Genomic DNA, 72,089 nt, shown 5'->3' on the forward strand with positions numbered 1-72,089 from the left:
TAATTCAGGAATGAATATTATGAGAGAGAGAGAGAGAGAGAGAGAGAGAGAGAGAGACATTAAAATTCCATGTAAAACTGAAATCAATGTAAAATCTGAGATGGCAAGAGATAGAGACAGTCCTCTCTAAAAGAAGCTAGAAATCAAAAACCATATCTATATATTTTTAGAGTAAAACTAAGATCAAAAATGGTATCTACTGATGCAAGAAGATGAGTAGACTCGAAGGATTTATCTTTGTATGGCAGCACCATATTTATATTGAATTTGCTAGTTTTAGGATACATACCCTTGAGTACCTTTATTTCAAATGTAGCCTACATCATTAAATTGCCATTTGAAATACACTGGGATTGAGAAAATTACAAATCCAAAAGTGAATTGTCTGAGAAATTAAGTTCTCAAAATTCTCAGGGGCCTTCATCTAATTTTTTCTTTGTATATATATTTAGCCAGGATTTTAAAAATTGAAACACAAGATTGAATATCAACATAGACAAATTAGTAAACATAATCTGCCATGGAAGCTCTTAACAATTGTTCTGGGATCAACATGTAGTAATTGTGGTCCTTTCAATGTTCACTAGAAATGAAAATTCATCTTGGTCATCTCACCAGATGCATTTTACTCAGGTCAGAGCCCATTCTGCTTACACATATATACTTTTACAAAACTCAGACAAGTAGAAACTGCAGATCCTGGAACAAGGGTATTATTCCAACTGAGAACTATCCATGTGGAAAAGCAGTATTAACAATTTTTTCAAGGTCCTTGATAAAATTTCTATGAGATATATCTTATGCTGTGGATCAACTGTTGACCAGTAAGGGAAAATCATTCATTGCCTAGTCTTACAAGGGAACATCAAGGGTGGGAGCTTGGTGAGATGATTTTCTTTTTTCCCCCCAGGAACTCTGAAACAGACAAGATTGAAAGCCCTTCTCTACAAAGACCTCTAAGTTTGTAAACTTCACTTTCCTCTGGAGATCAATAAGGATTTGTGTCACAGAAGAGAGGAAAAAGAAACTGAAGCAAATATATTCTTAATTGCTTGACACCTCACTGCTACTTTTTAAGCTTTGCTTTCAGTGCAAATAAAAATTAATTTAATTTAAATGGCAATTAGAGTCAAGCTGAGAGGGAAAGCCATATAAGGGATAAATGTTTGGAGGCTCAAAGAAAGTAAGGTATTTTATTAGATATTGAAACATCTAGATAGAACCTAAGAAGACACTGGATAAATATAAATACTGAGAAGGGCTAAGAGACAGCTGTTAATAGTATGTATGAAATGAGTGAATTATCTACATTCTTAAAGCTAAAATAAAGATGTTTAGAGGGTTTTTCCTTGGGTCTTGTAACTCAGGCTTAGACTACCATCTGGTGGCTTGCCCAGATATAGCACATCCCTAAACTGAAGGAAATAGCCTTTATAGCAGTTAATACTTAACATTTTGAATGTCACAGATTCCTTTACAAGTTTGGCAAAGCCAAAAGACCCTGTCTAAGAATAAAGTAGGGGGTTGGGAGTTGGGAGGATTTTTCACAATTAAAGGAAATGTTAACTTAACCATGTGAAAGTCTAGTAATTATATTGGGAGGGAAATGACCATTTCCCTCCCAATATAATTACTAGAATTTTCAGTACCACCTCAAAGAACTGTGATGAAATTTTTTTCCAATTGATAATTTACTTCATTTTTACAATAACATGTTATGAATTTTTTTCAACATTCATCCACATGCATATGCATATTTTTAAGTTACATAATTTCTTTCCACCATCCCTTCCCACCTCACTCCCCTCAGCAGCAAACAGTCTGATGAATATTGTACATCAACATTTGTGTTTAATATGGTTACAGATTAGTCATCTTATGTATGAGGAATTAGGATTAAGAGAAAAGAAAGAAAACCATGAGATAGGAAAGAAAAACATAAGAGAATTTTTTAAAAAGTGAATGAAGTGCTCATTCAGATTATGTAGGCATTTTTGTTTTGTTTTTCTTCTCTGGATATGGATAGCATTGTCTATAGCAAGTCACCTAGTGTTGTCCTAATTCTTTGGACTGCTGAGAAGAGGCACATCCATCAAGGCTGATCAACTTATTAATGTGTAGTGTTCTCTTGGCTCTGCTCCCATGGCTCAGTAATAGTTCCTGTAATTCATTCCATACTTCTCTAGAGCCCAACCATTCATGGTTTCCTTTTATGCATCACTTGACTCTTGTATTTGGATATTGAATTCTCTGTTCAGTTCTGGTCTTTTTATCAGGAAATTTTGTAGGGTAGTAAATTCTTAGTTGTAATTCAAAATCCTTTGCCTTTTGAAATATGACATTCCAAGTCCTCCAGTCCTTCAATGTTGAAGCATGTAAGTCCTGTATAAGTCTGATTATGTTTCCTTTGTATTTAAATTGCTTCTTGTTTGCTTCATGCAATATTCTCTCCTTCATTTGAGAATTCTGGAATTTGACTATGATAGTCCTTGGAAATTTTATCCCAGAGTCTCCTTCTGGAGGAGTTCTATGTATTCTTTTAATAGCAATTTTGTCTTCTTGAGCTAGCAGATTTGGACAGTTTTCCTTGATAATTTCCTGAAAGATATTTTCCAGTTTCTTTTTTTGTTCTAAGCTTTCTGGTAGAGCAATAATTCATAAATTAAACCTCCTCAATCTTTTTCCCAGGTTGTTTTTTTCCTAACAGGTACTTCATGTTTTCTTCAGTTTTTTCATCTTTTTTACTTTGTTTGATGTTAATCCCTGTAGTCTCAAAGATCCATTGGTTTCTATTTGTACAATTTTTAAATTTTAGAATTTTATTTTTCTTTAGTTAGCTTTTGTGTTTCCTTTTCCAGTTGGTCAATTTTAACTTCTTGCTTTAGTTTTTTTCCTTTTTTCCCTTTCCAGTTGTTCAATTTGAGTTTTAGATGAGATGCATTTCTTTTCCAGTTGGTCAATTTTATTTTTGAAGAGTTACATTCTTTTTCCAGTTTGTTATTTTTACTTCTAAAGGAGTTAACTTCTTTGATCAATTTTTCATAATTTTTCTGTATGACTCTCACTTCTTTTTTCCATTTTTTTCTTCCTCTCTTCTTTGGTTTTTAAATTTCTTTTTAATCTCTTCTATGAGGTTTTGGATTTGAGTCCAATTCATAGACTCCTTTGAGGCTTCCCATGTAAGTAATTTTTCACTGCTTTCTTCTTCTGAGGTGACATTTTTATCATTTTAATTCACATAGTAGCTTTCTATGGTTAGCCCTCTTTTAATTTTTTCACTCATAACATGGTGAAAATTTGAATGTGTTCTTAGTTTACATCTTTTTAATGAGAATCAGATTTTGGGTTTTGGTTTCAAAAAGGCATTTTTTTGACCATTGTAAATCAAAGTCTATACCCCTCAAAGCTCTATACTTATATGGACTGAGTCTGATTTTATGGATCCTCTCACAAAAATTGTCATATTCTCTTTTACTTATTATTGCCTCCAGACAGCTTACTCTGATTATAATATATTAATAATTTATGGATTAGTGTCCACAAATATAGGTAATAGGTTTTGCAGACACTGTACAAGTATTTAAATACAAGTATTTAAAGTAATAAATACATATTGAGTATGGAACAACTTTCACTTCATTCCAAAGAAAATTCAAATTTAAAACATGAAAATAAAGAACCATACAATAACCCAAAAGCAATCAGCACAATTTTCTTACATATGTAGACCTCTTAACAGTTTCTCTCTACCTATTTTTATTATCCCAATGGGGGAACTCATCCAATAAAGAAAATATCATTTGGAATAGCTAGTCAGAAAACATACCAGTCCTTCAATGAGCACCTATTAAATGACAAAGAAATCTTCTGAGACCTTGGATTCACCTAACAGGAAATCATTTTGGATTAGATTTTTCAGATTTTTTTTTTGCTAGGCAATGGGGTTAAATGACTCGCCCAAGGCCACATAGCTAGGTAGTTATTAAGTGTCTGAGGCCGGATTTGAACTTAGATACTCCTGACTCCAGGGCCGGTGCTCTATCCACTGCACCACCTAGCCTCCCCAGAGGAAATCATTTTGAAAGCTACCAAGGCATTTAATCAGAAATACACTATTCAGCAGAGCCCAAGATTAATGGTGCATAGCTAGTATGGTCCAGGAGCATTTTCCAAAACAGACCCTAAAATTTTAGACAGAACCACCAAAAGCAAACAAATAAAAAACACAGTGAAACAACTTTTCAATGAGATATCTTGGAGGAACTTCAGCAAAAGGTCTGTCACAAGAAAAGGGGAGTATAATCTAATGCAGTCAGGAGAGCTGGGAAGTCAGTAAAAGGCTTTCAGTCTCAGCACAGCTAAGGTCCTGGCACAGTTCTGCCAACAGCGAGGAGAGCAGAGTTTCAAGCCCTTGAAAGCTGATGAGATGTTGAACACCAGAACAGAAATCCAGAGACCAGAATCCCAGACCCCAGGGGGGGGAAAAAAGCTTGAGACTATACATTCTATTGCACAAGAACAGAGTTCAAGTGACAAAATGACCAAGAAAAAAAGAATGCTAACCATTAATAGCTACTATTCTGAGAGGGGTGAAAAAAATATCATCTCAGAAGAGGAAAACAGTGACAAAATGCCTTCATATGAAGTCTCTAAAGAGTTGATGAACTGACTTTAATTCCAAAAAGACTTCTTGTAAGAGCTCAAAAATGATTTTTAAAACCAAGAGAGGAAGAAAGAAAATGCAGAAAAGAAATGAAAGTTGAGGAGAATTATGAAAAATTAACCAAAGAAAACAATCATTTATTACTCATTTTTATTTTTAAAGAATTTTACAATTTTTCCCCCAATCTCACTTCCCTCCCCCCCACAAAAAGCAGTCCAATAGTCGTTACATTGTTTCCATGCTATACATTGATCAAAATTGAATGTGTTGAGAGAAAAATTATATCCTGAAGGAAAAAAATAGAACATAAGAGATAGAAAAATTATATAATAAAATAACTATTTTAAAAATTAAAGTTAATAGTCTTTGTTCTTTGTTTAAACTCCACAATTCTTTCTTTGGATATAGATGATATTCTCCATTACAGACACCCTAAAATTGCCCCTAATTGTTGCACTAATGAAATGAGCAAGTCCATTAAGATTGATCATAAACTCCATGTTGCTGTTATGGTGTATAATGTTCTGGTTCTGCTCCTCTCACTCTGCAATGTTTCATGTAAATCTTTCCAGGCTTCTCTGAATTCCCATCCTTCCTGGTTTCTAATAGAACAATAGTATTTCATAACATGCATGTACCACAATTTGTTCAGCTATTCCCTAGTTGATGGATATTCACTCAATTTCCAATTCTTTCCCACAACAGAGTTGCTATGAAAGTTTTTGTACAAGTGATGTTTTTACCTTGTTTGTTATTTCTTCAGGGTATAAACCCAGTAGTGGTATTGCTGGATTAAAAGGTATGCACATTTTAATTGCCCTTTGGTCATAATTCCAAATTGCTCTCCAGAAAGGTTGTATGAGTTCACATCTCCACTAACAATGTGTTAGTGTCCCAGATTTCCCACATCCCTTCCAACATTGATCATTGTCCTTTCCGGTCATATTGGCCAGTCCGAGAGGTGTGAGTTGGTACCTCAGAGAAGCTTTAATCTGCATTTCTTTAAGAAGTAATGATTCAGAGCAATTTTTCATATGACTATGGATCACTTTGATTTCCTCATTGGTAAGTTGCTTCTGCATATCTTTTGACCATTTGTCAATTGGGGAATGGTTTTATTTTTATGAATTTGACTCACTTCTCTATATATTTTAGAAATGAGTCCTTCATCAGAAATACTAGTTGTAAAATTTTTTCCCAATTTGTTATGTTTCTTTTGATCTTGGTTACAGTGGTTTTGTCTATGCAAAAGCTTTTTAATTTAATGTAATCAAAATTGGTTTTTAATGTTCTGCATCTCTTCCATGGTATTAAACTGCTTCCCTTTCCATAGATCTGAAGAGTAAACTATTCCTTGATCTCCTAGTTTGCTTATAATATTATCTTTTATGTCTAAATCTTGTACCCATTTTGATCTTATCTTGGTATAGGGTGTGAGGTGTTGATCTAATCTAAGTTTCTACCATACTAACTTCCAATTTTCCCAACAATTTTTATCGAAGAGAGAGTTTTCATCCCAGAAGCTTGACTCTTTGGGTTTATCAAAAAGTAGATTACTATATTCATTTCCTGCTATCTCTTTTGCACCTAGTCTATTCCACTGATCCACCACTCTATTTCTTAGTCAATACCAAACATCTTTGATGACTGATGTTTTATAATATAATTGTAGATCTGGTAGGTCTAAGCCACTTTTCTTTTGCACTTTTTTTCATTAAATCCCTGGAAATTCTTGACTTTTTATTTCTCCATATGAATTTACTTACAATTTTTCTAGCTCATTAAAGTAATTTTTTTGAATTTTGATTGATAGAGCACTAAATAAGTAGTTTAATTTAGATAGAATTGTCATTTTTATTGTATTAGCTCAGTCTATCCATGAGCAGTTAATATTTGTCCAGTTATTTAAATCTGACTTTGTGTGAGAAGTGTTTTGTAATTGTTTTTATACAGATTCTGAGTTTACTTTTTCCTGGTAGACACCCAAGTATTTTTATATTGTCTGAAGTTATTTTGAATGAGATTTGTCTTTCTAGCTCTTGCTGCTGTATCTTGCTAGTAATATATAGAAATGCTGAGGATTTATGAGAGTTTATTTTATATCCTGCAACTTTGCTAAAGTTGTTCATTGTTTCTAGTAGCTTTTTAGATGATTTTTTAGGATTCTCTAGGTATACCATCATGTCATCTACAAAAAAAGTGAGAGTTTTGTTTCTTCCTTCCCAATTCTAATTCCTTCAATTTCTTTTTCTTCTCTTATTGCAGAGGCTGACATTTCCAACACAGTATTGAATAAGAGTGGTGATAAAGAGCATCCTTGTTTCACCCCTGATCTTATGGGAATTCCTCTAGTTTATCCCCACTGCATATAATGCTTGTTGATGGTTTCAGATAGATATTACTAATAATTTTAAGGAACAATGCATTTTTTCTATATCCTCTAGTGTTTTTAGTAGGAATGTGTGCTCTATTTTGTCAAAGGCTTTTTCAGCATCTATTGAGATAATCATGTGATTTCTGATAGGTTTGTTATTGAAATAGTCGATTATTCTAACAGTTTTCCTAATATTGAACCAACCCTGCATTCCTGGAATAAATCCTGCTTGGTCATAATCTATTATCCTAGTGATAACATGCTGTAATCACTTTTCTAAGATTTTATTTAAGATTTTTGCATCTATGTTCATTTGGGAGATAGGTCTATAATTTTCTTTCTCTGTTTTGACTCTTCCTGATTTAGGTATCAATACCATACCAGTGTCATAGAAAGAGTTAGACAGATTTCCATCTTCACCTATTTTTTCTTTTTTTTTATTTTTGCAAGGCAATGGGGTTTAGTGGCTTACCCAAGGCCACACATTCACCTATTTTTTCAAAGAGTTTATATAGAATTGGAACCAATTGTTCTTTAAATGTTTGATAGAATTCACTTGTGGCCCTGGAGATTTTTTTCTTAGGGAATTCAATAATGGCTTGTTGCATTTTTCTGAGAAAGGGTTATTTAAGTATTTAATTTCCTCTTCATTTAAACTGGGTAATTTATGTTTTTATAAATATCCATTTCACTTAGATAATCAAATTTTTTGACATGCAGTTGGGCAAAATAATTCTGAATTATTACTTTAATTTCCTCCTCATTGGTGGTGAGTTCACCTTTTTCATTTATGATACTAGCAATTTGGTTTTCTTCTTTCTTTTTTAATCAAATTAACCAGAGGTTTATCAATTTTATTGGGGGGGTTCATAAAACCAACTCTTGGTTTTATTTATTAGTTCAATAGTTTTCTTGCTTTCTATTTTATTAATTTCTCCTTTAATTTTCAGAATTTCTAATTTGGTATTTAATTGGGAGGTTTTAATTTTTTTCTATCTCTAACTTTTTTAGTTGCATGTTTAGTTCATTGATTTCCTCTTTCTCTAATTTATTTATGTAAGCATTTAAAGATATAATAAATACCCTGACAACTGCCTTGGCTGTATCCCATAAGTTTTGGCATGTTGTCTCATCATTGTTATTATCTATGATGAAAGCATTAATTCTTTCTATAATTTGTTGTCTGATCCACTCATTCTTTAAAATGAGGTTATTTAGTTTTCAATTGGTTTTAGGTCTATCTCTCCATGATCCATTATTGCATGTGATTTTTATTGCTTTATGATCTGAGAAGGATGTATTGACTATTTCTGCCTTTCAGCATTTGATTATAAGGTTTTTCATGCCCTAATACATGGTGAATTTTTGTGTAAGTGCCATGTATAGCAGTATTCTTTTCTATTCCCATTCATTTTCCTCCAAAGTTCTATTGTGTCTAGGGTTTTTTATGTTCTATTTACCTCCTTAACTTCCTTCTTGTTTATTTTATAGTTAGATTTATCTAAATCTGAGAGCAAGAGATTGAGGTCTCCCACCAGTAGAGGTTTGCTGTCTATATCATCTTATAAGTCATTGAGCTTCTCCTCTAAGAATCTGGATGCTATACCACTTGGTGTATACATATTTAGTATTGAAATTGCTTCATTGTCTATGGTATTTTTAGGAGGATATAGTTTCCTTCCTTATATCTTTTAATGAGATCCATTTTTGCAGCTGCTTTGCCTGTGATAAGGATTGCTACCCCTGCCTTTTTTTCTTCAGCTGAAGCAAAATATATTTTGCTCCAACCTTAAACCTTTATTCTATATGTATCTTTCTGCTTCAAATTAGTTTCTTGTAAGCAGTATATTGTAAGAGTCTGTTTTTTAATCCAATCTGCCATTTGCTTATGTTTTATGGTAGAGTTCATCCCATTCACATTCAAAGTCTTAATTACTAACTCTTTATTGCCTTCTATTCTATCTTCCCTCTGTTTGTATTTTCCCTTTTTTTACTTTATCCATATTCCCCAGTATTTTATTTCTGAATACCACCATCTTCAGTGTATTTGCCCCCTTATATCAACCCCCTCCCCTTTCTTTCCCCTTTCCCTTTAGCCCTTCTTCCTTGCCTTCATTCTGTTAGTTCCTCTTTTCTGCCCACCTCCCCCTTTCCCCTTTTAACACTTGAAAGGTAAAATAGTTTCTTAACTTAACTGAGGGCATGTATTTAAATTTAAGTCAAATCTGATGAGAGTAAGAATTCAGGTGGTTCTCACCTCCTGCCTTCTTCCTCTCTATTGCCAAAGATCCTTTGTTCCTCTTTATGTAATGTGATTTACCCCATTCAATCACCTCCATCCTCCTGTCTCTTTACTTTTTTAAGGAGATATTGTTTTTAAATCATTCTAGCAGTCATGGATAAGTCATGAGTGTCCATCACTTCTGGCTAAGTGTATTGTCTCTAATAGAGTTACAATTACCAAGAGTTATAGGTATCTTTCTCCCAGGTTAGGATATAGCCAGTTTCATCTTATTGGATAGCAGTTTTTTCCTTTTCCTTTTTTAACCTTTTCATTTGTCTCTTGAGTCTCCTGTTTGAATTCCAAATCTTCTATTTAGCACTGGTCTTTTCATCAGGAAAAGTTTGGGAAGTTTCTTATTTTGTTGAATGTCCATATTTTTCCCTGGGAGAGAAGTCTCAGTTTTTCTGGATAGTGAATTCTTGGCTGTATTCCAAGATTCCTTGCTTTTTGGAATATTGAATTCCAGGCCCTTCAATGCCTTAATTTTGATGCAGCCAGGTCCTGTATAATCCTTACTGTGACTCCTTTGTATATAAATTGTTTCTTTCTGACTGCTTGCATTTTCTCTTTTATCTGATAGTTCTAGAATTTTGCCACAATGTGCTTTCATTTTGGGATCCCTTTTAGGAGCGATCAGTGTATTCTTTTAATGACTATTTTACCCTCTGGTTCCATGATATCAGGGCAATTTTTCATCACTAAACCCTGCAATATTGAATCCAGGCTTTTTTTTTTCTCTTCAATGTTTTCAAGAAGCCCAGTGTTTCCTAAGCTGTTGCTCCTGCATCTATTCTTGAGGTCAGTGATTTTGCCCACGAGGTATTTTATATTTACTTTTATTTTTTCAATTTTTTGGTTTTGTTTAACAGATTCTTGCTGTCTCATGAAGCCATTAGTTTCCACAGATTCCATTCTTTTTATTTAGAGAAGAATTTTCTTCATTTATCTTTTGGAACTCCTTTTCTAATTGGTCAGTTCTATTTTTTGAAAGAGTTTTCCATTTGCCCAGTTGAGGTTTTGAGAGAATTATTTTCTTTTTGCATTTGTCCAATTGTATTTTCTAAGGATTTGTTTTCTTGTTACAAGGTATTGATTTTCTCTTGAGTTTCCTTTCCCAGTTTTTCCAATTGATTTTTAAACTCATTCCTGATCTCATTTAAAAAGTCTTTCTGACCAATTAGTATTCTCCTCAGAAATTCCAGCTTCCCCTGAGTTAGGGTCTTTGTCTTTGAGATAGCTTTCCATGGACCCCCTTTCAATGGCCTTTCTTCAATCTCCTAGGATCTTGTGGTGTGGCAGGGTTGGGGGGAAGGGGTTTGGTTCACAGGCCTTTGGTTTTGAAAACCCTAGAGGCTTTGCTCACTGGCCTTAGTAACTCCAAGTGGGCTGCCCAGGAGGGGGTGCTAGAGGCTTTCTCTGGAGTGTCTGTGACCTTAATTTAAGGCTTTCCTCCTAGGCCTGGGGGAGTAGGGGGAACAAAAGGGGTCTGAATTATCCTTGGACAATGTGGGTTGGGCCCTTGGGCAATGCAGTTAATCTTATTATTCACTCAGCACTGAGATATGCTGCCCACACCTGAGCCTGGTTGGGGTGGGGGGGATGTTACTGTGTTTGCTCTGGGAAGAGTCCCTTTCTCTCACAGGGTTGGGGGGGGCTCAATTGGAAACTACACTGAACATACTGGGCATGCAGCCCTGGTCTTCCCAGCCAGCAGAACTGACCAGATTGATGTCTAGCCAGAGCTCTCTCATTCTCTGTGCGGCCTGCTCACAAAGTCAAAGTTTCCAAGGCTGTTCTGAGATTAGTCCTGGGTCTCACCCCATGGCCCCAGGCCTGGCTTTCTGCTCTCTGCCACTTGCTCACCCACATTCCTCTGAAACAGACCTTGTTGGTAGATGTTATTTTCCTTTGCTCTTTCTGGATTTTGTGGACTTGAACCCTGTTAAGAGGCTTGATTCTAGTAATTCTGAGGGAAAGCCAAGAGACAAATAGCACAGACTCTGGCTTCTCTCCATCATCTTGGTTGGAAGTCTGCTTCCCCAGATTTTGAGTGTTATTGGAACACCCCATCAAGGACCTCAATGAGGAGCTCTGACTGCTCTCCTGGTCTTTGCTCTGGTCTATGCAAGTCCACAGACTTCCCTCTGCCCTGGAGCTATGAGAAGGGTCCCTGTTCTGCTAAGGCAATAGTGGGTCTCAGACTATGACCAGGGTATGGACAAAGCACAAGAGTCTTGTCCCAGGGATAGTGGAGATACCTGGACCGTCTTCCCCACCCCTTTACCTTCTATGGGCTGAACACTCTGGAAGCAGCTGCAGGCTCCTTGCTGAATGACCAAAAAGAATCATTTTAAAAGTAAAATTGACCAGCAGGAAAATAAAATTAATCATGTGGAAAAGGGGAAAAAATGCTACCCTAAGAAAATAAATCCCTAAAAATTCAAATTGGACAAATGGAAATGAATGACTCTGTGAGACACCAAGATTGCATCAAATAAAACTGAAAGGCTAAAAAAATAGAAGAAAATGTAAAGTACCTCTGAGGAAAATCAATGGAACTGGAAAATAGATAAAGAAGGGATAGTTTACAAATTATTGATCTACCTGAAAGCCGCAATCAGAAAAAAAGAGCCTGGCAAATGGCATGCAAGAAATTATCAAAGACAGCCATCCTAATATCCTAGAAGAAAAAGATAAAAATAATTCTTGAAAGAATCCATTGATCACCCCCAGAAAGAAATCCCAAAATAAAAACTTGAAGGAGTATTATAGCCAAATTTCAGAATTCTCAGCTCAAGGGGAAAGTACCACAAGCAATCAAAAAGGAGCAATTTAAATACCAGGAAAACAGTTAGAATTATGTAGGACATATCAGCTTCAACATTAAAGGACTGGAGGGCTTAGAATATGATATTCCAAAGGGTAAAGGAGTTTGGATTCAGCTAAGAATCAACTACCTTGAAAAATTCCACACATTCTTTCCGGAGAAAAGATGAATTTTCAATGAAAAATGGGACTTTCAAATTTACCTGATAAAAAGACCAAAACTGATCAGAAAATTTGACCTTCAAATATATGACTCAAAAGATGTGTAAAAAGGTAAATGGAAATGGGGGGAAATGTTGTATTTCTCTTGTGACAATGGAAAGGAACATATTTAGACAAAGGATATGAGCATAAATTGAGTGTGATATGATCAAATTTTTAGCTCTTGAGTGATTTTGCTTTCCATGACACTTTAGCTTGTGAGGATTATATTTCTATAGAGGTACTTGGAAAGAGGGTATGGTATAAATTGATTATTATTTGATAAAGTTTATAGTTCTTGAGAATAATATTTATAATGGGACAGTTGAGAGGAGTGTATTTGGACAGAGGCTGTGAATATGAAGTTTCTATGAGGCAATGTTGCTTATAAATCAGTCAATTGACCCTTGAAAATTGTACTTCTATCAGGACAAATAAAAAGAGTGTATCTTGATAGAGACGGTGTGGGTACGATACAGGATTAAAACAATCATGACATGAAAAGAAGGATTATATTAAGAGAAAGTTAAGCATTAGAGGTTAAATAGTAACATATGAAGAGGTACAATGACATATAGTAGAGGGGGAAAAAGTAGAGGGAAATAGACGGTGTGAGCACTGAGTAAATCTTACTCTCAACAGATTTGGTCCGAAGAGGGAATAATATACATTCCCTTTTGAGTTAAAATTCATCCTACCATACAGAGAAATGGAAGGAAGTGAAAAGAAGGGACTGATAAAATGGAAAATGAAAATAAAAATAAAAGTGAAGTGAGAAAGAAAGGAAAGAGATTAATAAAAAGGACAGATTGAGAGGCATCAGTCAGAAGCAAAACTGGTGAGGAAGGATAAGGGGAAAGGAAAGAGAAAAGTATAAGTGGGAGAAGATAGCAGGAGGGAAATTCAGAGTTAGTAATCATAATGTGAATGTGGATGGGATTTTTTTTCTTTCTCATGCTTTTATTCCCCTTAGTTCTAATTCCTCTTTCACAATATGACAATATGTTAAATACAAGTATTCATGTACAACTTCTGCCAGTTTCTTTGCTAGCATGGGAGAAAAGAAGGAAAGAAGAATGTGGAACTCATAAACTTGCAAGTAGATGACTTTTGAAAACTATCCTTGCTTGTAGCTGGAAACATTAAATTAAATTAAAAAAGAAAGAAATCATGAGGGATGGGATTTCAGAGAAGCTTTGGAAAACTTGCATAATCTAATACTGAGTGAAGTGAGCAGAACCAAAAGAACATTGTACATACTAACAGTAACACTGTGGGTTGATCAACCATGATGAACTTGCTCTCACAGCAGTACAATAATCAAAGACAATTCTAAAGGACATGTGATAGAAAATATCATCCACATTCAGAGAAGGAATTATGGATTCTAAATCAAACCAAATCTTACTATTTTCAATTTTTTGAATTTGTTTTTATATTGTCTTTTCTCCTCTCATGATTCTTCTTTCACAACATGATTAAATATGGATATATGTTTAACATATTACACACAAATGATCTATATTAGATTGATTTCTTTGTGGGGGAGGAGAAAAAGAGGAAGAGAGGGGGAAAATGTGAAACTCAAAACCTTACAAAAAATTAGTATGCCTGAAAACCATCTCTGTATGTAGTTGGAAAAATAAATAAACAAAATGTTAAAAAAAAAAAACTAAAAAAAAGGAAGAATATGACTTTCCATATTATTCCTGGTAATAGAAGATGTGGGTATAGAGTTATTAGCTCTCACCTTTTTCCTCATTCTCCCCTCTTCCAAATCATTAGTCTATTCCCTTGCTGTTGCTTCAACCATTTCCATTAACAATGCGGATGATCCTCTTCTTTCTTCAAGAGGTACACAGTTCAGGAAATCCCTTTTCATTTGAGGTTATTCATGAAACAAACCTAGCAGCAAGTGTTACTCAAGAAATCTTCCTTCCTTGAAAAAAAGATTTTCTGAACTGACATTGTCCAAAATTACTCTTGTCAAAAATGTAAATAAGACTATATAGCTCCCATGTGCTTCTCCACGAAATTTCATCACTGTGATGCATTCTACTAACACTTGGGGTTAGAAATTTCAGTTTGTAGTTTCTAGTCTCTGTACTTGGAAAGGAGAAAATGAAGAAGATGTAAAAGATCTTGAGGTCTAGAAATTTCCTCCAAAAGTCAACTGGGTAGGCATATTGGTTGATTAACCAATCAATCAGTGATACTTGTTGTTCAGTTACTTCAGTTGTACCTGACTGCATGGCTCCATTTAGGTTTTGTTTTTGTTTTGTTTTGGTAATAAAAATGCTACTGTGGTTTTCCATTTTCTTTTCCAGTTCATTTAATAAATGAAGAAACTGAGGCCAACCAGGCTATGACTTGCCAAGGGTCACACAACAAGTAAGTGTCTGTGATCGCGTTTTCACTCAGGAAGATAAGTCTTCTGATCTAAGACTCAGTGCTCTATGCACTATGGCACCATCTGGTTAATTGGTTCTCTTCCAATATTGAAGAAGACCAAAATGACATCAATTTGAGACAAATTACAGTGTGTACAACTGTGACTGATGAGACCAATACAAGTTCCTATATTCTCTACCACAAGTCAGGCATAAATAGTCCATTTGAATACTTGAAGTGGGTCTCTAAATTTGCATATTTCATGTTTCCCTTAAGCACTCGATGCATTGAAGCATCCAGTTGCTCACAGGTACTTAAGAATCTATTCTGGGGAAAGTGGGTGGTGCAGTCACTACTGGACCAGCTCTGTAGTCAGGAAGACCTGAATTCAAATCTGGCCTCAGACACTTAATAATTACCTAGCTGTGTAATCTTGGGCAAATCATTTAAGCCCATTGCCTTGAAAAAAAACACAACAAAAAAATCTATTCTGTACAGGTATTGAGGATCCAAATACAAAGAAAGGAAATAATCCCTACATTAAAGAAAATTCCTTTTTAGTGGGTGAGACAATATGTGCATATAAAGTATCAGATCAAATAAAAAATGAATGCAAAGTATTTAGATATAGTTTTACATCTGAATCTTCCAAAAGATAATCATTAGTTGGCCCTGGAAGTTTTGGTTTGGTTTTTTTATACGGTTAGAATCTATTAGGCTGGGGTGCAGGTGGGAGTAGGGAGTAGAATATTTGAAAGGTCTGTAAGATCGTTTAGCCCTCTGTCAGTCTCAGTTTCCTCATCTGTAAAATCAGAACAATAATACCTACCTCATAGAGGTTAGGAGGATCAATTGATCTTAAAATACTTCATAAATGTTAGCTAATATTATTATTTCTTTCAATAGCCTAACTCATAGGGCACTTCCCAAAAGTATAAAGTAACCAATTCATCTTGTAGACATCCCTAGCCACTGAAACTAATTTGGAACCTAGGAGGTGAGTCTAAACCTACCAATTCATCTTGAGGTTACTTTAGTCATTAAAACTTAATAAGTCTACCTAGCCGTGTGGCCTTGAGCAAGCCACTTAACCCCAATGCCTTGAAAAATCTAAAAAAAAAAAACTTAATCAGTCCATATTCTAATAAATTCGAAGTTGGAAGGGTTCTTAGTTCAACCTCCTCTTTTTTAAAGTGAAGGAAAATGAACCACCTAGAGAATGTACTTAAGTGACTTATCCTGGAACTTATACCTTCCTGACATCTATGTTCCTTTTATCCTTTTAGCAAAGGAGAATTTGACAGTCCCACCCTCTAAGCTCAATTAGAATTCATCCAAGGAACATGCTTGAACAGCATTACTGAAATATCCCACCAAAAAGGTCATCAAAATGATTAGGGGACTCTTCAATTGAATCATACATGTGCATGCATGCATGCCCACACACATTGATGAAAATTCTCTTCATTCAATTATTTTTAGTGTTTTTATCATAAATAAGTGTTTTACTTTATCAAAGGACAATGTTTCTGGCCTGGTCAATGACTAAAGACATATAAAGAACTGAAGTTCTAAAACTATCAAAGAGTCTAAGATCTGCAAAGGACTTTAGAGATCACCCAGTCTGACCATACCTGATCAAAAATCCTTTCTATGGTACCTAAAAAATAATCATCTAACCTCTGGTTGAAGATATAAAAGGGGAGGAAATCTATTATCCCAAAGGCAGTCCATTCCACTTTTCTATAACTCTGAGTATTATAAAGGCTTTCTTTATACCATGACCAATCTGCCTCTCTGTGATTTCTATCCATAGTTCTTGGTTCTGCCCTGCCCTGTGGGCCAAACTGAACAACTCAAAATCCTCTTTCAAATAAAAGGCCTTCACATTCTTGAAGACTGCTTTCACATCCCTTCTACATTTTCTTTTCCCTTGGTTACATATTCCCAGTCCTTTCAACCAGTCCTCATACAGAATCATCATCATCCTTGTTTGTCTTTATTAGATGTTCTCCAACTTACCTATGTCATTCCTAAATGTGATACCTTTAACTAATCTTGATATTTGAAAAGTGACCTGAATGGGACAAAAGATTAATATTACCTTCACAGTTCTGGTTACTACGTCTCAATGTATCCTAGGCTAGCCCTACCTTTTATTATTTCCATTTCATATTATGTGTCTAAATAGTTCACTAAAACCCCAAAATCTTTTCACATGAATTGTTACATAGCTACAATTCCTATATTTTATATTTATGAGGTAGATTTTTTTAACTCATACACAGAACTTTCCATTTATAGGAGATTAAGTCAGTGATGGTATTCAGATGAATTAACAACAGGTTCTCTGCACTAATGGTCATTTTAAGTTTACAAAAAGATATACCAAAAGGTAGTTTAATATTTCATGCATTTAATATTTAAATAAAAACAATAAAAGAAATACATAAAACTAGATTACGTTATAGTACTCACAGTAAGCAAATGTTTACTTATGGACTGAAAGCAACCAGGTGACCACAGCAGCAAATGTTGGATCACATGCAGAACCAAAACTCTTATTACCTACTCTTTTTCCCCCCAATTCCATGGGTTGTGAAAATAACCTTTCAAAATAACCTTTGAAATCCATATTTCTGTTTATTCATTGTGTCCCAGATTCCTAATGGTTTCACCATTCAGAGAACATTCAATATCTTGTTAGAATTTGGGGCATAACACAAAACAGAAACAAATGACTGCTTGTCCCTCCCATGGTCATTTGACTCTTGTTTTTATGTTATATTTGTTTACTGAAGTATCAAAAATAGAGAATTAAAAGATAGTATTTCATCAATGGAATAATGAGTTTTAAGCAATAAATAATTATTACAAGCAAAGTTGTCAAGTTTTTTTTCACCTGTGGACAGAATGGACATTACTAAGTGTGCTAAGAAAACACTATAGTGCAGATGAATATTAAAAAAGAGTAAGGAATATAATTTTTTGTTATTTCCACATTGGGCAGCTGCCCAGGCACCCAACTTAGAGAGAACCCTGATTATAAGTGCCATTTTAACAACCAGTTCATAAAACTCTACATAAAATTAGGTATTGGTCCTACCAAACCAGTGTGAACCTTCAGAATCCTACCACTGGATTAAATCCTACATGAGAGATTTAATGTTGTTTGGCCCTGGGCATGTTAGTTAACCTCCCACTATCCCAAGTAGTACTCTAGCCTACATATTGGCAAAAAAGATCACAGATCTGCTTAGGGAGAAGCCTTTCTTTATTGGATTAATCTATACACTAAATCACAAATCTGGATGAAATGGTATCTTATTTGATGTGGTGCATCCTTCTAGAATATCAAATTATTTTTGTGCCCAACCTCTGTCATATAGAGTACTAAATAGTCTTCCCCTATATATTTCATCTCTAAATTTGATCAGCATAGTATCTATGTCTTCATCATTGTAATTGATAAAAATATTGAAAATCCTCAGGGTCAATGACAGATCTCTAGAACTTCTTTCTAAAGACTTTTCTCAATGTTGATATTTACTCCATGAATGATTTCTCTTCAGTCATGTCAAGCAGGTCTAAACCTAACAACATCATCATCTATCCCAAATCTTTCTGACTTTGACAGTATCTATTACACAGGAAGTGTTTAATAAATGTTTGTTGGCTGATCAAATGGCATCTCTCACAAGCACAGTATGAGAAATGAGTATCTAAATACTGTAGTATCCATCCACAATAATACAGTCACCACAACATTCTCCTGATTTACCAGTTTAGCAGTAAAATGTGATTTTTTTTAAAGTGGAATTCTGATGAGTGCGAAGATTCCCTCATTCCCCCTTGCCTTCCCCCTTCTATATCATTGCAATAGCTCATTGTAATAAAGAAAAATTTTATTATGTGAAATATCTTGGCCTTTTCCCCCTCTCCTTTTTCTTTCTCCCATTACATTTCCCTTTTTCTATTGGCTCCATTTTTACACCATATTTTATCTTTAAATTCAGCTTTTGCCTGTGCTTCATCTACAAAAGCTCCTTCTACCTGCTCTGTTAATTGAGAAGGTTCATATGAGTATTATCAGTGTCATTTTTTTCTATACAGGAATACATTCAGTTCATCATCATTAAGTCCCTCATATTTCCCCCTTCTCCTCCAATCTATAAGCTTCACCTGAGTCCTGTATTTGAAGATCATTTTTTCATTTAAGTTCAGAATAAATAATTTTAAATTAAAAGTGGAATTCTAGCCCATGTATACAAATATGGTAAAGATGGCATTAAGATGAAAAGTAAAGATTCAATGCAAATATTAATGTCAATACTTCATAGCATTAAAGTTAAAAACAAACATATATGGAAAATTGCTATACAATAATTTGAAGGGAAATTGTGAAGGAAAAGGGAGGGCTACTTCACTTGCAGTTCTCAAATTTTGCCATAATAATCTTATTATATAAATTATCCGATACTGACAAAAAGTAGGGGGGGAAAGATATTTGAAATAGGATAATCCAAAATTATGGGTTAAACAATGCAATAAACCAGTGCTTAATTTTTTAAAAAGAAACTAGGATCTCAAGCATTTTAGAAGAAATTGTGTAAAATTCACCTTTGAGAAAATTGGATAGAAAAGTGGGGAAATGAATTAATTTTTAATTTTTTATACTATAATAAAAAGTATTTAATTTTTTAGTCAGGTAAAATAAAATTTATTGAAATGATATACCTACCAGAATTATACAGGAGAAAATTTTTACCAATTCAACAGGTAGAACATTTTGAGTTAAAATAAATGGATTTAGTCATTTAAACAAAGAATGTAGGCACAACAAAAGCCAGTGTATTAAGCTAGAGATTGAGAATATCACTGTTATAAATATTTCTGAGAAACCTCTGACTACTAAATTGTAAGGAATTGGTACAAATTAAGGAGAAGATCCATTTCCAAAGTGAAAATGGTCAAAAAATAAGAACAGGCAGCTTTCAAGTAAGAATGCAAATGATCAGTAGCAACCTAAAAAATTCTTTAATAATTATAGGAAACCCAACTGAAACATGATCAAGCATGCAATTCATAGTACAGAATGAGACAGATATTTTTGAATATGGTGGATGAAAGAATTTGTTTTGCTTGTTAATTACAAATAAAACTAACTTATTGTTTATCTGCCAATTAAAAATAAAACATTAATAAAAAATAAAATAACTACCAATTCTCATTAAATTTTCAGATAGTTAAAAATGAAATTGGATTTCAATCAGAACTGTGGAAAAACAGGAGCACTTAACTGTGAATTATTGTAATATTTGTGGAAAGTAATACAGAAAGAGGTAATATGAACTCCAAAAACATTCATACTCTTTCCCAGTGTTCTTACTATTAGGATTACCATTATTTCCTAAGAATGTTATTAAAAGGAGGAAAAACTTTCGCAACACAATAAATATGGAAATATGTTAAACATGAGTATACATGTACAACTTATACCAGATTGTTTGCTGCCATGGGGAGGTGGGCAAGGGGAGAGAAGGGAGGGTGGTGTAAAAATGTAGAACTCATAAACTTGTGAGTTAAAAACTAACTTGTAATTGAAAAAATTAAATTTAATATAAAAAAGAGAAAAAGAAATATTTATAGCAATGTTATCCATAATAGAAAAAAACAGAAATGACTCACATGCTCAGAACAATATTCTTAAATAAAGGAAATATTGTTTCAATTGAAGGTTAGTAAAAATAAAGATGAAAATATTTTTCTATCCAACTTCATAGATCCTTTGAAATTCCCTGATCTAGATTGTCCAGTGTTTTGGAGGAAATAGAGACAAAATGAATTTCTCATGGTACTCTTGTGAACAGGTGGAAAGATGTGGGTTAGCATTAGAAGAGGGTAGTTGGGTTCTAACTAACTTATTAAACTCAAAGAGAACTCATTAATGTTCAGCCAATTTTATTTCAGGCATTTTCTCAATCATTGAACATGTGAGTTATTTTTATTTTTTATATTATGAATAATGAATGCTGGTATCAAATTTCTATTAGATAGATTTTTCCCCTTTCTAATAACTTCTTAAATAAAATGTATTTCTAATAATAGCATCACCAGACTATTATTTAAGTTATAAACTTTTTAGAATTAAAATGAGGTTTCCAAGAATATTTCCTAAGGATTTCTACTTGGCTCTGTTCTGATGAACATATTTTTCAATAACTTGGAGACTGACACGCTAACAAGCTTGATGCCACTAACCTGGGAAGGAAAGTTAATATGCTGGATGATCCAGCATGTCGACCCAGAATCCTGACCCAAAACAACCTAAACAGGCTAAAACATTGCTCTGAATCTAATCAGATAAAATTCAATATAAATAAAAGGGAAATCTCACATTTGAGTTTTTAAAAGTATCTAAGTACAAGATAGGAGATATATGTCCAAAAACAACAGCCTATCTGAGAATGATCTAGGGGATTTCTGTGAACTGCACAGACAATTTGAGTTAAAAGTATAAGATCAGTGTTTAATATGGATCTATGTTTAGCCTGGTTATAGATGTAAAACCCATATTATCATTTTTTTCTGTCAGGGAGAGTGGAGAGGCAAGAGGGAAAAAAATGTAAAAAAAAAAAATGATTGTTGAAAACTACCATTACTTGTAGTTGGAAAGATAAAGAAAGAAGGAAATGGGGGGGGGGATTAAAAATAAATTTTAAAATTTCTAAAGAATATAATGTTATGCAAAAAAGTTAATGCAAACTTAAGCATAATATTCAGAACTAGGAAGATAATAATTCTACGATATCATATTGTGGACAGTACTTGGATATATTTTTTTCAGAAAATATTAACAAGCTTAGAGATCAACCAGAGGATGGCACCAATGCCTCTAAAGGACCTTGGGATCATGCTATCTGAAGACTATTTAAAGAAATTGGAGATTTGGGGCCTGGAGGGAAAAAATCTTGGGAAGGTGAGGAACCTTAAAGCTTCCTTTAAATATTTGAAGGGTTGACACATGAGAGCTATTAAATTTGTTCTGCTTAGTCTATATGGAAGAACTTGGAGAAATGGTCAAGTTGTGGGAAAAAATTCCCACAAATTGGAATTACTCAAAGGGGAATATGCTATCTCAGGAGGTAGTGAGCTGCCCTTTTCTAGAGATCTTTGAAAGAAAACTGTTAAGATGGTTTATTGGAGATATTATAGAGGAAATAATGTAATAGATATGGATTGAACTCAATGGTTTTTGAAATCTCTTCACACTGAGGTTCTGTGATCCTACCATAGCTTCATTCTCAAGTTCTTCAATTTCATAGCTCCTCCCATTGACTAGAATAAATATCATGACAGAAAGAATTTTCAAAGAATTCTTTATTTTACCTTGGTTTACATATTGATCTACCCAAAATCTTATAAACTTATTCATCATGGATACTTAACTTAGCAAGTATAGGATGAGAGAAATAAGGCTAAGTAATGGAACATCTAAGAAAAAGCTGAGAATTGGTTGAGTTGGTTGAGTAATAGAAAAGAAAAACTAAGGCAGATTTAGGTTGTAGTAAGAGAGGCACAGTGTTCTATGGATCCCATGGTGTTCCACTTCCCTCCCCAATGTCCTGATTTTGTGCTTCCTTCTTCTGAATATACAACATAGTAAGAAAAAATTATACATAATATAGGAGATAAAGATATTACTAATGAAGATGGCACTTGAAATATGGAAGGTTCAACCATACAGAAATATGATAACCAAATCACCATTTAAATCGAAGACAAGGGGTGGCTAGGTGGCGTAGTGGATAAAGCATCGGCCTTGGAGTCAGGAGTACCTGGGTTCAAATCCAGTCTCAGACACTTAATAATTACCTAGCTGTGTGGCCCTGGGCAAGCCACTTAACCCCATTTGCCTTGCAAAAAAAAAAAAACTTAAAAAAAATCTAAGACAAAACCTTGGGTTTTCTACAGACAATCAAATCAAACAACAAGAGATTCATTGGTTTTTAATTCCAGCATATTTAAATTTATCAATTTAATTCAGTAACAATAATTATGTAAATTTTCTCACTCATTTATTTATTGGTACTACTCAGGTCTAACTATTAAAGAAGAATGTAAGCCAGTCATGACCAGGGCCTATTTTTTCTTTGTCTTTATATCACCAACATAATGTTCTTAATATAGGAGATGTTAGTTAAATTTAATTTAATTTATTAAAATAAGTGTTTTGTGCTTATCAATTTTTTCATGGCCCCCTTCACTTCCTTGTTTCTCAGACTATAGATCAAAGGGTTCAACAAGGGGATCATTACAGTGTAGAAAACAGACACTATTTTGTTCTGATCAGTTGAATATACTGACTTGGGCATCACATAAATAAATGTAATGGTGCCATAGTACAGTGTAACAGCAGTAAGGTGGGAGGTGCATGTGGAGAAAGCTTTAGACCTCCCCTCAGTAGAGCGTATCTTCAGGACTGAGAAGAAGATATAAATATAAGAAATAGTAATGATTATAATTGTTGTTGTAATTACAAATCCTGAAGACAAAGAAGGAAGCATTTCAATAAAAGGAACATGGGAACAAGAAAGTTTTACTAAGGGTGAGTAGTCACAGAAGAAATGATTGATTTTATTGGGTCCACAAAAAGACAAATTCAATGAACAACCAGCAAAGGTCCAAGCATTTGCACAACCACCCAGGTAGGATAGGCTAATTAATACAGTGCAGACCCTGGTAGACATGTTTGTAGAATAGAGTAGGGGACTACAGATGGCCATATATCGATCAAAGGCCATCACAGCCAACAGGAAGCATTCAGTTGTCCCAAATATGACTACAGAAAAAAGTTGAGCCACACAGCCTTGAAGAGGAATTGAGGTTATGTCCCCAAGGAGATTCATGAGCATCAGAGGCGTGACAGATGAAGAAAACCCAATATCCACAAATGCCAAGTGACTAAGAAAAAGGTACATTGGAGTGTGAAGTTGAGTACTCTTTTGAATTAATATTATGATGCTGAAATTGCCAAGTAAAATGACAGTATAGATTCCCAGAAATATCACAAAGAAAAAGACACAAAGGTTTGGGTCATCTGTTAACCCTAATATAAAGAATTCTGTCACAGCAGTGTAGTTTTTGCCACTCATCTGTTCTCAAATGGTGCCTGTTAAGACAAAAAACATGATTAAGAATTAGATAAAAAAACTAAAATTTGAGTATTTCTTCTTATCTAAAGAATAAATATTTATTGGCAACCAGTTAGTTGAAAAAGCCAATGCTAGACAACAATGCAAATACCAATAGAAAAATGACACAGAAGGGGATTTCAGATACAGCTATAAATAACCATCATATAAAAATGTAATATGGTAAATGTATAAGAAAGTGGTTCATACAAGCAATATGTTCTAAAAATATAGAGGACAGATGTCAGGGATGCATTCATGGAACTGGAAGTAGCTGAACTAGGTCTCAGAATCAGTAGTATCTCAATGGGAAGAGATGGGGTTGAGATGTAAGAGATTATAATTGACCTGACACTAGGTTGGCTGAGAAAAAACCTGGACATCTGTCATCACAGTAAATTTAGTTCATATTTAAAACATTTGGTTGAAAGTTTTGTTAGCATCATATTAATGGCAGATCTGATGTGCCCACTTTGCAAAGGTTCATCCACAAAGATTAGTCTTAAGGAATTCAACTGCCCAAAAATAAACAGTCATAGCGTTGGGTCCCAGAATTACAAACTAAATCACTTTGCTTCCATTCATACACATAATCCAAAGCAAGTGGAGAGATAAAATTTTATCCATTGAACTTGGGCAACACTGAAATTCCAATCCAGAAATCCATAATTTAAATAAAGGTCCATATTAAGGTATCCATTCCAAGACATCTAGTCCAGATATAAATGTCAACTATTGTTCTTTGCATACCTGGTTAAGCAATGCATTTGGTAAGTAGGCATTAGGGAGATTTATATTGACAACACACCTGCAAAGTATCCAAACATTTATGCTGAGAACTTAACAGAAGACATTTGAAGACAATTTTCTATGATAGATTTCATCATCACAGTCATAAAATTGATCGAGAGATAGAAAAAAGCAAGATTCTGTTGTGTTTATTGTTTGCTAATTGCAACTCATGAAACAAATTTTGTGGATAATTCTGTTATGATCTACTCTCATATTGATGAGAATAGAAACTATGTTTTAGACTACCACCTGTGCATATGAGACATTAGAAATGATGCTTAAGACAATGAAGTTGGCACAAACAACTGGATATGACTAAATGTAGTCATAAGAAATCATTATGAGAGGCAATATTGTTGTAAAGGCACTGAATGAGTCTATTTCCTGATATCACAGAGACAGAAAGATTCCAGATGAATGGAAAAGTTCATGGATGGTATTGTTTTCTATCCCTGTTGATCCCCTAACTTCTCACAGTTTTAGTTTCCCCATCTGTAAAATGGAGATGCTATTACCAGCTACCTTACCATGAAGAACAAATGAGATAATATATATGTAAAGTATTTTGCAGACCTTAAAGCATTATGTAAATGACAACTATTATTGTTTCCATTTTTATATACAAAAATGCACTGCTGGGAATATTTTGGTGACTATGGGACATTTCTTTTTGTATAGGGATATATATATATGTGTGTGTGTGTGTGTGTGTATCCACATATGTCTATATGCACATGTGTGTATACATGTATTTGTGTGTATATAGGTATATGTACCTATATGAGGTAGATAACATCTTTATCTGAATAATGTTAAATTCTGAATTGAATTTTTTTAAAATGTGATTTTAAAAAAGCAGATATTTGAAAACAAATATTTAAAGAGTATATTTTTTGAAATAATGACATTAATAATGTTTACTATAATAAAGAGTGAGTTTCCACTTGAAAAATTTTTGGCTATCACTCACAAAAATTGTAAAAAAGTATAGAATGGTTTAAAGATATAATTTCAATACATTAATTTGAATCGACCATCAGGTTATTTTTAATATATCTGAAACTCATTTAGAACGGGTTTAGTTTTAATGAAAAATAACTGTCTTTTAATTAAACATGAGTTTAGTTTTAATGAAACATAAAAATTAATAATATTCAAATCCTAAAATCAGTGATTAGTGAAATTTTGCTATTTAAGGTAATAACTCTTAGAATTATAAATTTTTTTGAGTTTTGATTACAGAGGTATTTTGTCTGAATGGTCATGAAATCAATAGTAGAAAATGACATGTGCTGGTGTCTGAGAACAAGTAAATCTTTCTATTCAATTTCTGTCTTATGGGAAAACTTTGTTTAATTGTGAAAATTGTGAGAAAGCCTTGTGTATTGTTTGATCTTATACAGGTCCAGTGGGGAAACTGGACCATCTCCCCCTGTTGCTTAGAGACCCTTAAATGAGGAGCTAGACTATACTGACTAGAAATCCAGTTAGATCTGTGAATTCAAGGAGTTTTGTCACAACTAAACATCTCAAGCAACCATACATCTTATCTGTATCTATAGTCAAAGAATAGGGACATTTTGGTCACTTAGCAAATTTTTTTCCCAAATGGTTCAACCAATACTCAGATCCACCAACATTATATACCTTTTGTCATCCTTGTCATTTTGCTGGGTGTTATATGAACCCTCAGGGTTGTTTTGATTTGTATTTCACTTATTGTTTTTGACTTGAACCAAATTTTCATACAGCGGTTAATGCTTTGTAATTTTTTAAATTTCTTTTTTTTTTGCTCCAAACCTTTTCACCTCCTGTCTGCAAGAAATGGCTCTTGGTTTTATTTCTTGTTTCATTTATCAATGTATTTTGGATATCAGATCCAAATATCAGAAAGAGATGATACAAAGATTTATCTCTCAGTTAGCTTCAATGATTTTTTCATATAAAGATTTTCAGTTTCATGTTATCAAAATCATCCATTTTATTTTGGAATTTCTGCTCTTTCTTATTAAGTTAATAATTTCCACAAGTTGAATACCTTTGTCTCCAAATACTTTTTCTTTACTCCCTCTCTTCCTCTGCTCTCCACCCTAGGCTTAGGGAAAAGAGGGACTCCTGTATTCTTTCTGAGATTATCTCCCGTTTATCTTGTATTTATCTTGTTTGTCCATAACTATATGCATATTGTCTGCCCCCTCCTTTAGGTTGTGAGCTCCTTGAGAGCTGTTTTTGGTTTTTTTGTGTCTCCAGTACTTAATAAAGTGCCTGATAGGTACTTTATAAATGATTATCAGTTTGATTTAACTTGCTCTTTACCAACTCACCATTGTGAACACTAAAGTGTTCTAGCAATTCTTCCTCATATTCCAAGTCTTGTTTTCCAACATCTCTCGAGCATAAAATTCTCATTTTCACATTTGCTGCCTTCTTTGAAAGCTGGTTCTTTTCTATCCAAAGTCATCCCATTTCCATATTTTTTCTTAATAAGGGGATTTGCCAAATAAGTCTTCATCCTTTGAACATTCTTAGATTTGCCCTTCCTGGAAAGTTATGTAGAACATGTGAGATATCCCCTGTCTGTTACTAATCCAGTATGTAGCAATGTCATAGTCCTACTTCAAACCATTAGTTGCCTGTGAGTGTGATGCTATCTGATGACAAGGAGTCTTCTTGTTCCTACAGAACTGGAGAAACTGATGACTCAGGATGCACCATAGCAGAAATGAGTTTATATAGAAAAGGATTGCAATGTTCCACCCTTTCCCTTCTAGCAATGAGTCAGACAAGATCAAGGGTGAACTTGCAGGTGGGGGGAGGGATAGTGGCAGCCCTATCTTCTACTCTGAGCATATGGTACCACTGTTGCTTTGTTTTTGTTCTTTCTGGATATTAAATGAATAAGTATCCTGAGATGAGAGAGTTCAGAAAACTAGTATAACTGGGACTGCAACTGAAGACTGGTAGTAAAGTCAAATTTAGTGAGAAGTTAGAACAGCAACTGAGGGACCTGTGCCTGATGCATCCCAACAGTTAATTGTCCAATCAGATGAAACACTGAACCCTCTAAGGAGTCAGTACAGCCATGTACCCATTCCCAATACCATTTACTAGGAATTACAATGATAGGAATTTATTAAAGGGAGAAAAAAAGATTATTAGCATGATCCCTCACTTTTGCGACTCAAGTTTGAGTCCATTCTTTGCAGATCCCTTACAGCTGTGGAGGAGAGGTATAGTGTATTGAATTGGAAGGAAGGGGAGAATGCTTTAAGCTAACCACACTAAACTTTATTCTCCCCAGGTATCCAGTATACACAAGGGGAGATTGGGCTCTAGGTTTAAGATATGGTTTTGTAACTTCTCTACTTGCTATGCCTTCTCAGTAAATATCTTTCTGTTTAAAAAAAATCCATGTCTACTGATTGATCAATATTATGGTGAAGCACACAAAATGGGGACACAGAACCCCCTCAGGGTTATCCCAATGCATAGGAGGAAACACTTTGGTGAAACAGTCAAAAGATGGAAATCTGATAGGGTTAAAGAAAATGGAGACTTTGAAATGCAAAAACATTTATATAAAATATATTTTGGAAAGTATCTGAGGTTATAATATATAATTAATATAATATAATATAATATAATATAATATAATATAATATAATATAATATAATATAATATAATATAATATAATATAATATAATATAATATAATATAATATAATATAAAAAATAATATATAATATATAAACTTGCCTCCAGAAACACAATGCATTCATCCCATTGTTCCTGATCATTCATCTGCATGAGATCCAAAAAAGAAGTATGGAAAGTAGAACTAACTGAATTGGAACTGATAATCCTTAAAGCCAGGTGGAATGCTTTACTGAGGAAAGGGACTTGAGCCAAAAAGGATTGTAAGAACAGTTGAAGATAGTTCTCTTTCAAGTCCTGCTTAGAAATAGCAGGCCTTAAAGCTAGGATTCTGAAGTAGTTAAAGAGAAGCAGATTCTGCCAATCCTAAACTAAGAGTAATTGCCCTTGCTAAAAGTACATTGTGAAACACCAGTTGAAGAAGCCACGGTATCACTAAACCAATCCAGTGGCTGAATGTGAGAAAAGACTGCAGCTGCCTCAAATATGAAGATCTCACATTTCAGCAGAGATGCCATTCTCTGAGAAGAGCCTAGAGAGCATTGCAATGGCAGGCCTGGTTGTATGGCAGTTTGGTGGCAGAGCTGCCCTAGAATCCTGAAAGTGATAATGGACACCCATCTGAGGAGTCAACCTGTAAGTATGACTGGGGTTGAGCAAATGAGCCCAGAGGTCAACTCTTACACCAAAACATAAAAGGGAGTACTAGGGAAACCCAACTGGGGATAATGAATAGGAGTTGGGAGAATGAATCCAAAGCAGGTGCTATATTTCTTTGAGTCTGTGAACCACCTTTCCTTAGCTTCTTCAGTCTTGACTTCTTAAGACCTAATACTCAAGTCCAGTTTCCCCCTCCTCCAAGGGACTGGACACTATCCATAAGAATTATCAAGTTCAATTTTATTAATCTTGCCAGTCTAAGTTCTTTCAGAGTCCCCTGTATAACATTTAGAGGTATCCTCAGCAATCCCCTCACCATTGCTCTGGGAGATCCTCCCCACTCACTCTAATATCATTCCTCTCTAGTCACCCTGGTGTTAATTTCTTGATATTATTGAGAAATGTAGAATATATTTTGTTCCTACCTCTCCAAACCCAGTTTGAAGCAAGGTCATTGCTCAAATCTCATAATGGGGCAAGAGTGTCCTTGCCAGCACCAATGTACTCAGTCCCCTGATCTCTTGTAACAAAAAAAGATCTAGGTTTAGATATAAATAGTTGTACCTTGGTGATGGAAATCCTAGTCCATTCCTATCACCTACTTAGAACTTTTGTCCACAAAATTCTCAAGAGCTAGCTGATTCCAGGTTTCCCTTTAGTAAAAACTACCATTCTGTCCTACTATATTAGGGATCGCCAAACTTTTTTGACTGCTTACTCCCATCAAAAAAAAATAGAATACCTGGGCAAATATCAATTGCTCATGGATAGGTTGAGCTAATATAATAAAAACGACAGTTCTACTTAAATTAAATTACTTATATAGTGCCCTGCCAATAAAAATTCAAAAAAATTACTTTAATAAGTTAGAAAAAAATGTAAGTAAATTCATATGGAGAAATAAAAAGTCAAGAATTTCCAGGAATTCCATGAAAAAAAGTGCAAAAGAAGGTGGCTTAGTCCCACCAGATCTAAAATTGTATGATAAAGCATCAGTCATCAAAACTGTCTGGTATTGGGCGGCTAGGTGGCATAGTAGAAAGGGCACTGGCCCTGGAGTCAGGAGTTCCTGAGTTCAAATATGGCCTCAGACACTTAATAATTACCTAGCTGTGTAGCCTTAGGCAAGCCACTTAACCCCATTGCTTTGCAAAAAAACTGTCTGGTAATTGGCTGTTTGATAAACCCAAAGAGTCCAACTTTGGGGATAAAAACCCTCTCTTCAATAAAAAAAAAAACTGTTGGGAAAATTGGAAGTTAGTATGGCAGAAACTTGAATTAGACCAACATCTCACACCCTATACCAAGATAAGATCAAAATGGATACAGGACTTAGACATAAAAGACAACATTATAAGCAAATTAGGAGATCAAGAAATAGTACTTGTCAGATCTATGGAAAGGGAAGCAGTTTATGACCAAGGAAGAGAAGGAAAACATCATTAAAAATATACTAGATAGTTTTGATTACATTAAATTAAAAAGCTTTTGCACAGACAAAACCACTGGAACCAAGATCAAAAGAAACATTGTAAATTGGGAAACAATTTTTACAACTAGACTCATTTCTAAAAATACAGAGAACTAACTGAGTCAAATTAAAAAAAAAACAAGCCACTCCCCAATTGACAAATGTCAAAGGATATGCAAAGGCAATTTGCAAATGAGGAAATCAAAGCAATCCATAGTCATATGAAAAAATTGCTGTATATCACTACTTATTAGAGAAATGAAAAATGAAGCATCTCTGAGGTACCACCTCACACCTCTCAAATTGGCCAATATGGCCATAAAAGACAATGATCAATGTTGGAAGGGATGTGGGAAATCTGGGGAACTAATACATGGTTAGTGGAGGTGTGAACTCATCCAACCTTTCTAGAGAGCAATTTGGAATTAAGCCCAAAGGGCAACAAAAATGTGCACAACCTTTGATCCAGCAATACCACTACTGGGTCTATACCCTGAAGAGATCATAAAAAAGGGTAGAAACATCACTTGTACAAAAATATTCATAGCAGCCTTGTTTGTGGTGGCAAAGAATTGGAAATTGAGTGAATGTCCTTCAATTGGGGAATGGCTTAGCAAACTGTGGTATATGTCTGTGATGAAACACTATTGTTCTATTACAAGCCAGGAGGGATGGGAATTCAGGGAAGCCTGGAAAGATTTGCATGAACGGATGCTGAGCAAGATGAGCAGAATCAGAACAATGACAGCAACATTAAGGATGATGATCAAATTTAATGGACTTTCTCATTCCATCAGTGCAACAATCAGGCACAATTTTGGAGTATCCGTGATGGAGAATACCATCTGTATCCAGTGAAAGAATTGTGGAGTTTGGACAAAGACCAAAGACTGTTACCTCTAATTAAAAAAAAAGTTATCTTTTATGTAATTTTTCTATCTCTTATACTTTATTTTTTCCTTAAGGATATGATTTCTCTCTCATCACATTCAACTTAGATCAATGTATACCATGGAAACAATGTAAAGACTAACAGACTGCCTTCTGTGGGGATGGGGGAGGGAATCAAGATTAAAGGAAAAATTGTAAAATTCAAAATAAATAAATACTTTTTAAAATAGCATATAACCCCAAAATGTGTATATTTACTTATTTATAAATTATATCCAAGTTCTGTATACCAATAATTCTATCAACTGGTAGGAAGGAAGAAACAAACAAACTGGCAGACAGACAGACAAAGAAAAAGAAATTATTGAGTACTTATGAAATTCTATTCTGGGGATACAAACATAAAAGTACCTGCCCTAGATGAGCTTACATTGTAAAGTGAGGAATTTAATATTTTAAAGATAAGGATTATGCTTGTGATTTTGTTGATATAGATGGATTCAAAATCAGGACTAATAGAGTGGAGTGGCACAATAAGAGAGACTAGGTTCTCTAGAGACCTGAAAAGTGAAGTGACTTGCCCAGAATCACACAGCCTATATGTGTCAAAGATAAAACTTAAGCCCAGGTTTTCCTAACTTCCAGGCCAACTCCCCATCATTATGATACAGTCTCTGTATGTTATAAAACAAAAATAGAAATTTTGAAAGGATGAGATAATAATGAAACCATACTTGATCCTAGGGTCAAAATGACACCACTGGAGTTAATTGAGTAGATAAGTGACATGATTAGACCTAGATTTTAATCATTCTAGCAATTAAGTGGAGAATAGATTGGAGACTGGAGAAATTTAAGGAAATGACACAAATTAAAAGGCAGTTTTTATATAGTCCAAATAAGAAGTGATGAAGTCCTAGAATTAGGGTGGTAGCTATGTGAATAAGGAGAAGGGGAGAGATGGGAAAGATATGGAGATAGAAATGACAAGATTTGACAGTTGATTAGATATGGCCACTGAGGAAGAGTGGGGAATAGAAAATGAAATGGGTTGTGAGTTTGCTTGACTGAAAGGATGGTTGTGTCCCAAGTAGTAACAGAGAAGTTGAGAAGGGTGGATTTAGGGGTGGGGGGAATGAAAATTAGGATCTGTTGCAACCCATTTGTTCCACTCAAGTATATGACTTACTTCGTCTTGTCCAGAATGAAAAAGGGAAAGACAGAACTCTTACTCACCAGCCACTGCTCTGGAATACAAACCCCTTCCTCTAAGGGTCTCTGCTGCAGCCATGCGGTAACTGAAGGACAGGAAATGAAGATGTTGGGGTGGGAGAATAGAATTTTCCCAGGGGCATCTACACAGCTTCTATGGGCATGGATGCTCAGGTGGCAAGTAGATTACAAATCCAGGGTAAGAGAGCTGACTCAGAATGGGAAAGATGGGTAACTTGCAAAGCAGAGGGAGGGGCAAAGTAGAGGAGTATTGGAGAATGAAGTATGGTTGGGTTGTGGACAAGCCCCAGGATTGGTCACAGAAGGGATGGTGGATCAGCATTGAATCTCTAATCCCCACATATTTAGATTCTACCTTATTCTTTATCACAGACCTCCAGCCCTGCCTATTTTACCAAGCACAGTATGAAGAAATGATTAAGTACTTCTACAGGCAACTCTTCCACTCTCTAAATAACTACCAGTTTTTCAAGTAAGGTGTTCCCATAGTCTTATACATAATCATTGGGATCTTAGCAATATAATGATGGGAAGAACAAAAAATTAGAAAATTGACTTCATGACCTTAACCAAGCCACTTGCTATGTCTAAGTCTCAGCTTTCTCACCTATATGTAATGAGAATCAAGATCATTCCCATAGACCTTCTCTAGTCACTTTAGAGATGTGAGCTCAGTATTGTATTGCTTTGAGATGACACAGTAATCCTTGGGTCCTATGAAGCCAGCCAGCAAAGGCTAGAGTAGGGTGTATCACCAAGAATTGACCACAGAAAAGGAGCTCACTCAATAGACTCAAAAAGAACTAACTTTTGGCAATCTATTTGAGTTTTAAGCATTTCTTTTCTTTGTAGAAATAAATAGCCTTGCTATAGCTAATCTGCATTGTACATTGAATAATCATTCCTCCCTTTTGGAGATAACTTAGGAACCAATATGAGCTTTCTTTTGCTCTTCCTGATGTTCAAGTGGGGAGAAATAAAGAGCCAGAGAATGTAAGAAGGAATCTTACTCTCTTTCTTTAGAGGTCAGAGCCCCACCCACCCACCCAGGGCTGAACTCAGCCCAAGTTAGCCCATAGCTAGGACCCTTTAGAGAAAGAACGCAACCAAGTCCCCATGGACCTTCCCTGTTAGGTGGGAAAAGATTATCTCTTGGATCTTAGATTTCTAACTAAAAAGGAACTTGGAAGCCATCAAGTCCAACCTCCTCATCTCAAAGATGAAGAACATAAAGGTTAAACAACTTGCCAAGGTCAAATATGTAGTATCATACATCACACTACAAATTTAGGTGACTGGGTGGAAGCTGGCTGGCCCAGTAGAGAGAGTGGAGTTAGGAAGTCTCATTTGCCTGACTTCAAATCTGGCCTTAGACATTTACTAGCTATGTGACCCTGGGAAAGTCACTTAACCCTGTCTGCCTCGATTTACTCACTTGTAAAATGAACTGGAGAAGGAAATGGCAAGTCACTCCAGTATCTATGCCAAGAGAACCTTAAATGGGATCATGAAGATTCAGACACAAATCAGCAATACCAACAACTGTAAAATCAAAGTTCTTTTTTGCACTGTCTCCAAGTTCCTTTCAACTTCTATATTCTAGAAAAACATTCATTCAAATCAGTAACTATATAAAACTGAATTCAGAGGGTTTGTCACAACTTTCAATATTGAGAGTTTTCAAAATATACTGCTCTAGGGGTGGCTAGGTGGTGCAGTGGATAGAGCAGCAGCCCTGAAGTCAGGAGAACCTGAGTTCAAATCCCACCTCAGACACTTAATAATTACCTAGCTGTGTGGCCTTGGGCAAGCCACTTAACCCCATTTGTCTTGCAAAAACCTAAATATATATACACATACTGCTCAGAAGTACATCAAGATGCTCCCTCCTGGGAGGAAGATATGAAAGAAAGATCATTTAAGTCTTTATTCAGTCCTAGATTCACCATCAGAACATGGAAAGAATAGAAAAAAAAAATAACCATGTCCAATCCCTTCCTTTTACAGATGAGAAATCTGAGGCCAAATGAAAGTAAGGGGCTTGACTAAGGTCTTACAGTTAAAAAGTGACAGGTCAGGATTTAGACCCAGGTCCCTCTGTTAGCTGCACCAGAAACTCTACTGCCCAGGGATTCTTACACAGTAACTATTAGCATACCCCCTTAATTGGTCTCCCTGCTCCTGGTCTTTTTCCTCTACAATTCAGCCTCCACCCAGCTGTTAAAATTCTAAAATTATCTGTCTAAGGCACAAGTCTGACCACATCAATCCCCTGCTGACACAGCTTCAGTGACTATCTATTGTCTCTAGGAAGAAATACAAAATCCTCAAGCTACCATTTAAGTCTTCCTTGATCGAGTTCCTTTCTACATTTCCATCATTATTTTACATTGTTTTCTTTCATATATACTGTATATATTCCAGGTAACTGTTCCCTGCACTCAGGGGTGTGTTGGTAAGTGTTTTTAACATTTAACGTGACTTACAGAAGGGAGGAAAAATACAGTCAGTATTAATCTGAATTATTAACATTTTCTAGACAATCAACAAAAGTCTAGACAATCAACAAAACAAATAAATCAGACTGTGATTTGTAGTTTGTTTAGATTTTTGAGGTGTAATATTCACAATGAAAATTTAACACCCTTCTTTCCTTACAAGATGGTCAGAGTTTGCCCCATCATACTCCTGTCTGCACTTTATATTCTGTCTCCTTCCTCCAGTCATTTGCATAAACTATACCCCATGTACAGAATGCACTTATTCACCTCAGCTCTTAGGTTTCAAAATCTCAGACACACTATTAGGTGCTATAGAACCAAAGACAAAAAAGAAAAATATCCCTAACTGTGGCATATATCCTCGATTTGTATAATAATAATAGTGACTGTTTGATTCTGAAGAAGGTCGTGTCATCAAGTTAACGGTGGCATGACTTCCACATTATGTCTAAAATAGTGAGGAGTATGCTATATAAAAACATCCTTCTCACTTGCCTTTTCTACAAATATGTACAAATAAATAAGAGAGTATACTAAGAACTTGGGTAAATCAAGGAAAAACTCATGTCGTAACTAATAGTATTGTGCAAATATTACTGTTAGATTCTACAAGGCAGAGAGGAGGAATGAAGGCAATATAGCCCTTTATGAAAATGTACAGAAAGAATTTAGTATATATTCATAGAAGTATAATGTCCAAAGTAAAAGAAGATAGTATTCCACTGTCTTCTGCCCTTTCAATGGAAATGCTCAAGCAAAAAAGTTGATAGTCACCTATCAGGGATTCCAAAGAGGAGACCCCCTGAATTGAGATTAAAATAGCTGTCTTCCTCATTGGTCCATTATTTTACCAACTCAAAGTTTTTACAGGGTAATCATCTCTGAAGAACACAAACTAAAGGAACAAAGGATGATGGAAAGATGAGTGATGAGTGAGGAGAGTAAATAGTGTGTGACATATCATCAAGGATGGCCTGTGTCAAGAGAAATGTAAAAACATCGTCAAAGAAATATGTAACTAGGAGAATAAGATGGGCTAGCCCTGTTGCTAGTGAGAGCGAACAGCCTCGAATCTAGCCTCATACTAGCTGGATAACCCTGGGCAAGTCATTAACTCTTTTCCAATCTTACTTTCTTTACCCACAAAATGATAATAGTAGCACCTATCTCACAGAGTAGTTGTGAAAGTCAGATGAGATAAAGTATGAACAGCTTTTTCTATACCTTAAAGCACTATATAAATATTAAATAATAAAAATAAAATAAAAGCTAATATAAATATTAGCTATTTCTAATAGTACTACTGAAATGCTGTACTGCTATTGAAAAACATCCATAGGAAGGTCCCCAGAGGACTCTGTAAACCTTTTATGGAGAATTTTTGGAAGGACATAAATCTAACAGGATGGAAATTTTATTATTTTATAACTCTTTCTGTATTTAAATACAAAATGATTTGACTATTTTAAGCAGTGAAATTTGATCTAATTGCATAAAAGAATACTGTAGGCTACTTGCTAGCTCTGAATAAGCAACCTCTTTAACTACAGAAGCCATGAGTGGCAATGCCATGGATGCTGTGGGTGGTCCAAGTCATAGCCAGAAGAGGAAGAAGAAAAGGATGAAAAAGTAAAAAATTCTGATGTAGAAAAAAAAATTGAAAAAAGGAGGAAAAAATAAGAGATAAAGAGGAGTAAGAGGAGGGAAAAAGAAGATGTAGATGAGTAATAGGAGAGAATTTGGCATCTATAATTATCTCTTTTGAGATATATATTATATATGTATGTATATAACTTTAATATGAAGGAAAGATCAGAGACACAAATTTTACCTATAAGGAGCATCACTATGTTTCCTTAGATAGTTATTTAGAATTACTATAATTACATAATATAATACTAAGATCTCACACTTATTCAGCTCTTCAAATTTTGAAATGATTTCCTCTTGAAAACTCAGTGAGATATATAATTATAGGTAATATTTTCCCCATATTAGAGTTGAGGAAACTGAGACTTCCAGAGATTAAGTGATTTATAAATTGTCACACTGCTAATAGGTATTAGGTGTCCCTATTCCAAGACCTATTCTCTTTTTACTACTTAGAATCAGCAAGTGTCTGGTAGATGATTAGTTCATAACATGAATGTCTCTTTGTATATATGTTCATATTGCATTTTTGTGTGCATTTTGTATAATACTTTTTTCTCCTAGATCAAACTGAAACTTTGGCATTAATAAAGAAATCAAATTGATATATTGGTTGATATCTTTGTAAGAAGGATTCTGAAAATGAAAAGGCTTGAATTATTGGGATGCAGTGTAGTATGGTGCCAAGAGCTCAGATTGGGAGTTTGAGGATCTCAGTTCAAATGCTACCTTTGTTATTTACTATCTATTGGGCAATTAAGTCTCTTTATCTCCTTCCATCTCAGTTTTCTTATCTGCAACAATTAAAGAGTTCGTAGAGATGACCTTTGAGATCCCAGGACCAGGATCTAGACCTGGAATAGATGTCAAAGACCATCCAGTTTCTACCCTTCCTGTAACAGATGAGAACACATAGGCTTGGACAGCTTAAGTGTCTTATTTCCCCAAGGTGATATGGAAAATAACAGAGGGAAAACTTGAACTCAAATTATCTGACTCAAGCCAGGGCTTTTGCCACTAAATTATACTGCTTCCTATTAATAGAACCCTTTTCGTTTTCAGAATTTTTCTCATTAAAATAGCAATTATTACATCAGTTTATTCCTTTATTAACCCCAAAGCTTTAATCTGTGACCATAATTAAAAGGTACTCTTCAAAATACACATGCACATGCACACACACACATACACATACACACACACTCACTCAAACACTAACACAAAAACACAAACACACATAGCATGCCAAGAGAAAAACTTCCATATTATTAGCTCATCATTTTTTATCAGACACTTTTGTTGCAACATTTTAGGATGCTTGATTAATCCAAAAGAAAAGCATTGGATTTGCAATCAGAGGATGAAGTTTTGAATTTCAGTTCCTCCTAATACCTGTGTGACCTTGGATCAATCACTTAACATTTCTAGACCTCAATTTCCACATCTGTAAAATAAAGGGATTAGACTACATAACTTCTATGGATATGACTGATCTTAACTATGATCTTATGAACTGAATTCACTTAATAAGATTTGACATTAAGATAGCATTCACTGTATACATACCACTTTCAAATCTCTGATGACAGTAGATAAATGAAGAAACAAATCTTTATTTTTTTAAACATCAGATGAATTAAAGACCTAAGGAAATTCAAAAGAGCCCACCTGAAATGAGCCCTGGGTAGCTTTAGCATCAAAAAAAAGCTCCACATACTTCTACAGTAATGTTAAAGTAAATATTGGTAGTACCTTTTGATAGAAGAAAATGATGTGTTTAGATGCCAAGGAATTGTCAAGGTATGGCAGTACCATTTTTATGTTGGGTTTAATGGCATTTGGGATTTAACCCCTTGAGAATCTATGACCAAACATAGATTGGATCATTAAAATGCATCAAAGATTAAAAAACTCTACACAAACAGGTGTTAAAAAAAACTTCTCAATTCTCAAGGGAACATTTAGTTTTTCTTTGGTAGTGATGTAATCAGACCAATAAATATCATCATGCCATGGCAGATCTTAAAAACTGATTTTGATCAATATATACACTCTATATAGCTGTACCAAGCTGAATTACCTATGAAAATTAGATTCATAAGCTTTGCTGTCTATGCCTATACTCACCAAAGAATCCTAGACTCAAACTTCTAACTAAGGGTACAGATGCTATTTGCATTATGGAAAAATATTCAACATTGAAAGCAGCAATGAAATTTCTCAAACCTCCAAGGTAGCAACTCCCTAGGAGTGTTTCTGATATACAGATGCTATGTGGAGGGGGTAGGAAAGGAATTCAAATTACTTATCCAAGCAGTCCAGAAATCCCAGATCTTAATTTCAACTCTCCCTAAACCAGTTAAATACAATTTAACTGGATTTTCAAGGAAAGATGCTTAATTGCAACAGTTTTACCCTTCCTGAATATTTGCTTCCTATCTTGAGTTCAAAATATCCAACAATGAACATCTAACCTATTCTTTTTTTGGAAAAAAAAATTCATTCTGAAGTTAAATGCATTTCTAAAGTGCACGTAAAAATTATGCTTACACTATTCCATAACATAATTTTTATATGCACTAGAAAACCAAAACAATTCTTGGACTCACCTTGTTGTCACATTTGCTTTGCTGCTATGGTCTGGAACTGAACCCACAATATCTCTGAGGTGGGCTTGTTAACAGGTCTGGTGAAACATACTATGTTCATTCTGAGCCAAAGCAAACCTGCTAACAAAATCAAATTAAAAACTTCAGATGATCCATTTTTTATAATGCCTTACATACCTCCTGGACCTGAAAAGTCACCAAAGGCATTTGATTTCTAATCCAAAGGAGAGCTCAGAAGTCATTTTAGTCTAAACTGTAGGAAGAAGAAATGTTCTTTACAAAATACCTAACCTATTATTTGGGGGGGTGGGGCAAAATCTTTCTGAACTTTAAATCACCCCCATAAAAATACTTACACACACACACACACACACACACAGCAGAACATCAAAATAAAGCAAAATAAATGAAATCATGAAACCTCCATTTCATTCTAATTGCTTTAAAAAAAGAGCAAAAGAAAATCTACTCATTATTTTCAAAACTGTGTCATTTAACTATGCTTCCTTCTTTTCTCTTCAGAAAGCAGATACCAGGTTAGAATTAAGTCTATTTGCCCATCTAAATAATTTGAACCTAAGGAAAATAATTTTTAAGCTTAAAACTCTTTCCTGGAAACTCTGCCCTAGTAGGAAATGAGTTCCCCAAACTGTATTTAAAAGTCAACTTCCTTCTCATAAAAAGCTATTTACACAAAAACTATAACAACTAATGAAAAGAAATAAACTCATATATCCAAGATTTTAACAAACAAAAATCAAATTGGAATATACTAAGCAATGCACAAATGAAAATGAAATCAAAGGAGTTATTAAGAGCTATTTTGCCCAATTATATGCCAATAAAACTGACAAGCTAAGTAAAAAGGATGACTATTTACAAATATAAATGGACCAGATTAACAGAAGAGAAAATAGAAATTTTAAATAATTCTATCTTTAAAAAAGAAATTATACAAGCCAAAAATGAGCTACCTATGAAAAATCCCCAAGAACAGATGCATATACTTGTGAATTCTGCCAAACATTTAAAAATAATTCCAGAACTACATAAACTATTTGAAATAATAGTTAAATGAGTCATCCCAAATTCTTTCTGCGGCATAAATATGGTTTTGACACCAAAACCAGGGAGACCAAAAAATGGAAACAAAAAGTACAGAATAATCTCTTCAAAAAATATTGATGCAAACATTTTAAATAAAATGTTAGTAAGGAGATTATTTCAATGTATCATAAAGCTCATACAATATGACAAAGCTGAATTTGTACTGGGAATAGAGGACCAATCCAATATTAAGAAAACTATTAGCATAATTGACCATATTAATTGCAAATATCTTATATCAATAGAAACAAAAAAACTTGCGAAAAATATAACATCCATTTCTATTAAAAACACTAGAAAACACAGGAATAAATGAAGCTTTTCAGAAAATGATAAATAGTATTCACCTAAAATCAAAAGCAAGCATTATTGGTAATGGGGAAAAACTAGATTTCCCAATAAGATCAGAGGTTAAATATTGATATCATTACTACCAAAATTAGTCAACATTGTGCTAGAAATGCTAGCTTTAGCAAAATACAAGAAAAAGAAATTGAAACTATAAGAATAGGCATTGAAGAAAGAAACTCATTCTTTGCAGATGATATGATGGAATACTTAGAGAAACCTAGAGAATCAATTTTAAAAAACCAGTTGAAACAACAACTTTATTTTTGCTTTTTCCAATTACATATAAAAATAATTTTTACATTCATTTTTAAAAATTTTGATAACCAAATTTTCTCCCTCTTTTCTTCCCCTCCCTTCTCCCTGAGATGATAAGCAATTTGATATAGATTATATATATATGCAATCACACGAAATAGATTTCATCATATCAGCAATGTTGTGAAAGAAAATACAGACCAAAAAAGAAAGAAAAAAAGAAAGTGAAACATAATATGCTTTGATCAGCATTCAGTTCTTGACCATCCAAGAATTGCCCTGGTGATGAATAGTATTTTCATCATGATTCCTTGGGGATTTTCTTGGATCATTATATTTCTGAGAATAGCCAAGTCATTCACAATTCTTCGTATTGCAGTTATATGTACAATGTTGAACTACTTCTGGTCACTTCACATTACATAAGTTAATTTAACTCTTCCCAGAATTTTCTGAACATATCCTGATTGTCATTTCTTACAGCACAATACTATTCCATTATAATCATTCACCATAACTTGTTCAGCCATTCTCAAATTAAAGGACATTCACTCAATTCCCAATTCTTTGCCTCCACAAAAAGAGCTGCTATATTTTTGTACGGGGAGTTCCTTTTCTTTTTCTTTTTTAAATTTTTGGAAACAGACTTAGTAGTGGTATTGCTAGAGCAAAGGATATGCAGTTTTAGAGGTCTTTGGGCAAAGTTTCAAATTATTCTTCAGAATGGTTGGATCAGTGTAGAACTTCTCCAATGATGTATTGGATATCCCTTCCAACATTTATTATTTTCTTTATCTTATAGGTATGAAGTGGTACCTCAAGACTGCATTTCTCTAAACAACAGTGATTTAGAGTTTTTTAAGATGTAGCTATATAGAACTTTGGTTTCTACGTGTGAAAACTGCATGCTTATATTCTTTGACTATTTATCAATTGGGGAATGACTTGTACTTTTATAAATTTGACTGAGTTCTCTATTTATTTGATAAATGAGGTCTTTATCAGACCTGTAAAAAAATGTCTAGCTTTCTTTCCAATTAACAACTTTAGGAAAGTTGTAGAATATTAATAAGCCCACATAAATCATCAGCAGGAAAAGATAGAAAGTTAAATTTCATGTAAAATATTTGCAGAAAATATAAAATACTTGGGAGTCTACCTGCCAAGACCAGCCCAGATACTTTATGAATATAATTTTAAAAGTCTTCTCACAAATAAATTCAGATCTATATAAGTGGAGAAATGTTAATTGCTCGTGGGTATAATGAGCTAAAAAAAACCAAAGAATTATTTTATAGAGTTAAAAAAACATTCATCTGAAAGAAGAAAAGTTTAAGAATATCCAGGAAATCAATGAAAAAATGTGAAAGGTGACCTCACAGTACCAGATTAAAAGCTATATTACAAAGTGACAATACTTGAAATAATCTGATACTAAGAAGTAGAATGGTGATGAATAAAAAAAATTAAGCACACAATACATAGTAGTAAGAGATCATAGTAATCTAATATATGATAAATCCAAAAAATCCAAATTTGAGGGAGGCAAGAATTCACTATTTGACAAAAATTGCTGGGAAAACTGGAAAGTAATTAGATAGAAAGTAATTTAGATATAGACCAAGATTTCACTCTAATAAACATATTGTACAAATCATGTCACCATTGATTTGGTTGATGAGGTCTTCAAAATTGAAGGATAACTATGATGATGATGATGATGATGATGATGATGATGATGATGATGATGATGATGAAGACTAATCACTATTAATTGAGATAACATATGCACAGTGTTTACAAACCTTAAAGTAATATACAGATATAATGATGAAAACTGCCATTATCAATGCCCCATGCCCACTTGTTGCCCTGGTGAATTTTATATATTTCTATAGTAAACTATGAATGTTCAACTATCCATTTCACATAAAGGTAAAGTTCATCTGATATCCAGTGCCTACACTGCTTCCCTCATGTTGTATATTCTCATTGACCCAATTATGTGAAATAGTAAATTTTCTCTCCTTTCTCCTTTCAATATTAATGTATTCTTTTTCAAGTTCAAAGTTAGGAAGTGGAATAGAAGAATGGGCAAACAGAAGTTCATTGTAATAAGCTATTATGGTAGCAGGGATGCTTAAAGCAGAAGAGATGATTCAGAAAAATCTACAAGCAAGACTTCAGAGAAAAATACAGCTTGGGCAAAACTTGACTAGAATTTCTAGAAGGGATATATCAAGTTTAAAAGAAGAATTGTTTTAAATACCTTTATAAATAGAATGCAAATATCTGGGAGAGATGGGAAATCAGAAAAATAAGAGCAAATAGCAAAGGAAAAATTGGGAAAGAAATTAACAGCTTATCACAAGTAAAAAAAATCTTGCCTAATCAAAAGCTCCCTGAAAATTATGAGCCAAGTAGAAGAAAATGACACCTTGATACAAGAAGAAATATTAAAATAAATTCTAAAAGCTGAAAAAATTGAAGAAAATGTTGTATATTATAGGAAAAAACTAACTTGCAAACAGATTGGAGAGGAAAAATTTAAGAATCACTGGGTTTTCTGAACACCATGACCCCCCAAAAAGAGCCTAGATCTCATATTTCAAGAAATCTTAAAAGAAAACTGCCACATATTATAAAACCAGAGCAAAGAATTCACTACTCTCCTCCTGAAAGAAACCCCCAATAAAAACTCCCAGGAATATCATGTGAAAATCCAGAGTTTCAATATCAAAGAAAAAATACTGAAATCTGTCAAAAAGAATTCAAATACTGAAGAGGCACCTTCAGAATCACACATTATTCATCAGCTACCACTATAAAGGAGCAGAGAACTTAGGATATGGCACCCCAGAAGGCAAAATATATGAGTTTATAGACAAGAATAATTTATTCAATAAGGATTACATTAAATTAAAAAAAATTTGCACAAATAAAACCCAATATAACCAAGATTTGATAGAATGCAGAAAGTTGGAAATCAATTTTAACAATTAGTATTTCTGATAAAGGATTCATTTCTAAAACATGTAGAGAACTAAGTCAAATTTATAAGACTATGTCATTCTCCAATTGACAAATGATCAAAGGATATGAACAGTCAGTTTTCAGATGAAGAAATTAAAGCTTTCTATAGTTACATAAAAATGCTCCAATCATTGATTAAAGAAACACAAATTAAAACAACTCTAGGTGCCATTTCACACCTATTAAATTGACTAATATGACAAAAAATGAAAATGGCAAAAGTTGCAAAAACTAAAATACTTATGCACAGATATAACCATTCTAGAGAGCAATTTGAAACTATGCACAAACTATGTGGCATTATCTCAAAGAGATCATAAAAGAAGGGGGAAAGGACCCACATGTACAAAAATATGTAGAGCAGTTCTTTTTGTAGTGTCAAAGAATTGGAAATTAAGGGGGATGCCCCATCAGTTGGGGAATGGGTAAACAAAATATGGTATATGTATGTAATGAAATGCTATTGTTCTATAAGAAATCATGAGCAGGTATATATAGAAAAGCCTTACATAAACTGATACTGAATGAAATGAGCAGAACCAGGAGAACACTGTGCACATCAGTGGCAACATTGTGTGATGATCAACTATGATAGACTTAATTCTCAGAAATACAGTAAGTAGGAGCGGCTAGGTGGCACAGTGGATAGAACACTGGTCTTAGAGTCAAGAGTACCGGTCTCAGACACTTAATAATTACCTAGCCATGTGGCCTTGGGCAAGCCACTTAACCCCATTGCCTTGAAAATCTAAAAAAAAAAGAAATACAGTAAGTAAAAACAATTCTAGAAGACTTATGATGGGTAATGCCATAGACCTCCAGAGAAAAAACTATGGAGACCAAAGTAAGTTATTTCCATTTTATAAAATTGGTTTTATGTTTTTTTCTTTCTTGTGACTTTTTTCCTTTTGCTCTAATTCTTTTTTCACAACTTGAATAACATAGAAATGTGTTAAACATGATTGTACATATATCATAGTTATGGGGAGGGGAAGAGAAGAGGGAGGCAGAAAATGTGGAATTCAAAATCTTACAAAAAATCAATGTTGAAAACTCTTTTAACCTTTGATTGGAAAAAATAAAATTTAATTTAAAACAATTTTAAATAACTTATCCAGAAAATACTTTGAGTATAATGCTACTTGGAAGAAATGAATCTTAAATGAGGATTTCCAATCATTTCTTTAGTAAAAGAGCAGACTTTGAAGTTTAAGCATAGGAGTAAAGAGAAACATAAAGAAGTAAATATGAATGAACAATGAGAAATAAGGATAAAATGCTTACATTCAAATATGGAGAGATGATATATGTCATCACCAGGGGTCATCGAATGAGTCCAATCAGACAAGTCTTAGGAGGGGTCCTGTTATATCTTGATGATCTTTAAAAAAAAAAAAGAATAGAAAGAGCAGATGAGGAATACCCCAGGGAAGGAGGGAAAGAAAGGTTAGGGGAAATTATAATAATAAAAGTACACAAGCAAGGAAGAAGGGTAATGAGTGAGCTTGAACCTCACTCTCATCTGAACTGATCAAAAGAAGAAAAACTATATAAATGCAATTGGGTACCGAAATATATTTCACCTAACAAGGTAATAGGAGAAAAAAAGCTAAAAAGAAGGAGGGGGGGGGGGAATTAGAATGAAAATAGAGAAGAGAAGGATTAATTTTAAACATGCTAAGAATGTGCGAAAATATTTATACCACTATTTGGGATGGCAAGGGATGAGAATCTGAGGATGCATTCATAAATTGAGGAATGTATGAACAAATGATAGCATAGAAATGTGTTGGAATACAACTACTATATTCTGAGCACTGAGCACTTTTCAGTGTAATGACCAACCAGAATTCCAAAGAAATAATAGTAAAATACACTATTTATCTACTTTTCTGTAAATGAAGAACTCAGATTACAGAATGAGACAAATAATTTTAGGATATAGACAATGGGAAAAATTCATTATGATTAACTCTACATTTTTTTGTTTGTTTTTCTTTCTTTCTCATCAGAAATTAGGGGAAAGATAGGAAAAAGATAAGAAGGCTGATCTTTGCTTGAAAATAAATTGAGAGACAGAGTAAGAGGACACCAAAGTAAAACATGAAACTTCTCTTAAGGAACATAAAATGGAAAAGTATTCTTGACATCTGTGAGGCTCTGAAAATAACTGCTCTTTTAATAGCATCATAGATTGAGAATATGAAGTACTGTTGCTTTGTTTGTGAATGGAATAGTAGAAACAATATATATATATATATATATATATATATATATATATATATATATATATATATATATATATACTAAAAACACTGACTTCAAAGAACCTGACTCTAGGCTAGAATAATGTAATAGGTCAACTACTGATTAATCTAAAAGAAGTTTTCTTATCAATATTGTATATAAATCTTGGCTTTTGAAAAGTTTTGTCAAGGTAATGTATCAAAATGGTACCCTTTATTAAAATCTGAAAAACAAATTTCCAAGAAACAGTGAGGCTAAAACCAAAGAGGGAATATTTGTGGGTCATCAGATAAGAGATGATGGATGACATACATTTGAAAAATAATTGTATGAAGTTTAAGGAGTTGCAGGGAAATAATTTTTTGAAATTACCCAAAACTTCTTGGGAAACCAAGATCATATATAACCAAGAATTTCCTTAAAGTCTTGAAGAGTATCACTCAAGATCTGCCTCTAAGATTCACTTTTTACCTTCTTCCCCTAAAACCTGTATTCTATTATTTATGAGCATGGTTAATTCTTTTTTTTTTTTTTGCAAGGCAAATGGGGTTAAGTGGCTTGCCCAAGGCCACACAGCTAGGTAATTATTAAGTGTCTGAGAGCGGATTTGAACCCAGGTACTCCTGACTCCAAGGCCGGTGCTTTATCCACTACGTAACCTAGCCACCCCTTGGTTAATTCTTAAATGGAAAAACAATACCAGGACAAGTGGATTCAGAATAGTAGCTGCCTACTATTAAATACTGAGGAGAGATATTTCATAGGCAAAATACAGAGGAAATCATCTGTAGATGCACATTAGGTAGATGCACATTAAGCAAACAGCATTTTGTTTAGTGAAAATTATTTTCAATAATATGAAACTGGTTTCTATGACAATAGAAAAAATCTGAAACCATATTTGAAATCAGCACACATACAAGAAAAAAAATATAAGGTTCACCTATTTTTATGGAAGTAACAGAACAGGTTTTTTTGTTATTGTATAATTAAAGATATATTCAATATTCTTCATAGGATTGTAGATTTAGGGGATGGCTAGGTGGCATAGTGGATAAAGCACCAACTGTGTGGCCTTGGGCAAGACACTTAACCCCATTTGCCTTGCAAAAACCTTAAAAAAAAGGAAAAAAAAGAAAGATTGTAAATTTATAGTTGGAAGGGATCTTAGAAGCTACTGAATTTAACTTTTCATAATACAAATGAGGAAATTAAGGTCCATAGAATTTAAGTGAATCTACTAGAGTCATATTGTTTGGATCAGTAGAAGGATTTGACTCCAGATCTTCTGAATAAGCTCAGACCTCTACTCACAATACCATTCTATCTGAGCTAATAAAATAAGGATGATAACACTTCTCAAATTATTCTATACTGTCTAAACTATCAAAATAGTGCCAGAATAATTTGTGTAACTGGATGAAAGAATAACAAAATTAAAATGGAAAAACAAACCATCAAGAATATAATGAAATTATGAAAAAGCAAAAAGGAGGAAGAGGAATTCATACCCCTTCATCTCAAATTTAACTATAAGGCAGTTATTATCAAAACTGATACTTGTTAAACATAGATAAGTGGAATAAGTTAAAAATAATAGCAACTATTCTATTTTTAATAGCTCTTGATATATAAATTGAAGAAAATGTAAAAAGGTCACATAAAATAAAGATAAGCAGCTTATATTTCAGTTATGTCAACCAACACATCTGTCAGAGATGGAGTGAGCAGTCAGTAATATGAGGTGTTTCATGTACATGTGTAATCATGTGTAATCTCTCAGATTTTCTTTGTTCCTTATTGATTGCGTATTATTCTTATCTTCTTTTCCTATTCTCCTGTTTATATAGTTCAATGTTATTATTGCTATATTTATAGTTATTTTGTATATATTATGTATAGTTATATGTATATGTTATAGTTCATTGAAGTTAAAATAAAACTTATTACAGCAAAAATGAATTTAATTTAGATCTCCATTTTATGAGTCCCTTGTCCATATTTCACTCTTTGATTATATATTTTATTATTCTCTGTGAAAAATGGGAAATATCTTCCATTTTGTATTTCTATAAATTTTTATAAAGGTGAGAGATAATACTGTGAAAAAATCATCCTAGCTTTTTATTATTTCACTTCATTCAGGACAATTTGGAGGAATGAAGTTCACTTGTTCTTTGATGTTTTTATATAAGAAGAAAATTTGAGTTTAGATAACTTTTTATTGTGACATTCTACCAGAAGTAGCTACTGATTGGGTCAGTTCAATAGCTATTCAAAATAGGATGAACTAATCAGGTCCATTCTGTGCAACCCTATGGAGTGTCTTAGAACCAATTTAAAATTGTCTTCCCTTTTATTTTGTCTACTACCTCTGTATAAGGAATTCTTAAGCCAAGGTACTCTTTTAAAACTTTTTTAAAAAACATTTTGAAAACTATATTTTGATATAATTGGTTTCCTTTGTAATTCTCTCATTTTATTTTATTATTTAAAAATATTAATCGGATAAAGGGTTCATAGACTCTATTAGACCATAAAAGAGGTCTAAAATACAAAAATGGTTCAGAATGCCTGCTCTAGATAGTAAGACCCCTCTATTCCAGTCACTTAAGGACTTGAATTGCCTTGTCATTTCCTAAAAGTTGAAGTCATTCTTGCCAAGAAGTTATCTAAATAAATAATGAAATGCAGGTTGCCCTTATACCTTTGCCCTCCTACACCAGCAATTAGGGACATTTGTATACCAAGAGTAATCTCAAAGATGTCTTTGACTGGCTTGAGTAATGCAATAATACACAATGAACCATGAACCATGTCTCCTCCTTCCTTTTTATTTGAAACCTTTCTCCATTTATCTCTGGGGAGGTTGAGGAGGTAGAATTGATCAAGCAAAGAACCAGAACCTCCAAAACATGAGTCGATTTTATAGAAAAAATCCTTTGGTAGTCTACCCCAAAACAGCAATTGTAATTAACACAGGTTATGAGATGGTCCGAAAAAAACATTCTCAGTACTTCTGTGTTCCATGCATGAGATAGATCATATGAGTGTGTGTGTGTGTGTGTGTGTGTGTGTGTGTGTGTGTGTGTATGTGTGTATTGAGAGAATTAGAGCAGCAAGTGCTTGACTGTGGGAACAGAGTGAATAAAAATGACTCCATCTTTTGGTTCACTTCTAGAGCTAGCTTAGTTTCTATTTAATTATGGGTCTGGTCCAATTTATATATTATGAAAAAAAAGTTTATTCATTTGTGGGAATTGGGAGAAAACCTTATTGCATTATTTGAACCTAGTTCTGCATGGCTAGGATCTAATGGAGTTTTCTCACAATTGTACATCTTAAGCAAGTCATAAGTCTTATCTAAAAACCCTATATTGAGCTGACTAGCTCTTGTTTCCATGTTCCTTTTATTGTTTACAGACACTTGGGGGAAGTGGGATATCTTCATTTCTGAATTCAGAGAATTGCACCTGTTTGTTCTCCCCTTCCAATTAAGACAGTCCCTAATCTTTCATCCAATTAGAAATTAGTCTACCTAATGTTATATTGCTTTCTTGTAATTAATTACCTTATTTGATTGTTTTTATTTGGGTTGCAGGTCTAAGCTGAGGAGGTTTGATCTTACTTTCATAGTTAATTTGCATACATTGCTAATAAATCAAGATTCTTCTCTCTTTCCCTCAGTCATTTCAACTTTTACTCAGCACAGTTTCTTTGACAAGCCATGATAAGACAAGTCAAGACTCAGACCCTGGTCCACAGCCTTGTAAAAAAATTCCCTAGAGATCTCTGGCTAATCTTTCACCAAGTGACTTTCTTTGTGGAAGACTGCATCCAGAGGTAGAATTTCTATTCTCAATTCCTTTTTCTTCCAAGGTCAATTAAGTTTTACATTTTGGCTTTTGGTTTTTTGGAATTTGAGGGTTATTTTACATTCACTCCATGGATTAGGAAGTATAGTTTCAGATCTATGGATAATAGAAGAATTTATGATCAAACAAGAGATAGCAAATTTTACAGTTTATAAAATGAATAATTTTATTGTATTAAATCAATATGGGTTTGCATAAATAAAACTAATATAATCAAAATAAGAAGGAAAGCAGAAAACTGTGGGAGGAAATTTCAAAACAATTTTTTCTGATAAAGGCCTCATTTATCAAATATATAGACAATTGAATTAAATTTACAAAAATGAGTCATTCCACGGTTCATAAATAGTCAAAGGATACAAACAGGCAGTTTTCAGAAGAAGAAATCAAAGATAATTATAGACATATGAAAAATACCCAAAATCACTATTGATGAAAGAAATGCAAATTAAAACAATTCTGAGGTACAATCTCATATCTATCAGATTGACTAATAATGTCAGAAAAGAAAAATGACAAATACCGAAGGAGATATGGGAAAAGAATGGGGTATGAACTGATCCAAAAATTCTGGAGAGTTAATTGGAACTATGCCCAAAGGGCTTCAAAACTAAACATAATCTTTGACCCAATGAGATACTACTGGATCTATATCCTTAAGATATTTTGGAAAAAAGGAAAAGAACTGAGCAGACTTCTAGGGCAGAGCCAAGATGGCAGCACAAAGTTAACCTGCTCCCGGAGCCTTTCCCTACCAAAGATAAATGAAGTCTCTACTCTGATATTCACACTAGAGATTCCACCAAAAAAAAGAGAAAATTTAAAGAAGGTTTTAACTGAAGACATCGTGGAGGGTCTTCAGTGAAGGTCTATCTCTTTGGGGGAAAAGGGGAAGTAAAGTCCAGGAGGCAGGAGAGCAGGAAAGCCACAGTGCAATCCAGTTCCCAACAACTTAATAATAACAGAGATCCTAGCAGCTAGATAGCAAGCCAGCAAGGAGGATCCCAACTGTAAACAAAGTCTGAACCCTGAAAACACTGGGGCAAAAGACAGGACTGGGTTGGGAACAATCCTCTGTTAAGTCAGAACCTGGACCTAAAGGAAGGGATAGAGAAGCCTCTGCATAGGCAACATCTTGGCCAACAATGAGCCAAGCACCCAGCCCTAGCAAAACAAAAACTTGGATCTATACTCCATATACCCCAGGAGCAGAACTAAAACAGCAAAGATGAACAAAAAACTAAAAGTAAGCTCACTATAGAAAAATACCTTACAGACAAAGATGACAGCAATGTCATGTCTGAACAAGAAAGCAGTGAAAAATCACTCACAGGGGAAGTAGCAAAACAGTCCATAAATTAATCTCAAATACAAAAGCTCAGCGAAGAGTTTAAAAAAGAATTTAAAAACCAAAGAAGAGAGGAAAAACGATAATGGGAAAAAAAGAAATGAAAGTCATGCAGGAAAATTGTGAAAAGTTGACCAAAAAAATCAACTCCATTAAAAGTAAAAATAACCAACTGGAACTGGAACCACAGAAGTTAATTAAAGAAAATAAAATCCTAAAAGTTAGAATTGAATGATTAGAAACCAATGAATCTACTAGACTACAAGATTCCATCAAACAAAATAAAAAGGCTGAAAAAACTGAAGAAAAATTCCCTTCTAGGGAAAATGAATGACCTGGAAAATAGATACAGGATCATTGGACTACCAGAAAGCCAAGATCAACAAGAGAATCTGGAAAACATCATGCAGTTAATTATAAGGGAAAACTGCCCAAATCTACTAGAAAAAGATAATAATATAACCACTGAAAGACTCCACAGAACCCCTCAGAAAGAGACCCCAGGATAAAAACTCCAAGGGCTGTAATAGCCAAATTCCAGAATCCTCAAATAAAGGAGAGATTATTGCAAACAGCAAAAAGAAAACAATTCAAATATAAAGAGAACAGAATCAGACTAACATATCAGCCTCAACACTGAAGGATTAAAAGAACTGGAATTTTTGAGAGAGCTAAGGACCTGGGATTACAACCCAGAGTGTACTACCCTGCAAAATTCAGCATATACTATCAGGGGGAAAGATGTATGTTCAATGAAAGAGAGGACTTCCAGAATTACCTGACACAAAAAACAGAACTAAATAGAGAATTCAATTGCCAAACACACAACTGAAAAGTTACATAAAAAAGATAAACTGAAAAAACAAAACTGTTTAAACAAATGTTCATCAACTATCAAATTGTATACAACCCTAAAAGGGAAATATAGCACTACTAATTCTTTAGAACTTTACTTCCCTAAGGATAATTAGAGGGTAGAATATATTTGAAGAGAATGAACCTTAAAGGATATGGGTATAATTAAGTCTTGTGTGTCGATTGAAGAGGCCCAAGATGACATCACTATGTTTGAGACAAAAAGCCCTGAAAAAAAAGCAGGGATGTTAACTTTAAATTAAGTGTCTCAATACTTTGACTCACTTTAATCACAAGGTGCTAAGCACCTGGTCTAATGATAGCATCATAAACTATTAGGTCCTGAGACAGTGTCTCTATTACTTACAATCATTTGTAAAATTTTCAGGTGAGACTTCCAGAGCCTCCCAGTGTAGAGATCTTCAAGATACTTACAGTTAATTAGATCAGCATGTGATGCTTCACTTAAATGGGGGTTAATTATGGGGGCTGATGGTGAGTAAAAGTGGGAGAGACAATAGGCCTTGCTTCACTAATAGTTCAAGAAATGATATGACTACTTTGGCTTGTGAGGATTGTGTGTACTTGAAAGATACTTGGGAAAAGGAAGTAAGGTAAAAAATGATTATAATTATAATTTGATACAATTTGAGTCAATTCTGCTTATCAAGCAACCAAGTAAACAATCTGTGATGATATCTTGATAACAATAGGAGCTTATCAAGCAATCAAATAATCAAACTGTGATTGATGATACCTGATTAATAATATTAAAGCAATAAATAACACCAAGGGAAGAGGCACAAAGATTTATAATTTTAGAGGGAAAGAAGGGAGAATGTGAACACTGAGTAAATTCTATTCAATAGATTTAGCCCAATGAGGTGATAAAATACATTCCAACTTGGGTTTAAAAAATCTTACTTACTCTACAGGGAAGTAAGGGGACTCGGAAAGGGAAAGATAAAGGAAGAAGGTACTGATAAAAGGGAAGGGAAAGTACAAGTCAAAGTAAACTGGAAGTTAAACTTTTAAAATAAAAGTCAAAGGGGAAAGATAGTAAAATTTTGGTGAGGAGAAATAAGAGAAAAGGAAGGAGATAAATATAAATGGAGAAAGAAAACATGGAGGGAAATACAGAATTAGTCATCTTAACCATGAATGGAAGCAGACAGAAAAATGGATTGAAAACCAGAATTCTACAATATGTTATTTACAAGAAACACATTTGAAGCAGAGAGATACAAACAGTGTAAAGGTAAAAGGTTGGAGCAAAATATATTATGCCTCCGTAGAAGTAAAAAAAAATCTGGGGTATCAATCCTAATCTCAGAAAAAGTAAAAGCAAAAATCAATCTCATTAAAAGGGATAAGGAAGGAAACTATATCTTCTTAAAAGGCACCATTGGAATTGAAGTTATATCATTACTAAACATGTATGCACCTAGTGGTATAGCATCCAGATTCCTAGAGGAAAAGTTGAGTGAATTACAAGGAGAAATAGACAGTAAAACTTTAATAACAGGAGACCTTAATCTCCCTCTCTCAGAACTAGATAAATCTAACAACAAAATAAACAAGAAGGAAGTTAAGAAAGTGAATGAAATCTTAGAAAACTTAGATATGATAGACCTCTGGAGAAAAACCTAATGGGGATAGAAAAGAATATACCTTTTTCTTGGCAGTTCATGGCACCTTCCCCAAAATTGATCATGTATTAGGGAACAAAAACCTTAAAATTAAATGAAGAAAGGCATAAATAATAAATACGCACTTCTCAGACTATGATGCAATAAAAATTACATGTAATAAAGGATCAGGGAAAGATAAACCAAGAAGTAATTGGAAATTAAATAACTTTATCTTAAATAATGGGTGGATCAAACAGCAAATAATAGAAATAATCAATAATTATATCCAAGAAAATGATAATAATGATACATCATAACAAAATTTATGGGATGCAGCCAAGGCAGTTTTGAGGGGAAATTTTATATCACTAAATGCCTATATGAATAAAATAGAGAAAGAGGAGATCAATGAATTGGGTGTGCAACTAAAAAAGCCAGAAAAAGAACAAATTAAACATTCCCAATTAAATACCAATTAAATACCAAATCAAGGGAGAGAGGAAATCAAGAAAACCACTGAGCTCATAAATAAAAGCCAGAGTTGCTTTTATGAAAAATACAATAAAATAGACAAACCTCTGGTTAATCTGATTTTAAAAAGAAGGAAAATAATCAAATTAACAGTACCAAAAATGAAAAGGATGAACTAACCACCAATGAGGAGAAAATCAAAGAGATAGTTTGGAGTTACTTTGTCAAACTATATGCCAATAAATTGGACCACTTGAGTGAAATGGATGAATATTTACAAAAATACAAACTGCCCAGATTAACAGAAGAGGAAATAAATTACTTAAATCACCCTATTTCAGAAAAAAAAAATTGAAGAAACTATCAATAAACTCCCTAAGAAAAAGTCTCCAGGTCCAGATGGATTTATACCTGAATCCTATCAAGCATTTAAGGAACAATTAATTCCTAAACTATTTTTAAAAATAGGAGAGGAAGGATTTCTGCCAAACTCCTTTTATGACACCAACATGGTGCTGATACCTAAACTAGGAAGGACCAAAACAGACAAAGAAAATTATTTACCAATCTCCCTAATGAATAATGATTCAAAAATCTTAAATAAAATTTTAGCAATGAGACTACAACATGTTACTACCAGGATAATACATGATCAGGTTGAATTTATACCAGGCAGGAAGGGATAGTTCAACATTAGGAAAACACTCAACATAATTAAACATATCAACACTAAAACCAACAGAAATCATATGATTATCTCAACAGATGATGGAAAAACCTTTGATAAAATACAAGGTCCATTCCTATTAAAAACACCAGAAAGTTTAGGAATAAATGGAGTTTTCCTTAAAATAATAAATAGTATCTATCTAAAACATCAACAAATATTATATTTAATGGGAATAAATGCAGAAAATTTCCAATAAATTCAGGGATAAAACAAGGATGCCCATTATCACCATTACTATTCAATATAGTATTAGAAATGTTAGCACTAGCAACAAGAGAAGAAAAAGAAATTGAAGGAATAAGAATTGGCAATGAGGAAGTAAAACTTTCACTCTTTACAGATGATATGATGGTATACCTAGAGAACCCAAGAAAATTATCTAAAAAAGTGTTGAAACAATTAACAAATTCAGCAAAGTTAGCAGGATATAAAATAAACCCACATAAATCATCAGCATTTCTATATATGAACAACAAAGCCCAAGAATAAGAGATAGAAAGAGAAATTCCATTTAAAATAACTGCAGACAACATTAAATACTTGGGAATCTCTCTCCCAAGACAAACCCAGAAAGTGTAACTGTATGAGCACAATTATAAAGCTTTCCTCAACTAAATAAATTAATATTGGAAAAATGTCAAATACTCATGGATAGGTCAAGTTAATATAATAAAAATGACAATTCTACCCAAATTAAATTATTTATTCAATGCCACAACAATCAAACTACCAAATAACTACATTACCAAGCTAGGAAAAAATAGTAATTTATCTGAAGTAAAAAAGGGTAAGAATAGCAAGAGAACTGATGAAAAAATGAAAAGGAAGGTGGCCTAGCTCTACCAGATCTAAAACTATACTATAAAGCAGCAGTCATCAAAACTGCCTGGTACTGGTTAAGAAATAGAGTAATGGATCAGTGGATTAGGATAGGTTCAAAAGAAACAGTAGTAAATGTCTACAGCAATCTACTATTTGACAAACCCAAATCCCAGCCTCTGGGATAAGAACTCACTGTTTGACAAACATTGCTGGGAAAACTGGAAAACAGTATGGCAAAACTAGGCATAGATCCACATCTCACCCCTTATACCAAAATAAGGTCAAAATGGGTACAGGGTTTAAACATAAAGAGTGATACCAAAGATAAATTAATAAACCAAAAATACTCTTTCTGATCCATGGAAAAGGGATAGATTTATGACCAAACAATTAGAGCACATTATATACTTCAAAATGAATGATTTTGACTATATTAAATTATTAGTTTTTGCACTAATAAAATCAATGTTGCCAAAATTAGAAGAAAAGCAGAAAGCTGGGGAAAAATCTTCACAACCAGGAGTTCTGATAAAGGTCTCATTTCTAAAATATAAAGGGAATTGCATCAAATTTATAAGATAACAAGTCATTCCCCAATTGATAAATGGTCAAAGGATATGAACAGTTTTCAAATGAAGAAATTAAAGTATATATAATCATATGAAAAATGCTCCAAATAATTTGATTAGAGAAATGCCAATTAAAACAACAACAATGAGGTATGATCTCACACTTATTAGATTAGCACAAATGAGGAAAAAGGGAAGATGTTCAACATTGGAGAAGTTGTGGGAGGATTGGGACATTAATCATTGCTGGTGGAGTTGTGAATGGATCCAACCTTTCTGGTGAGCAATATAGAAGTATGCCCAAAGAGCAATAAAACTATTCATTCCCTTTGACCCAGCAATTTCAATTCTAGAACTATATCCAGAAGAAATTGTAAAAAATGGGAAAAGTCCTACATGTTCCAAAATGTCATAGCAGCTCTTTTTTGTAGTGGCAAAGAATTAAAAATTGAAGAGATGCCCATCAATAAGGGAATGGCTAAACAAGTTATAGTACATGAATACTATGGAATATTATTATTCTGTAAGAGACCATAAATAGTCAGACTTTAGATAAGCATGGAATGACTTATGACATCAGATGCTGAGTGAAAAGAATAGAGCCAAGAGAACAATTTACACATCAATATTATGAGATGAACAACCTTGATGGAAGCAACCCCTCTCAGCACTCTAGAGAGCTAGGATAACCGTATTTGACTGGTCCTGGACTATATTATCCTCAACCAGAGGAAGAAAAACAAAACAAAACAGAACACCCAGAAAAAAACAACCCTTCTGAATCTGATGAACACTTTATAAAAATTATCCCTTATGTATCTCCCCTAATCCTAATTCCTCATGCCAAAAATTGTTAATTTGTAAATATGTTTAACAAAATATGTATGTAAAATGCTAATCTGACTATTCTCTGCTGAGGGGGAGGGGGTGGAAAGGGAGGGTGGAGGGAAATTTTGTAACTTGTAATGCACAAATGGATGAAAATAAATAAATTAATTAATAATAAATATATATATATCTTATATAATTATAATATAATATATTATATAATTATAATATAATATAATATTTTAAAAATATTTCAATGTCTATCTTTTACCACCACTGTTTCTAAACTTCCCTTTCTCCACAAACTCCCCCATTAAAAACTGAAAGGGAGGGGTGGCTAGGTGATGCAGTGGATAGAGCACCAACCCTGGAGTCAGGAGTACCTGAGCTCAAATCTGACCTCATACACTTCATAATTACCTAGCTGTCTGGCCTTGGGCAAGCCACTTAACCCAACTGCCTTACAAAAAACTTTAAATTTTTTTTTAAACTGAAAAGGGAAAAAAACTAACAAGCAAAATCTAGCAAAAATAAGTCCACACAGCAATTATTTCCAAAAAAAAATATCTGCAATTGTCTCATAATTTCTTATGGCATAAATAATATTCAATTATATTCATATCCAATAATTTTCCAGTCATTCCCCAACTGAGCTGCATCCTTAAAAGTAGTGCCACCAATTTGGAATTATGCTCAAATGGCAATAAAAATATGTATAACTTTTGATCCAGCAATACCACTACTGGGTGCATACACTGAAGAGATCTTGAAAAAGGGTAAAAACATCACTTGTAACTTGGAAATTTTTATAGCAGCTCTGTTTGTTGTGGCAAAGAATTGGAAATCAAGGGGATTTTCATCAATTGGGAATGTCTGAACAAAGTGTGGTATATGTATGTGATGGAACACTCTTGTGCTATTAGAAATCAGGAGGGGGACTTCTGGCCAAGATGGTGGAGAGAAGACAGGCACAGTTCTAAAGTCTCCTGATCTCTTCCCCATCTATCACATGAAACAATCCTCTTAAAAGAAATCCGGCTCAAAAACCCCAGAAAGAAAAGCCAAGAGAAAGAACATCTACCTCGGGATTTGTCTCCAGCAGGAGCCATGGCTGAATTCGGGCTGGTGAGTCTGGGCCCAGAGGGAGGATCAGCCCTGATCAACCAGACTAGCAGCTGAATTGGAACTGGGAGTCAGAGGGCCCGAGAGCCAGACCTGCTGGATCAGAGGTGGGGCTGGACCACGGGGGCGTGAGTCTGTGGGGGAGCAGAGGTGCTGGTGTTGGAGCTGTCCCGCTGGAGATCCCAGACAGGGCTGGGGGAAGAATTCTGGAGCAGGGGAGCTGTGGACACCATCCCTGGGCTCCTCTGGTCTGAGTCCCATTACAACTCAGACTTCTCCCCTAACAAACAAATGCAAACTACTTCTGCCTCAGGCCCAGGTGTGTGAGCAGAACAACCAGCCCAGCTGAGGAATGACCTCAGGCCAGGGTAAAGCCCACCATTGACTGAAGGCAAAAGAATTCAATACCTCCAACTCCTCCCTTCAAGGAAAAGGAGAGGGCCTCAACCAAGGTCGCAGACACTCCAAAGAAATCAACCAGCACCTCCTACTGGCCAGCCAGAGAAACCACATTCAGTGAATAAAGCCTTTAGCGATCCCAAGCCCCTGTGAACCAGCCCTCCCCAACTCAGGTCTCAGCAAAATGAAGAAGGGTCAGTGGAAAGGTAGATCCATAGAAAAATTCTTGGAAGGGAAAGACATTAACTCAGAGAGACCTGGAACCTCTGAGGAGAATACAATCTGGTCTTCAGCTCAGAAAGACTTCCTTGAACAAATAAGGAAGGAGTTTAAAAATCAACTAGAAAATTTGGGGGAGATAATTAATACCTTGCAACAAGAAAATAAATCTCTCAGATCTTCAAATGGGCAAATGCAAAAAGAAATTAATTCTCTCAAAACCTCAATTGGCCAAATGGAAAGCTCTTTCAAAAGTAGAATTGACCAATTAGAAAAGGAGTTGCAAAAGGTTAACGAAGAAAACTCCTAACCGAAAAAAAAAAAGAATGGAGTCTAAAGAAACTAATGACTCCATGAGACAGCAACAGTCAGTTAAACAAAATCAAAAAATAGAAGCAAATGTAAAATACCTCATCAACAAAACCACTGACCTCGAGAATAGATCAAGTAGGGGCAACCTGAAAATTATATCAATTGCTGAAAACACTGAAAAGAAAATAAGTCTTCACTTAATATTACAGGATCTAGTGATGGAAAACTGCCCTGATATCATGGAATCAGAGGGCAAAGTAGTTATGGAAAGAGTACATCGATCCCCACCAGAAAAAGATCCTAAAATGAAAACACCAAGGAATGTTGTGGCCAAACTGCAGAACTATCATATGAAAGAGAAAATCCTGCAAGCAGCCAGAAAGAAACAATGTAAATATCAAGGAGCACAGTAAGGATCACACAGGACCTGGCTGCTTCAAGATTAAGGGATCAAAGGGCCTGGAATGAGATATTCTGAAGTGCAAGGGAGCTTGGAATGCAGCCAAGAATCTACTTTCCTGCAAAGCTGAGCCTTCTCTTCCAGGGAAAAAGATGGACATTTAACGAAATGGGAGAATTCCAAAAATTTCTGATGAAAAGACCAGAGCTAAATAGAAAATTGGGGCATCAAACAGGAGGTTCAAGAGACACATGAAAAGGTAAAAAGAAGGGGGGGGGGGGGGTAAAAGAAAAAAAAATTGCAATCCAGTAAGTTGAAACTGGCTATATCCTAGCAATGTTTCTCATAGATCTTGAGAACTGTAACTCTAACAGAGAGAATAGACCTAGCCAGAAATGATGGACATTCAGGACCTATCCATGAGACCAATATCTAATGGGATCTAACTGGTTTTAACCACACTTGGGAGAAAGACCCTAATAACTCTCAGGAATTTTGACTCTATTCAATAGAATATACAGAACTAAAAGGGACAAACACTTAGAATTTTCTATGACTTAGATAGAATGATCTAAAAAAAAACACTACTGCCCTAAAAAGGGGGACAGGAAGGAGATGGGAGGAGGGAGGGGATTGAATGGGGTAAATGTCATTACACTAAGAGGTACAAAAAACCTATGGTAATAGTGGGGAAGAAGGGAGCAGAGCAGAAACACCTGAATCTTCTTCTCATCAGACTTGACTTAAAGTCAACCTACACATACTCAGTTAACTTAAAAAACATCTAACCTTTCAAGTATTAAAAGGGGAAAAGGGGAGGGGGACAGAGAAAGGTAGGGGGAGTGGGGGGAAAAAAGAAATCAGGAGGGATGGGAATTCAGAGAAGCCTGGAAAAACTTGCATGAACTGATGCTGAGTGAGATGAGCAGAACCAGAAGAATGTAATACATACTTATGACAACATGGAGTTGATGATCAACCTTAATGACTTGCTTATTCCATTAGTGCAATAATCAAGGACAATCTTAGGGTATCTGTGACAGAGAATGCTATCTGTATCTAAAAAAAGGAACTGTGGAATTTAAACAAAGATCAAAGATTGTTACCTTCAATTTCTCAAAAAAAGTTGTCTTATGTACTACATAATTTTTCTATCTCTAATATTTTATTTCTTCCTCAATGATATGTTTTTTCTCTCAACACATTCAATTTTGATCAACACATAGCATGGAAAAATGTAAAGATTATTAGATTGCCTTCTGTGGCCTGGGAGGGATAGGAGGATGGGGGGAAATTGTAAAATTCAAAACCTTACCAAAAAATGATTGGTAGATACTACTATTATTTATGTAATAGGAAAACAAAATATTTATATAATTTTAAAAAGTAGTGCTATCCATCTATTTGTTCTTTTTTCCACTATTCTTTTCCTGAGCTTTTAAAGATCTGCACGTAGAGTGGATGCCAAAGAGGAGGGAGAAATATGTTTTCTCTAACTTATTTCTCTTTTACCCAGATATTAAAAAATGGACCTGGAAGTGTTTGTTTCAGTTCTTTGTTGTTAGCTCAACATTTCTTGTGTCAGAGATGATTCTCATAGGATGAGAGTTCAAACTATAATGACTTTGGAGCTAGGATTGCAGGTGAACTTGTGCAACCACCCAAAATGGAAACACTGAGAAATTAGGGTATATGAAATTTGATCCCCAAGGTGGGTTTTAGACTCAAAAGGGAGATTGTGCTTTAAGTGAACTGGGCTAAGCTATGAATCAAAGTCCTTCCCCTCACCTAAGACTGTAGTGATACAGGGTGAGGAGGATGTAGAAAATTCATCCCACATGTTTCAGGAAGTTTATATATTTGGTTTTTTTTAGAAAGGTTTTATTTATTTTGAGTTTTACAATTTTCCCCCTAATCTTGCTTCCCTCCCTCCACCCCCCCCCACAGAGGGCAATCTGTTAGTCTTTATATTGTTTCCATGGTATATAATGATCTAAGTTGAATGTTGATGAGAGAGAAATCATATCCTTAAGAAAGAAAAATAAAGTATAAGAAAGATAGCAAAATTAAATAATAAGATAATGGGGGTTTTTTCTAAATTAAAGGTAATAGTCTTTGGTCTTTGTTCAAACTCCACAGTTCTTTCTCTGGATACAGATGGTATTCTCCATCGCAGATAGCCAAAAATTGTCCCTGATTGTTGCACTGATGGAATAAGCAAATCCAGTAAGGTTTATCATTGCCCCCATATTGGTGTTAGGGTGTACAATGTTTTTCTGGTTCTGCTCATCTTGTTCAGCATCAGTTTACATAAATCCTTCCAGGCTTCCCTGAATTCCCATCCCTCCTGGTTTCTAATAGAACAATAGTGTTCCATGGCATACATATACCACAGTTTGTTAATCTATTCCCCAATTGAAGGACATTCACTTAATTTGCAATTCTTTGCCACCACAAACAGGGCTGCTATGAATATTTTTGTACAAATACCCTTTTTCATAATCTCTTCAGGGTATAGACCCAGTAGTGGTATTGGGGGATCAAAGGGTATGCACATTTTTGTTGCCCTTTGGGCTTAATTCCTAATTGCTCTCCAGAAAGGTTGGATGAATTCATACCTCCACTAACCATGTATTAGTGTCCCAGATTTCCCACATTCCTTCCAACATTGATCATTGTCCTTCAGTCTGAGAGATGATAAGTGGTACCTCAGAGATGCTTTATTTTGCATTTCTCTAATAAGTAGTAATTTACAGCAATTTTTCATATGACTATGGATCACTTTGATTTCCTCATTTGCAAATTGCCTTTGCATATCCTGACATATGTCAATTGGAGAGCAGCTTGTTTTTTAAAAAATTTGACTCAGTTCTTTGTATATTTTAGAAGTGAATCCTTTGTCGGAACTTCCTTTCTGATATTTGTAACTATCTTTGGAAGTTTTATTAAAAACTCCATTTTTTGCACTAGTTTTCAGGAAGTCTCTTACTTGAGTAAGGCTTACTATTTTCTCTTTTATGATATTTATTCACTTTCCAGTTTTTTTCCCTCTGGAGTTTTTATTTTATTTTTAATCTTGCTTCATTTCTAGGTGTATAGATTTTTTAACTCCTTGTTTAGGGATATCTTTAGATCTGCCACAAATTTTCATGCTGGTTAATGTTTTCTTTGATTTACTCACCTTCACCTTAATTCTTTTTTTTGAAGGGATCTAAGTAGTTTTATTTTTCATTGTTCTTTGATGTTTACTAAAATGCCAATGGAGACCATTGCCTATCCCTTTGGAATAGCAATCATCTCTCAGGACCAACTGACCCATGTTCAACTGCTGTTCACAAAGTTCAAAGTTCTCCAAAGGGAGTTGGGCTTGGATTCCCAAATTCAGAGTAGTGGAGATGGCACCATGAGTCATCCAGTGTGATAGTAACTGATCCCAGAGAAGCCAAAAGGAGTCCCAGAATAGTTCTTTTTTCTTTATGAAGGGCAGGGCCACCCCTGGAATGGGTTTGTTGAGAGAAGTGCCCATACCTTGGAAAGTGTCCCAAAAGCATCTAGTGAGCTCAAGCTTTGGTTAGTGTACTAACAGAGTTGAGCATCATAGTCTTATGAATGGCAAGATACAAAATACAGAACAGCAGCATAAACCTATGAATTGGCAAGCAATTATTGTCCTGCTGGCTAAAGTTCAGAGAGAAGAAAAACTACTGATGATGCACCAAGGTGCCTCACTAATACTGGAGGAAGAGAAACCAATTCAAAGGCCAAATGACTCCTGTAGCATCTAGACCATCACCAATAATTGTGTATCCTATAAATCAGACCTTGCAGTGGATTGATTCTAGAAAAAGTAAGTTAGAATGATATCTTTGCACAACAATCTCCTATAATAAAAACAACTGTGTAAGTCATGTTCATCATCATCATCATCATCAAAATGCCAGCAGAACAAGTAAATAAAAGTGGTTAAGGGAACATAATGTATATCTGATAGTATTTTACCAAACTTTCTCCATGATAGCTTCTAGATAACTGGTCTCTTCTATGGAAGGACTCTGGGTCCACAGTAGGGTCTCACAACTTCAGGCCTCCCTGCTAACACTTGACAAACCCTTTCAGATCTTCTAGAAAGTTGACATACTCCTGGTGCTCTAAGGTCAGGTATCATCTACCCTTCAGTCAGCCAGGAAGTTCATCAAGTGGTCAGACAAGGCCTAAGTCCAGGGAATCTATGTTTATAGTGTGTAGTTTGCATCCTTGCAGTTGGATTCACTTGCAGTTTGAAAGTTCATTTCCCAAATGGAGATTTCACTCTCATTCTCTTATTCCTGCCCAATTTCATCTTCTGGATAATGGCAGTCCAGTCCAAGGACCTTCTCGGTAATTGTCCTTCACAACCTCCACCACATGATTTTGAATTCTCACTAGTAGTTCATGATGAGAGGCTATTGAATTATTTGCCTGAGCAAACACTGGCTTTATTGACAGGCTTTAATGCCTACAGGCTGATGATTGATTTTTTTGTGCAGGTCGGGGTAGAAAAAAATTATAGTTTTTCAGTAGATTCTTTGATCATTCTGGCTATATTTCTGCTATTTAAAATTATTCTAGTTTTAGACAATCTGATAGATTTTTCTCTTCAAATCAGTATGTATTTATTATTCACTTAGGGATAAAAATTTTAAACATTAAAGACAATTAAAATGATAGTTAAATTTACATTTAGTTGTTGAAATTTTCAAATGGCTATCATTGTCCTTTAGTTACCTCAATTTTTGTAAAGTTGCAATTTGAGGAAAATTAGGCTATTTTATAATACTCAAAAAAATTAATGACACTTAAAAAATAACAGATACTATGGCATTTTAATGCCTACACAAAGAATGTTTGAATTTACATCATATTCAAATACAATAAGCAATGGAATGACACAATTCATCTGTGTCATAAACCTATGTTCATAGATGTTGACAGTGGCATACTTTCATTAATCCTTTGATAAATTTGACCTCATTTGTGCATTCCATTTAAAATAATCACTGGTTGCAAGCACTGACAACTGGAGTGAAATCCTCATGGCAGTTCTGTCCTTGTTGATTTTAATTTGAATTTCATCTTCACTGAAAAAAGGGGTGAATTTACATATGGAGTGTAAAAAAACCCTACAGTTTTGGTCATTGCCTTATGACCATCCTTCCCCACCCTTAGGAGGATTTCCTTTTCCTTGAACCCCACTACATTAAGGAGTATATGATTATGGCAGTGTAAAGTAGCAAGCCTACATATTGTCAGAGCTACATTCTCCTTAATGTAGTTCTTTCCTCAAAGAACACAAGCACCTTGTCTGTCATGAGAAGGGTTAAAATGACTTTTGTGAAGCTCGTGACCAGGAATTGATAAAGGGTCTTGATCAATAGGAGAATTACTAAGCATACAATTTTATAAGCAGAATTAGTGATCCAGGTAATTGATAGGGTAATTAATAGCAGAGTCCTATATAGGTTTAATGCAAGGGCAAGACTTCAAAAAATTCTCGGTAATGACTAAGGAACACTGAGTCACCTAATGTTGGTAATAGGTAACTTGCCAATGAAAGGAATATATCTCTCCCGTGATGAATGCATTAACCTGAAATGAAGGTAATGTTTCAGATACTCCAGATGATTGGTAGAGTCAAGAATTGCATCCTTAGTGACCCAATAACCTAAATAGAACTAAAAATGTATGAAGAAAGGGCTTCTAGATGAGTGACTGTCTCTATCGGTATTGGTTAGGTCTCTGAAGTGACTGAGGCTAAGTGAAAAAGGTAAAACATTTCCACTCCTACAGGAGTAATGCATATTAGCTGGGATTCCAATCCCCACCAGAAAAAATACCACTAGAGACCCTTAAATTCTCTATTAGACTCAATGACAATGAAGTATGAACAACCCTAGTATAAATAGATACTTTACTTGCCATTCAGCTGGTTAATGTTTAACCATTGAATCTTCAAGAAAAAAACGTGTGCATAAGACACCTTTAAATTTAATCTGCATTGTCGATATTTTATCTTTGACCTTCTTAACCATAGACAATCAATGAAACACTATATCAAACCCTTATTTGTAGCATTTACCCATTTCCATGGTACATATGCTCAAAGTAAACATTTAACGGTTGACTCTAAGGAGTTTGTATGAGGTGATTCCAGGATATCCCTACCCATCCACGTTGATTGTGATAAAGTGAAAAAAATCACTAGATTTAGAGTTATAATGTTATTTTTCCGTTCAAGTTTTACTTCTTATTAGCTGTGTGTCTTTGGACAAGATATTTAACCTCTCTTGGATGATTTTTTCATCTTAAATCGTTTCTGAGCAAAAAAACAGCATTGAATGAGATGGCTTTATAGGCCCATTGCAGTTCCATATGAATAACCTTATGATCTTAACTTTATAAACACTTTTTGTTATTTCTTCCAGTTCCAAATGGTAGAGCTAAAACATTAGTGACCCACTTGCCTTGAGTACAGACACATTCCTTCCTTGACACCTGTCTGATCTTTGGGGGCTCAAATGAAACTAGAACAAACCTAATTTCAGTTTATTAAGCACAGTGGCAAGTACTGGGGTTACAAAGAAAGGCAACAGACCTCAAGGAGTTCATAATCCAGAGGAAATGATCTGCAAATATATGTAGGAAAAATAGAAAATAATTAACACAGGAAATGTATTAGAAGTAAGAGGGCTTGGGAAAGGTCTCCTGTTAAAATTGGTATTTTAACTGAGATTTAAAGGAAGTGTAGAAATCCAGGAAGCAGAGATGAGGAAGGAGAGCACTTCAGGCATGGGGGAACAGTCAAATAAAATACCTGGAGTCAAAAGGTGGAGTGCTTTGTTTGTGGAACAGCAAGGAAACCAATATCACTGAATCAAAGTGTACTTGGAGGGGAGTAACATCTAAGAAGATGGGAATAAGATCTAAGAAGAATGAAAAGTGTGAGAGCAAGGGGGAAGTGTTTTGAAGGTCAAACAGAGGACTTTGTGGCTGATCCTGGAGGGAGTCATTGGATTTTAAGTTGAGAGTTTATATATTGGACCAATCATTTTTGTGACAATGGAAGAAGGACTAGCATGGGGGAAAAACTTGTGGTAGACCCACATTGGGCCTGCAATAGATATTGTTGTTTAGCCTTTGTTCTCAAAAAGATCATGACATGAACATGATTTGGATTTGAGTGAGGGAGTATTGTGCAAAGTCACAAGTCTTACTTTCTCCTCCAAAAGTGATTTAGGTCCAGTGACCAGATATGAATCAGGATAACTGGAGATGGCCCTGGATTACTGCAATAATGATGAGGGCTTTCACCAGTATGGTAGCAGTGTCAAAGGCAAAAGCTGTTACAAGGATGAAATTGGTAGTCCTTGGCACAAAATGGATGTAGGAGCGAGACATAGGGAGAAGCTGAGAGACATCAAAAGGAAGGTCCTGGCAATTTTGCCGCAGTTTTGAATGTTGCTGTACTAAGTCAGATCCTAGTATTTCGGACCTAAAACTGCCCCTCTGTGTGAATATTATCTAATCACATCAAGCAGGGGTCTATCTCAAGCCCATACAAAAGCAAGCCCACAAGACACTCATCAAATTGGGTCATTACAACATTATTCCAAGCTAATCATAGAACCACTGTCTAGAAAGCACAAAAGTAGTTAATAACTGAGTCCAACCTCTGTCTATGGCTCTAAATCTGTCAATTGGCAGTTTCCTCCTATAACAGATTTCTTTAAATTTCTCTTTGTTCTTGGGGCAATATGCTCAAAGTTTCTCCAGTAAAGGAGCTCATTTCCCTTATCAGGGTATTCATTCATTATTTTAAAAAAACTATCAAGTAAGAAATTATCAGGATAATTTTGTTTTGATCATCAGAGAGTTTTTAGAAGTAGAGTCGATAGTATAATTTGGTTGGGGGTCAGACACTCAGATAATTTCTCTGATTGGTCAGAATGAGTCACATCCTGGGAAACATTTTCTGACTACATGTAAATTTAACTTTTTTCTCCCCATTTTGCAGGAAGTTAAAAACCTAATGGTTGGCAGATTCCAAGAGGTAGCATGGACAGAAGTTCTTTCTATTATAAGTAGTTTGTGAAAAAGAGAAGAGGATTTTAAAATGTTCACTGGGAGCTCCTCTACCAAAAGGTTCATTGAGATTTTCAATGTTGGTAGGGATATACAAGCTGGTGGGACTGGGACCATAACCAAAACAACCAAAGGATACTTCAGAGAATGTGTCAGTTTATGACACTCAACCCAATTAGGAATGGGTACTTAATGCAGAATTTTCTAATTAAGGAGATCCAGGAAATGAATCTAGAGGAAAATGGAATAAAGGAGTCAGGTCAAAATCAAAATAAAAGTCAGGAACAAACAGGAAACAGGATATAGGAGCTATTTTTACTAGTTGGATAAATTTGCATGCCCAGATTCTCTCTTCCAGCACCACCCTTGCCAGCTCAAGCCTTTGGTAATCTTCCACTCAAGCATTGGTGGTGGGACTCAGACAAGCTAGTCCTCAAATCGCTAACAGTATCTCTAACCAAGCCCAGGTTTGAAAACTTCCTGTCTTGGGAAGACTTACTGGTATTTCTCTTCCACTGGTCTTCAGAATCCAGTCTTAAATCCAAAAAGCTCATGTATATTCCCAATTTTACTTAATATTATTCCTTTTCATACCCTCTCTGATTCCTGTCAAACTGGCCTGGTACATGGGATTTCAGTTTGCACTTACTCTTTGGCTAGGTATTCTTCCATTAACCAATCATTGGAATGCACTCTTTCCTCAATTTCCACTTCTTAGAAATCCTAGTTTCCTTTAATGCATAACTTGGGTGCCATCTTGTTTATGAAGCACTTCCTGATCTTGGCACATGACTCTCCTTCTGAACACTATCTTGTTTAACTTTGAATTTACTTAACTTTTCTAGAACCATCTCCTAGTAGACTGTAATTTCCTTGAGGGCAAAAACTTCTCTGTTTTTATCTTTGTAAGCTGAGCAGTGTTTCATACATAGTAAATATTATTTGAATAGTCTCTTGTTGCTATGATGAGGCAATGGAAGAGGACTTTGGTGGGAAATGACCTCAACAATTGCAAATTTAACCTCCTGTGTGAAACTTTTCAAAATTTTTCATTCTGGGTTGTTTTAGGCACTAGTTGGGGCCCCTACACTCTATGCAATGAATGAAAACAAAGGCATTTTGAAATTGATGCCCATCTAGAAATACCTGGTTCTACCAACTGATGAACAAAAAGGAACATTAAAAGGGAAGCTGTGTGGCACAGTAGATGGAGCACCAGCCCTGGAGTCAGGAGGACCTGAGTTCAAATTCAGCCTCAGACACTTAATAATTGCCTAGTTATGTGACCTTGGGCAAGTCACTACCCCACTGCCTTAAATAATTTTTTTAAAGGAACATTAAGAAGAAAATGTTCAGAGCAGAAAAAATAAGGAAAAAACTCTTACTCAGAATTTGAAGGTTCAGTTTATCAGAATCCTCCAAATCAATTCAGCATCTTGCTGAAAGTCATCAGGCATTCAGGCCAAGGGAAAGAACTAAGGGAAAGCTACCCTTTAAAGAAAAGCTTGTAATCTTCACAAAGATCACCAGGGGGCGGACTTGTTATTTCAATTATTAAAGAGTCTCAATTGATTGAATTGAAAAATAAGGCTATAAACAAATACTAGGAATCTGGAATATGTAATCAAAGACAAACAACTTCAAACACTAGTCATGGTGTCATATGCAGGGATTATTAGAACAAAAGGGAGCATGGAGCTCCTCAGCTTGCCCAACCTTCTCATTGTACCGTTGAGGAGACAGAGGCTTGGGGAAAAAAAGGGTTACAAAGAGAATCGGCCATCAAGGTAAGACTAAAGACTCTTAGTCAAGTATTCTTCCCCACTCTCTCACATCCCATGTCTTTTCTACAGCCAAATAGTTCTCCATCTGGGACAGAAACCTGGAAACAATCCTATTACATACAGAGGGAGAAGATTAATGATTACCTCCTGAAGCTTAGAAGACCACCATCTTCCCTCAAGCTTTAGTGGAAATAACCCAAGAGATATCAGACTAGCTCTATCAGCTCACTCACCCCGCCCAGACCACAAGCTCTGCTTCCAGTTCCCCCCAGGTAGTCATTGTTCAAGAACAAACTTTGTATCACCAGAAAAGATCAATATGTCTTACACATTATAGTAATCTATTAATGAATACTTTTTTTCATTTATTCATCTGTAGCACTTCCCCTGGAGTCACTTATCCAACTCACATGCATGGCACTAGAAAATTGGATTCCAAGAGGAGAGAAGGGAATATTATTTCTTTCCTTGGAGTTCTACTAGGGGTAAACCCTGCCCCTGAAAGGCTGTAGTTTCTTAAGCCCCTATTGGTGCATTCCCCAAAATTAACCTCCCAGTTGGTGTTTACTAAGAAAGTAGATCACACACACACACACACACACATACACACACACACACACACACACACATATATATATTAAATTGGCACATATAATATATATATATCTTAAATTGGCACATATATATATTACATTTCTTTAAAGCATCACATTCATTGTTTCTGTTATTATCTGCTTCTTGTTATATATATGCAAAGATATGTAGATAATATGTAGATAATAATGTTTCAGTTAGAAATGTTACTATCTGACCAAGACTGTATGAGAAAAAATGAGAAAGTAGATGGAGACTCAGAAACAAAAGATTATATCTAAAAAATGTCTATGAGAGAAACACAGGACCAGAAATGAACATCATAGTAGTTCCCCACCTTCCACAAGCATTCCAGTCTTCAAATTCCTTAGAGATGGAAACAAAAACAAATTAATTAAAATGATTTGATAAACAGTACTAGTCCAGACCAGATCTCATAGACATCATTAAATATTATGTTGTGATACTAGGAAAACCAAGCTAGGAACCACTAATGGACAAGTATTCATCAATACCCTAAGATAATGAAGCATCTGGGGGCACCTTAAATATAAAGTGTTTCTTTCAAACAAGAATACCCCTGTTTCAAGGTACTGAAAACCACAGTTCATGAATCATCACTAATGGGTTCCCTTTTTTCTTATCAACCAGAAAACACAATTAATTCTAAGCAAAAATGTTTGATTGTTCCAATAGCCTCTCCCACAGAGGTTATGCATTACTGTAACTATATCTTCAAGGAAAAAAAAATAGAATCTTAAGAGCCTGTAAGTTTATCTGTTATTCTGGAAAATTCTACTTACTACAAAGTAGGGCTGCATTGGATATGTTGTGATAGCTATAGAAAGGACAGAGAAGGCTTCTTTCCAGAAACGTTAAATTATAGAGAGATTTCCTGAAAAGCCTTTCATTGTCATGAGATAGTAGAAAGGAGAACCTGAGTTCCCAGAATTGAGAAACTAGCAGCAGTTGCACAAGTAATAGGCAATTACATTGGCACTGAGTTTCTGATGCATTGTAAATAGTTATATATTTTTATAATATTAAAAATCATTGTAAAACCAGTCATCTTAATATTTTCTTAAGCCCAAGAGATTACTAGATTTGATATATCAAAAGAGATGAGCAAGTTTATGGGAATAGAGATAAATATAAAATTTTGTAATTTTGATCATTTATGAAGAATAAATCCCTTGATTTGTATTTGTTCTTTGATATAATGAGAACGAATAAGGAAAATGACCCGGAAGTGGGTATAAAAAGAAGAGTGACAACCCAATATAGACTATACATACATCTGATGTATATACCTTAACTCCTTCAGTGCAGCAACATATTGGGCTGAAAAATACATGCTTTCTAAAAGTTTTATTTGTTATTTAGTTTAAGTTCATTTATATGATAGTTAGGAAGAAACTAACATATTTGCAACTATAATTGATCCCTTGTGAAATTCGTATCTTGGCACAAATTTAACACAAAATAATCATGAAGGTGCTGGGACAAAAGGGAAAAAAATTGCAGCACCAAAATAGTTAAACTCTGACACATAATGTAAAATAATATAGAAAGAAAATTAAGGATAAAATATTTCCTCTTATAAACCTGGGACACAGCCTCAGAAC

At 34.5% G+C, this 72,089-nt stretch overlaps 1 protein-coding gene across 1 annotated transcript; it reads right to left on the minus strand.

Moving 5' to 3' along the window:
- Nucleotides 1-22,874: 22,874 nt before the first annotated feature.
- On the minus strand, nucleotides 22,875-39,508 carry LOC141516486 (olfactory receptor 5P80-like). The gene is made up of 2 exons (XM_074227552.1): nucleotides 39,395-39,508; nucleotides 22,875-23,911 (listed from the first exon to the last, which is right to left on the minus strand). Exon 2 carries the CDS (start codon nucleotides 23,892-23,894, stop codon nucleotides 22,959-22,961), a length of 936 nt encoding a protein of 311 aa, XP_074083653.1. The 5' UTR covers nucleotides 23,895-23,911; nucleotides 39,395-39,508; the 3' UTR covers nucleotides 22,875-22,958.
- Nucleotides 39,509-72,089: the final 32,581 nt, after the last annotated feature.

Source organism: Macrotis lagotis, chromosome 3, assembly GCF_037893015.1.
Source record: "Macrotis lagotis isolate mMagLag1 chromosome 3, bilby.v1.9.chrom.fasta, whole genome shotgun sequence".
Classification (NCBI taxonomy): Eukaryota; Metazoa; Chordata; class Mammalia; order Peramelemorphia; family Peramelidae; genus Macrotis; species Macrotis lagotis.

Coding starts and splice junctions, on each gene's coding strand:
- LOC141516486 (XM_074227552.1), bottom strand. CDS start 23,894: ATGAGTGGCAAAAACTACACTGCTGTGACAGAATTCTTTATATTAGGG.